Raw genomic sequence first — 72,089 nt, forward strand, 5'->3', positions numbered from 1 at the left:
TAGCTGAAAAATGACGTTAGCGTATGGTAATTAATCACCCCTAGCTGATTTACAAAACCTAGTACAATTTTGAAACTTATGTCCCTATACTCATCAACGTACGGTAATTAGCTGCCCCTAACTGTTTTACAAAATCTTGGAACATTTTACATATAACATTTTATTCCACACTTGTTTGAGTATACAATAAATCATATCGTTTTCAATTCGAGAAATACAGTTTAATACAAATACAGGTACAGTCATCTCATTACTACCATTTTATACAACATATGATTTTCCAACCGAAATAGAGATAATACCCGAAACCCCAAATTTTCCTAAAAACTGTAACCCGAAAATCCCGCATTTTCACCCAATAGATTTTCTCAAATAAGTAACCAAAACATACATACAATCGTAAACTACATGTTTACCGATTCCAATTTAAAAAATAACTGATATAAATAGAATCCCTTTACCTTTTCTTGAATACCAAAATATGAACTCTACGGCTCCAAAACTACGAACCAAGTTCCCAAAACCTAAACATCCAAGAACTATACTTCACTATAATTACTACTACATATATACCAAAATGAAAATGAAATCGGACCCTTACCTCGATTTTGGGTCAAAACCCGAAAATCCTCGAAACGAATTTCTGATCCTCTATAAATGTAAAGCTTCTCCTCCTGATCCACATGGTAATGTCGGATCGTTGATTTTGGCAACTGATGGCCTAAAATCATAGAGAGAGAGAGAGAGAGAGAGAGAGAGAGAGAGAGAGAGAGAGAGAGAGAAATAGGTTTTGAATTTTCTTCTTCATTAAACAAAAAAATATCCTATTTATAGACCCTTGACGCGATCCAATTCATCGAAAAGACGGCGCCTTCATCGACGAATCATCCACACATTTCGACGACGAATCGGCTGCTTCGGCGACGAACCCTATTCCAATATTTTACAACACGTTTGGTATCTCTTCGTCGATGAGACTCTGAATTTTGACGACGAAGAGATACCAAACGTGTTGTAAAATATTGGAATATGATTCATTGCCGAAGGAGCCGATTTGTCGCCAAAATGTGTAGATGATTCGTCGATGTAGGCGCTGTCTTTTTGATGAATTGGACTGGGTCAAGGCGCGTTTGGTATCTCTTCGTCAACGAGACTCTGAATTTCGGCGACGAAGAGTATGAGGGCCTTCACCGATGAGGACAATGGCTTCATTGACGAAGCCTACAAAATTTACCTTTTTACCCTTTTGTTATTTATTCAATCCATATATCTCGGGTTAGGTTCTTACAGGGGGTGAATTGGATTTAAAAATTTTCTTTTAATTTCTTTTAATTTATTTTAAGACTTCTTAACCTCTTTTACTTCTTTAAATGAATTCTTGACTTCTTGTTGATTTATTCAATACACAACAAAAACTTAAACCTTGATACAATTCACAAACACACAATTATTTAATCAATTAATTATCCAATCAACCACAATATCCAAACCAAAGATATAAGATTCAACTTTTTATTTGTTTGCAGCCCTGTAAATATATGTAAGTTTGATTCAAGACCTGTAGAGAATGAAATTTATTTTTTCAATGCTAACCACAACTCAAGTTCCCAACAATTCAGAATTTAAATAAACTCTTAGTTAATTTATCTTTGGGTGCTAACCAATCAAAGTACTCCCTTTGAGGTTTCCACAAAGTATTGATCAACTAATGTACTCCCTTTCGATTTCTGCAATCCCAAATCAAAATTAAACTTTAAGTTTACTTAATTTCCAAATTTACGTAGTTTATATGATTAAGAGAGTAAAGGGAAAGAGAGTGACACCGAGATTTTTACGAGGTTCAGCTTATCCCTAGCCTACATCCTCACCTTTGGCAAACCACCAAAGGATTCCACTAAATCAGTTCCTTTCCGGGTGGAACAACATCGTTACACACTTCTTCAGTAGGCTAGAGCCCGCCTCTCCAAGTGATACCCCTCACTCGGTCACTCCTTCAATTAGGCTAAAGTGTACCTCTCCAAACGATATCCTCTCATTCGGTCCAACGATTCAAGCACCTAAACCGTCAATAAATTTACAAGACAAGATTCAAAAGAAGGTGTACAAGAGATGCTCTCAAAAGAGCTGATTAGTACAAATTCAATCTATATACTTCAAAGTAATTCAAATATGAAAATCAAATTGAAGCTCCAAGAGTATATCACCAAATGGTTCTTTCAATGGATGAAAGATTTAGAACTTAATGCACAATTTCAGTGATGAAAGACAACAGTACTTCAGTAGGATTCGTGCACAAGATGAGAGTGAGAGAGCCTTTGAGAGTTTGAGAACAATCGAGAGAGTATGAGAGCTGTAATTGAGTCTTGGTATATAAATTCATTGGTCTTGAGGGTATTTATAGATTTAGAAAAGATTCTAACTTGATCCCCAAGTTTACTTGGAATAGTGTCCAAGTTTTGAACAGGTTTGGGCCCCATGCAATCTATTTTTAAAAAATATGTTCATTATAAAATTTAAAATCTGTCGTGCTATAGTAGCCTGAGAGCTTTTAGTTATGTGCCTGTCAATAAATTACACAGTTAATTTTCATAGGCAGTAGGGTGGCAGTCGCCTGTTACCTTGTGGTCAGGCGCTTGTCATTGAAATTCTCTGTTTTAAAAAAATAGTTAGTAGGGTGACAGTAGCCTAATGAAACCTAGACATGCTTCTTTGTTTGCACCATCAGGCGCTTGTCAAGGTCTAGACAGTAGCCTGACAACCTTTTGATTGTGTATTTTAAAAACCATTAAAGTGTCAGCCTACTGAAAATATTCAGTTAGGCTCCTATCAGGTAAAAAATCTGGTTTTTAAAATATTTTTGTGTTCACTTAGTTTGCTTCTCAATTCTTGGAATATCAATTTGTTCTCTTTGAAAAACATGTTCCAAGTTTTAAAATTAAGGTCTCTAAGTTTGTTTATGCCTAGTGTGTGATGACCCAAAAATATATATATGATTAAAGCACAATAATAATAAAATAATAAAAATGGTCATTAAGTTAATATCAATACAGAAGTGTTTTTTTGTAAGATCCTTGATTCCATGTTTGATAGCTAAGAAAGACCTTGTCTAAGCGAGTGCTCAGAGACCATTGCGGCTCAGTCGCTCCGTTGAGGTCGGCCTGGTCAAAATGAAATTTCATAGGATAAACAAGATAGACACTGTTTGTACCCGTAAATAAGTATATATACATAAAATGGTGTTTTGACAGACATAATTTGTAAAAATACATAATAAGATGACAATAATATAGGTATCATATGTGGGGCCCACAAGACTATGTGGAGTCCACATGAGTCCCGGAGCCACAAGACACTGTTTATATACGTAAATAAGTACATAAAATAATGTTTTGACTGATATAATTTGTAGAAATATATGATAAAATAATAATAATATAGGTATCCTATACGGGGCCCACAAGACTGTGTGGGTCCCACATGAGTCCCGAAGCCGTATGGAGGTTTACACGAGTCTCAAAGTTATGTAGGATGCATAAAATCGTATAAGAATTATTCGAGTTACGTAGGATTCATTTGGGTCTCGAAGTTGTGTGGGGCCCACAAGACCATGTGGGCCCCACATGAGTTTTCAAAATTTAAATTTAATTCTTGTTAAAAAATAAATAATAAAATAAATAAATACTAAAAATAGTTTAAAAATAAAAACAATGATAATAATAATGATAATAATGATTAAGAAAAATAATAAAATAACAAAATAATTAATTAACTAATTGACTAATTAATTAGGTAAGTGATTAATTAAAAATTTATTTAATGGGAATGGTGGCAAGCACTCCCACATGGCCTCCATCCCCATCCCATACTCAACCCATACCTTGCCCATCCTTTAATTTTTAAAAACTTATAATTTCGCCCATCTCCCCACACTTTTATAAATTTTATTTCTTCCCCAAAATTTTTCTATAAATAGGGAGCTCTCAATCTTCATTTTTCACAACAATTTTCCAAGGAAGAGAAGGATTAGTGAGTGAAAGAATTTGTGGTGGAGAGAAAATTTTGAGTAAGTTCTCAATCACCTACTTTTTTCGATCTCATTTCTTAGAGATAGTTACAGTGTTCGTAAGGAAGAAGGTAAGTAAATTTTGATTATGTTAGTTTTTTTTTTTTTATTTTAAATTATACCCGAGTTTATTTTATAAGTAAATTTCAATTATGTTAATTAGTTCCACAAAATTTCCATGAGTTTATTTTTACGCGTATTTAATTATACCAGTTCTATCTTTAATATACTTGCATCTATTTTTGGGGTTAAGAAATGTTCTAATCTCCTTGGGTAAATTTTTAAAATTTTTTTCTATTTAAAAATAAAATTATATATATTTTTAACACAAAAATTGTGTGGTATGAGTTTATTTCTACGTTACATTTTTTTTTATGAAAATATGAGTAAAGATGAGATTTTCACGATATTATTTTAAATTGCATAAATTATAATAAGATGATTTTTAAAACTCATTATGGCAACGAAAGTTCAAAGTTACAGATGTTCGGTACCGCAGTTTAAAGTTTATACGGATCAGAGTGCACCCACACTGTTTACAGAGTGGTTATTTATGTTAGTGGATTTCTCCTGAGTGCACACCTGGTTCCGGATCAGGACTTAATGAGGAAAATTTCACTTAAAGTTTACGTACGTTGATTTAGTTTGGTCGGCCAGCCAGCTAAGTCTAGTCTTCGGACTGCACAACCCAGTCATGGGGGTAAACATGACTTACGGCAAACAGGCCTAAGGGTGGTTTTTATAATATATGTTTATACATATTTAATTACGTGTACAAAGTTACTGATGATTTGAAGGAAAAATGTAAGTTTACGTGAAAAGGATCATTTTGGTGTTTAAATGACGATCTAAGGAAAACGTATAAGGAAAAGTATATGTATGTTTATCATTAAATGGTTATATAGTTTTAAAATTAAAAGTTTAATTTAACAGTTATAGTATATAATTATAAAATTTTACTGTTGTAATTGATGACAAAAGTTTTATGCAAAAATTTTTAAATTTATATTTATTCTAAAAGCAGTCTTGAAGTTATAGTATTAAATATTATTTTACGAAATTCTTTAAAAGCTCATTTTGGCCACACACTAATAATAATCTTATTTACTTACTGAGCGTCGTCTCACCCCAATCATATTTTATTTCAGATAACTCTGAAGGACATATCAGAAATCAGGTTTAACAAGCAAGCGGGTGGTGATTAGAAAAATAAAGATTGATTAGAAATATTAGTATGATTTCAGATATTTATGGTTGTGTAATTTTTCTTCTTTCGAAATAAATGATTGTAATATAGATAATTAGCGCTCTGGTGTAATAATAATTGAGTTTATTTTGCTTCCGCTGTAAATTAGTAGTATCCCAGGCCCCTCAGGGTTGGGGTGTTACATAGTGAGCTTCAAAATGAAATTTCATACTTTGAATATACTTGATGTAGTGATCCCAAATAAATAAATAAAATAAAAATATAATTAAATTAAATTAAATTAAATAATGAACTAAATTGAATACTTAATTAAATAATAATAATCATTATTAGAAGTAAAGGATCCTAAAGCTTCCTAGCTTTAGGATCAATTCAATTACAAAGAGAGAAAGGCCGCCCCTCCCCCTCCTTTGAATTCTTCAGCACGCCTCCATCTCCGTCTCTCTCTCTCTCTTTCTCTCTCTCTCTCTCTCTCCAAATAAATAAATAAATAAAATAAAATAAAATAATTAACTAAATTGAATACTTAATTAAATAATAATAATCATTATTAGAAGTAAAGGATCCTAAAGCTTCCTAGCTTTAGGATCAATTCAATTATAGAGAGAGAAAGGTCGCCCCTCCCCCTCCCTTGAATTCTTCAGCACACCTCCATCTCCGTCTCTCTCTCTCTCTCTCTCTCGACGGATATTCGACTGATCGGGTGTCGTTGGATTCCTAGCTCCGCCACCGACATTTCTACTGGAGCGGATTTGTCGTGGGAGCAGCTTAAGATTCCTGGGGTAAGACAATTTTTTCCTAATTTCCCAATTTCTATTTAAATATGCCGTTAAATCGACGATTGGGCACCACCGTGTGGTCCTAGTTGCGATTTTCGTCATTTTGGTGTGAGTAAATTTTCAATTGGGGTTTTCTAGGCCCCACTCCAAAGCGAGAGTGAGATTTGAGAAATTAGGTAAATTGAGTATATTTGTGGGTATAACTATTTATTTGGAAATTATGGTCCTAGGAAATATTTAAATAGTATTTTATTTATAGTTAATTTAATGGAACTAGATTTTTTGAACCAGGGTCCAAGTGAGCGCTGCGGGCATCTGTGTGGGATTCCTGTTGGTGTAGCTCAAGAATTCAGGTAAGGAGAAAATTATGTATTAAATAAGATTTTATGAAATTAAAGGTAATAAATTATGTTATATTATATGTATGTTTTGGTGTGAATTATAGAATGCCAACCATGTAAAATTATGTTTTCTAAGCCTAGGATTGTTTATGTAGTTATGTATATGTGAAAGTAAACGGATGAAAGTGAAAAGTGATTTTTGAGGAATTATATAAGAAATGAAATGTATTTTCAGTATATAAATGTTAAATATGGGTTGACCTATTTTATAGGAATATGTATGAATTTTACTGTTAAATTGTGTGGCATGAGATTTTATGCAAATATATGTTAAATGTATGAGATGCAGGCTAAATAAGTAAAGTATTGAGAATAAAATATGGTATAGACTATGTTGCTTGTGTATGCTAAATGCAGCCATGTAAATAGAAGACAACTGAAAAACAACCATGTTAGTAGATCTAGCACATTTCTATGTAGACTAACTGATGACACCTAAAAGAAAATGTAGACTAACTTATGATGGCTAAAGACCAGCTGTAGTACGAAGGAAATGAAATGAAAATGTTATGCAACGACAATGAAATGACAATGGAATGAAATGACAAATGTGAATGATGAAATTTTGAAGATTACGTAAAGTGAAATACAATGAAATGTTAAGCTATGAACATGAACAGATGTGAATGATTGGATAATGGCAGAAAGAATAATGTATTATGTTATTAGAGGTATTTATGTATGTAGAACATGTTATGATTGGGTGGGGCGTACTCTTTGCCTAAGGGCTTACCGAGTAAGGAGAGTGCGCTAGTAACTTTAGATGTGGCAATAGTTGCATAACATACTAGAGTAGAGGGAACCTACTTGTATGGGGGGGTAGATTTCCCTATCCTTAGGGCCTTTGCCAGTAAGCTATTGTTGAACGGTGTGAGTATGAGATTAATTTAACACTCGATGGCTTATTGAGTAAGGTGAGTGACCTGGTATGCTTCAGTTGTGATCTTTGGGTTGCCTAAGTATCAGAGCAGAGGGGTGCTACTTGTATAGGTGGGTAATCACTCCTATCATTGGATAATCTCGTGGGTTAAACCTTTGCATGTGATTGGTAGGTTCAAAGAATGATTTCAGTATTAAGTTAATGATTTGCAAATGTTATTAAAATGATATTTATTTACCTCATGTTAGCCACACGCTGTTTTAATATGTATATTTCTTCCCTTACTGAGATGTGTCTCACCCGAATATGAAATTATCCTTTTCAGGATTTCCTCAAGATCGAGCTTAGAGAGCTCGAGGTTTTATAACATTTTTGAGAAATAGAAAGAGAAAATGGTATATTTTTATGTTAATTTTGAGATGTATATTTTATGTTTTATGTTTTATGTATTGAAGTCTTTAGATAGATGAATAGTTGTGAATACTGTTATTTATGGATTATTGTAACAACCCGAAAAATACTGATATTTAAATATTAAAAAGAGAGGAAAATGGAAACAGAAATGGAAGGAGGCAGCAGGCTTCGTTGACGAACGCTTTGCGTTCGTTGATGACATTGCATTTTGGATGGAATAACTCGAAAGTATTACACAAGGCCTCGTCGACGAACACAGGGAGTTTGTCGACGAGCGCATAAGAGGACCTTGTCGACGAAGCTACGCCTCATCGACGAGAAAATACCAAGTGGGGTTTTTGGGATAGTTTGAAATTCGTTGACGAGGGAGGAAGTTCGTCGATGAAATTATTGAAGGACGCGTCGACGAGGTGACGTGTCTCGTCGACGAATCCAACCCTATAAATAGCTGAAACCCAGATTTTTATGAAATTTCAGTGTAGGAAATCCCCTTCTCTCTCTCTCTCTCTCTCTCTCTCTCTCTCTCTCTCTCTCTACGTCCCTCCCTCTTTCTCTTTTCGATTCCGGGCCTGTTTCTCACCGGATCGAAGATCTGAGGCTACCATGACACTCTTGGCGAAGTTCTCTGCAAGTCTGCCGGAGCTGATCGTTGGAAAAGTTGGTTTGGATTTCGTCTCAATCTCAGGGTAAGACATTTTATTTAGTATTTGTCTTTTCCTCAATTATAAGAAACAAAATATATGAAGAAATACTGATGTTTTGTTCTAGGGGATGTGGTTTTCAGGATGTTGAGTGGAGAGCCCTACGGGTATCGGGCTAGAGTACAGTAGGGGCTTTTCAGAGTTAAGGTAAGGGAAATATGCTATACTAGGAGATTTATTTATGTTATTAGAAATTATATATATATATATATATATATATACTAGGAGATTTATTTATGTTATTAGAAATTATATATATATATATATATATATATATATATATATACTAGGAGATTTATTTATGTTATTAGAAATTATATATATATATATATATGCATGTATACCAGATATTATATAGAATGTGAATTTTCAAAGTATGTGTGGCCTGAGTACATGATGTTGATATGAAGTTTTATGTAGGTTTTCAGTATTTCAAGTTATACAGCTATAGATGGAAATTGCAGATTTTATATAGACAGAATTTGTATACATATACAGTGTATTTCAGATGATTTCATAGACAGGTATATATATATATATATATATATATATATATATATATATATATATATCAGTATACATATATTTATTCAAAATAGTATATTCAATGTATATAGAAAGTTACGTTTTCCTAAATGCCATAATACTTAGATTATACAGAAAGGAAGTAAAGACAAATTATATAGAAAGAAAGTACATATAAATTACACAGTTGTAGCATCAAGATGCTACAGATATTACAGTATTTACAGTACAAAAATATAGTGTTATGGTTATTTCGGAAATATAATGAAAACAGTAAAAAGAGTATAGTATGTATATATATATAGTATCAGATCCTTATGGAAAGATTATAGACAGATACAGTACAGATAAAGAATACAGAGCATGGTACCGTTGCTAGATATAGATAGAGTGCAACCACATATCTCAGATAGTGTGTGGGTACCATTAGCCGTGCTCGGAGAGTATGCTGTCCCCAGTTCGCTGGGTTGAGGGGGTCGGTTTGATGAGGTAGCAGCCAGTCCCGCGCCTAGGAGAGTATGCAGTTTGGCTGGGCTGAGGTAGTGTAGAGTATAGTGACTTACCTAAAGAGCCGACCAGGTTAACACTGGAGACAGAGAGATGTATTATGTAACTATGGTTGAAAATACTGAATTCTGATATTGTATATACATGTATATGTGGTTATGTGATTTATGTTTTTCCACTGCATAGGGATGCCCATTACATGCAGGTATTGGAGTAATTTATTATTATAAAAAACTAAAATGGTGAAAATTTTGAGGATGTTACAATTATGTTTTGGAGACATGTATATATGTGAGTACATATGGTGAATAGTTGATTTGGAATATGGATAGGAATAGTAAATTGTGGTATTATATAAGCGGAGATTATATTTATGTTTTCCACTATGTACATGATATTAGTATGTGGATTATCAGGTAAATGAATGAATTAGTAGCACTGTGGGCCTACGTAGAGGGTTGGGGCGTTACACTTGAAGTACTTACAATACATGACCTTCATTTCTTGAACCCCTTGAAATCTTGAAATTACTACTTTGAGTTCTTTTTGTTTCCGAATTTCAAATCTTTATTACTTTAAGGTCTCTTTGGTTCAGGGCTTCATTGATTCTTGAACTTTCAATGTTGAACACTTGAATTTTATATGAGCTTTCAAAAGATGTTCCTTGATCGTATGAAGTATGCAAGGCTTCAATATCTATTTTTCTTGAAATATCACAACTTTGAAGAATATTAGATAACCTTACTTTGTTATCATCAAAATTAAGAGTCGTAAGTCGTGTTTATGCCAACACTATCTATAGACCCCTTGACCTTGTCAAATTTTTCGATGAAACAGTGCCTTCATTGATGAACCACATAAGGTTTTTCATCGAAGAATGAAGAGCTTCATCGATGAACTCTAAACTTGATATTTTTCAAACGTTCTGGACCTCTTCGTCAATAAGACTTTGAATTTCAGCGACGAAGCATTGAAGGGCCTTCATTGATGAGAACATTGGCTTCGTCGATAGAGCCTGCTATTCCATTTAGAAATTTTCCTTCTTTATTTAATTTTCGGGTTTGGGTCTCTACATCGTATGCTCGACTTGGACACCTGAGTTCTAAAATCCACTAAGTTTTCTAAATTTGTTTGTATTATAACTTTGTTTCTAAGTAGGCAAAAAGCTCTCAAGGATGAGTTTTTGGGCACCGTAGCTCTAGCACGTTGACCTAAATGTCACAGATGTTTTGGGATTAACCCCACTCAGTTTGGACCTCGTATGCCCGAATTGGACACCTGAGTGCTTAAAATGAACTAAGTTTAGTAAGTTTGTCTTATAAGCGCATAATTTTCAATCAGGGAGGAATTTTTGAGCACCGTCAGCTCCGACATGTTGAGCTCAATGTCATGGACATATCGGGATTGACCCTACTCGGTTTGGACCTCGTATACCCGAATTGGACACTTGAGTGCTAAAATCTACCAATTTTGCTAAGTTTGTTTATATTCTTACTTTGCTTCGAAGTGCGCAAAAAGCTATCAGGGAGGATTTTTTTGGCACCATCAACTCCGACACATCCAACTCAATGTGACGGAATTTTTGAGATTGATATCACTCAGTTTGGACCTCATATGTCTAAATTGGACACATGAGTGCTTAAAATGAATCAAGTTTACTAAGTTTGCCTCTAAGCACATAATTTTCAATTGGGGAGGAATTTTTGGGCACCGTCAGCTCTAGCATGTCAAGCTCAATGTTACGGACGTGTTGGGATTGACCCAACTCAATTTGGACCTTGTATCCCCAACTTGGATACGTGAGTGCTAAAATCCACTAAGTTTGCTAAGTTTGTTTGTATTCTTACTTTACTTCTAAGTGTGCAAAAAGCTCCTGGGGAGGAGTTTTTGGGCACTGCCAGCTTCAACATATCCAGCTCAATGTGACGGACTTGTCGTGACTAATCCCACTCAGTTTGGATCTCGTATGCTCAAATTGGACACCTAAGTACTTAAAATGAACTAAGTTTACTAAGTTCGCCTCTAAATGCATAATTTTCAATCAGGTAGGAATTTTTGGACATTGTCAGCTCCAACACATCAAGCTCAATGTCATGTATGTGTCAAGACTAACTATACTCGATTTAGACCTCGTATGACCAACTTGGACACCTGAGTGCTAAAATCCACTAAGTTTGTATTTGTATTCTTACTCTGCTTCTAATGCGCAAAAAAAGTTCCTCAAGACAAGTTTTTGGGCATCGTCAGCTTTGGCACATCGAGCTCAATGTAATGGACATTTCGGGACTGACTCCACATAGTTTGGACCTCGTATGCCTGAGTTGTAGACCTAAGTGCTTAAAATGAACTAAGTTTACTAAGTTCACTAAGTTCGCTTATAAGTGCATAATTTTCAATCGAGGAGAAATTTTTGGGCTCCATCAGCTCCGGCACGTCAAATTTAATGTCATAGACGTGTTGGGATTGACCTCACTTGGTTTAGACCTTGTATGCCCGACTTGGACACCTAAGTGCTAAGATCCACTAAGTTTGCTAAGTTTGTTTGTATTCTTACTTTACTTCTAAGTGCGCAAAAAACTCGAACTTTTTGGTTATTATAGCTGTTTTTGAGTCTTAAAGAAGCCATGTAAACCTTGACATCACATTTTATTTTTTCATAGAACTATAGTTTGATATAGATTGTTTGTGGGATGCATAAACACATTACATTATTTAATGTTGATTATATGAAGATCTTGTGTACTAATAAAATTCATTAATTACTGGTTGGATTATTGTGAACTGTTTGTGTAAACTCTCATGTTTCAAATATATCTCTATGGAAAATATCCTATTTATAGGAGAAATGCTACCAAAATTTCTCAAAATTGATAAAATTTAGCAATTTAAAATAGTATCATTTTTTTAAAACTTTGTCTGAATGTTTGTTTATTTTTCTATCAAATCATTGATACTTATAGTACATATATGGTCAAAAATTGCATACTAATTTTTTTTTATAATTCTTAATTTGTAGGATTTGCGGCTGTCCATCATCAACACTATCCCATGCACTATAGAAGGATGCAACTTTTGATTTTTTTTGTATTTTTGTATTTTTTGTTATCTGAACATATGGGATTTATGTATAAAACATTTAGAATTTGTATAATGTATTTGTATTTTATTTTGAATTAGATTTTTTTATAATTTATGAATTTTTTAATAATTAGGGTTTAATGTTATCTATGTAAAAATGTGATTACAGATTTTCACAGGAATTAATGATTTAAAAAATATTAATTTTTAATTAATTAGTGACGGTTTCTACAGATATTAGTGAATGATCAAAACCATCACTAATACTATACTATTAGTAACGAATATTAATCCTTCACTAAAGGCCAAGTATTAGTGACGGTTTTGATCCTTCACTAAAGCCAACTATTAGTTACGAATTATGATCCTTCACTAAAGGCCAACTATTAGTGATAGTTTTGATCATTCGCTATTACTACACTATTAGTGACGAATTATAATCCTTCACTAAAGGCTAAATAAGTATTACTGATGGTTTTGATCCTTCACTAATACTCCACTATTTGTGACGAATTTAAAACCGTCACTAATATTACACTATTAGTGACAAATGATGATCCTTCACTAAAGGCTACTAAGTATTAGTGACGGTTTTGATCCTTCACTAATACTACACAATTAGTGACGGTTTTAAAATTCATCACTAATACCCAACTATTAATGACGGTTTGGATCCTTCTCTAATACTACACTATTGGTGACAGTTTTAAAAATTCGTCACTAATACCCTACTATTAGTGACGAATTTGTGCCGAGCCTTTATAAAATTTATAGTGACAGTATTGGGGTTTTAGTGACAGTTTCAAAATTCGTTACTAATAATTAGTAGTAAAGGCGGATATAGCAACTAATTTAAAATCATCACTAATACTTATAAATTCGTCATTAATAATTAGTAGTAAAGGCCAATATAGTAACTAATTTAAAACCGTCACTAATACTTATAAATTCGTCACTAATACTATTAGTGATGAATTTATAAGTATTAGTGACGGTTTTGATTTTTGACTAATAACCTTATATTTTGTAGTGCTCCCAGCGAGGAGTTTTCGAGCACCCTCAACTCTGGCATGTCCAGCTCAATGTGACGAACTTGTAAGAACTAATCCCATTCTTTTTGGACCTCGTATGCCCGAATTGGATAGGTGAGTGCTTAAAATGAATTAAGTTTAGTAAGTTCGCCTATAAGCGCATAATTTTAAATTGGGGAGGAATTTTTAGGCAACGTAAGCTCTGACACATCAAGCTCAATGTCACGAATGTGTCGGGACTGACCCCACTCATTTTAGACCTCGTATGCTTGACTTGGACACCTGAGTGCTAAAATCCACTAAGTTTGCTAAGTTTGTTTGTATCCTTACTTTGCTTCTAAGTGCACAAAAAGCTCCCGAGAGAAGTTTTTGGGCACCATCAGCTCCGGCACACCCAACTCAATGTGATGGACTTGTCAGGACTGATCCCACTCAGTTTGGACTTTGTATGCCCAAATTGGACACATGAGTGTTTAAAATGAACTAAGTTTATTAAGATCGTCTCTAAGCGCATAATTTTCAATCGGGGAGGAATATTTGGGCACCTTTAGCTCTTGCACATCAAGCTTAATGTCACAGACGTGTTAGTACTGACCCCACTCGATTTATACCTCGTATGTCCGAATTGAATACTTGAGTGCTAAAATCCACTAAGTTTGTTAAGTTTTTTTATATCTTGTTTTGCTTCTAAGTGCGCAAAAAGCTCGTGGGGAGGGTTCTTGGTGAGCCTTGCTGAAAGACTCTTGATAAGAAAAAGGGATTTGTTCTTGTGGTGTAAAGGTTTCTCCGCCTATGAAGGAGTTGTGTTAGTGGATTGTGGAAACCTCAGGTGTGACTCAAGGCGTGGGCGTAGGCAAGGGGCTGAACCACGTTAACATTGGTGTTGAGTGTTTCTTCCCTTCACTTTAATTTATATCTTGTGCATGATTTATATTCTTTATATCGTGATATAATTATTTGTATCTTGCAAAGATTTTATATTTTGTAGAGAGAAGCGAAAATACACAATAAAGTCTATTCACCCCCCTTTAGACTCGACTTTAGGGCCAACACAACAAATTATGTAACCAAAAAGTAATTCATAAGAGGAGCAACACAAACTATTAAATCCCTCACATATAACATGAAGTTCATTATTAGTTATTACATGGGCTATATATAACAAGCATGTCCTTTATTTTACAAAGCATTTTATTACAACAAAATTGCTAACTTTATTTCTTAAAATCAAATATGTAAATATTTACTCAAGCTTTGACTGGGATAGCCCAAAGAGGTTCGGCTCTCTTCACAAAGATGAAATCATTCTTTTCATTCATGTTCATGTCTTTTGGTTTCATACCTCCATCGAGCTTCCAATCAAAGTGAATAAAAGTAGCCAAGATGGTATGCATCATTCGATGAGCCAATGATAATCCAGGACAAATCCTCCTTCCGGCACCGAAAGGTAGAAACTCGAAATCCCGTCCTTTAAAATCAATCTTACTTTCCAAGAATCTTTCAGGATAGAATGAATTTGGGTTGGACCATGAGTTGGGATCTCGACTAATTGCCCACACATTAACTAGTATTTGAGCATTCTTGGGGACTTTGAAGCCACATATTTCTACGTCACGCATAGCTTTACGAGGAACTAAAAGGGGGCCTGGAGGATGCAGTCGCAAGGTTTCTTTCACCATTGCTTGTAGGTAAGGGAGCTTCGAAATGTCTGATTCTTGAATTTGTCCATCTTCATCAAGGGTTTCTTGGAGCTCAATTCGGGCTTTCGCCAACTTTTTAGGATTGTGAAGTAATTCTGCCATCGCCCACTCCAACATACTCGCAGTTGTGTCAATCCCACCCACAAATATGTCCTGGAAAAAAAAAGAAAAGAAAATGAAATGGTACATGAACAAAATTATTTCCCCTTAATTACATAATGACCATTTATAAATAGTCAGAAAGTTATGATTTATAGAACATTATTATTATTATTATTTGGGAATTCCAGTCACTATCACGTCACTTTGGACACTAGATGTGACACTAAATTCGTGAGGGTGAAAATCGTCCGTCCATTGATGAAACTCTAGTAATTTATCGGAGTAAACTCTTAAAGAGAAATCAAACTCTTGAAATTGGTCATCAAAGTGACAATTCCCCTTAGCATGACCATTATTATAAGCCATTTTGGTGTAGGGTTCTCACTTACCAGAAACAAATGTTTCAAATCATTGAGACTAAGCTGATAGTCCTTCCCCAAACTGGGATTGAGAAGTGCATCCAACACATCATTATTCCTCAAAGACGAACTAGCTGCCTGTGATCTTTCATTAATAAATTTTTCAAAGTACCCCATGAGCTTTTCACAAAGCAGTGTCATCCGCTTCCGCCCACCGTTGGGATCTATCCACTGGAGGGCCGGAAAAAGGTCCGCCATATTAGGCCTTGCGCCTTCATCCATCACCCCAAGGACAAGTCTCTCAAACTCCTGCGATTCCTTCGAACAGTAACCCGCCAAATCCACCGAGAACATAGTGATCGATATCATATTCAGCAGCGTCGTGAACACTGCTCCGCCGACATCCACGGCACCGCCACTCCGGCTCCTCTGGCGCAAGTGCTCGCGCAGTTGCTGCACCTTCTGCAGGCGGAGGTGCTGGCTGGCGTTGAGGCGGTGGGTCACGAACATTTGCACCATCAAGATCTTGCGGAGGTTGCGCCAGTTGGCGGACGCCGGCGACCATATGACGGAGGCCTTGTGGTGGTCGAGCGCTTTGATGACGTGGCGGGTCGCCCGGTCGGCAAAGACGGCGTCGTGTTTGCTCAAAACCTCTTTGGCGGCGTCTGCGGTGGAGAAGACCACGGTGGTGACGGTTCCGAGCTTGAGAGACATGACGGGGCCATATGTTTTGGCGAAAGCGGACAGTGTTTGGTAGGGGGACCCGCCGCGGAGTTGGACGAGGTTTCCTAGGACGGGGAGACGGGGCGGGCCGGGAGGCAGCGGGGCCGCCGGTGAGTTCCGGCGGGATAGGACGGCAGAATTGAGGGCACGAATGAGTATCCAAACTGTGGAAAATGCAATGACTAGTATGAGATAATCCATAATATCAAACGGTGAGCACTGTGATTTAAAATTACAGATCGATTTTGCGTGTTATGCAGTGTATACCTTCGGCTCTCAATTTATGCTCACCCAAATATTTCAGTTTCCATTTGTTGTAAATGGGTTGGTAGTTCGCACGACGTCCCTTCATATACACATAGACGTGGAGGGAGGTTCTCAGGATAATTTCTGGTCGAATACTAGATTAAAAAGAAAAAAAAAAATTAGGAGTTCAAAGATGTCTGGTGCACAATGGTGTTTCTCTCTTCAAGATAGAAATAATTAATAATAAAAATCATGGACAATGAGTTTACACTGTTCCCACAGGTAAACAGCCCCCCTCTCTCACCACCACAACCACCGCCACCACCATAATTTACAGAGCACCAACAATTCAAAGAGTCGAAAAGTAGGTGTAATTGGGAAGGCAAACATTTGTTTGTTGTTTTTTAAATATTTTTAATTATATTAAAAAATATTTTTATTTTAATAATATTTTATTTAGAGAACAAATATAGTGAAAAGTTCCTTCTTATTTTTCTTCTTTGCCCATTTTAAAAATAAAATTCTTAATTTAAAAAGAACACTAGAATTCGTTTGGATCAAAATTTTGTTTGGGAGTAGGAAAAAAGAAAAGAAAAAAAAGAATCATTTCTACTGTATTTTCTTACACAATTAAACATAGTTTTGCTCTAACTTAAAGAGTAAAAAAATAAAAAATAAAAATGTTAAGGGTACATTTAACTGCAAAAAATAAATTATGTTTTTTCAAAAAAAATTGAAAAGTAAGCTTATTTTTCATTTTTATAGCATTTGTATGAAATAAAGGAACAATAATAAGTTTTGATACTATTTGCTCAAGGGAATAATTTCTTTTTATATTTTAAAATTTCTAAATAATTATAAAAACACTACCTTCCTTTCTAATTTTACTTTGGGCACAAGAACATGAAATTCGGACCTTAAACTTTGATTATTGTGGATTATGTATTGAGTTTCTTTCGAATTTATACAAATCTAAATTCAAATCTCAAAACCTATGATCCTAACTTTGATTATTGTGAATTATGTATTGAGTTTCTTTTGAATTCATACAAATTTAAATTCAAATCTCAAAACCTACGATCCTAAATATTACCTTGTATAATTTTCGGAAAAATTAGGAAATAAAATTATCTTTTTTGTAATTATTTTAAAATTTAGAGATAAAAATAAAAAAAAAATATTTTTCATATTTAAATAAACTCTTTATTTTTTACCTTTTTAATGTAAGTCTTGAAAAACTAAAAAATAAGTTTTATTCCTAAAGTGTTCATAAAATCAATTTTTTATTCCTTAGTCTATTTTGTCTCTTTTCTTGATAACCAAACATTAAAAAATAAATTCTTTCATACCCACTTTTTTTTCTTTAATATTTTCTTAATTTTCAAGCAAATCTTAACCCTTTATTTAAGAGAGACTTTAAATTTTAATATATGGAAGTGAATGAAGTGTAATGGCGTTGAATTTTATTTAAATTTAAACAAATCTAAGTCCTTATCCTAAAAAAATTATGCTCTTAAACATAGCATAAGTTTGGAATTGTTCTGTTAAAAAGTAGAAACTCACATTTGCAACTTGCAGTTGGTATATTAAGTTTGGGACAAACCAAGCCAATGAAGTTCAACATGTTTAGATTTCAAATTCAAAAATACCCCATATTTATTAATATGCATTGTCAAGAGCACACTATTGAGAAATCCTTATAATCATAAAACCCACAAACCACTAAATTATAAGAAAGAAAATTTCCTACCCATCAAAATAAAAAATTAACAGCAATATATTTAAATCAATATAATTTTTAAAGCAATCCCACAAGTACAAATTATCTCCATATTAAGATAAAAATATATGATACTTTTTGAATCGATAATGAACAAATTTTCTATAGTTGCCATGGTCGTTTGTTTAACTAAGTCTAGGTGGAAGAGATATAGTGAAATTTTCATTTATCAAACTTAGTTAAGATTAATTCAACTATTAAATAGTTGTCATTTTTTTGTAAATAACATGTCCAAGTTGTATATTATTGTTAATTAACATTTCGTTATATTATTTAATATGTATTTTAAAAAGAAAAATGCTAATGTATATAATTTTCTATTATAAAGCTCCACATTGCAACTATTTTAAGAAAAATGAGATATTTAAACAACATAGATCCATTTTAAAAATGTAAGAAAATTTATGTTTGCAGTATATAGCAACCTTAGGAATAGGAAAATATATTTTTTTTTAGACAAAGAAAGCACATTTTCGTATATAGACTAAAAACATGAGTGTCTCCCCATGGGCATGGAGCGATGAAAAGACATCAGCACATAAGGAGTATCGGCCTATCGGGGGTTCAATTTCAGGTAAATATACTCACGGAGCCAGCGATACCTGTGAATGGTGAGAATTTACTCTGTGAGCCAGCGGGAACCGTGGATGGTGAGAGTTCGCTCTGTGAGCCAGCGGAAACCGTGGATAATGAGAGTTCTCTGTAAGTCAGCGGGGACTGTGGATGGTAATGAAGATGTGTCCCGAGAGTCGAGTTGGCCGAATATCCAACTGACGAAATGATCTTGCATTGTCGTCCCATCTAAGCAAAGGAAAGTGATTGTACTATGTGATCAAGATCAAGGTTCTTGATCAGCATAGGGAGGAAGGAGTTGCTGGGCTTGTCTAGGGCCTCTTGAGCAATAACAAGTGGGGTTTGTGAAATAAAAGGGCATTGTGTAAGTGAAATTCTACTTTGAAAAGGGGCTTCCCATATGCTTGGAACTACTTTAATAAGGAATTGCTGTGAGTGAAGCAAAAGGCAAGCTCTTTAACAAATAATTTAACATAGTTGGCAAAACAGTGCAAGTAGTTTCAAAGCATGACAATGCATATAGAGAAACGTTAGGGGTAAAGAGAGGGCTAAGATTAATGAATGAATCGAGATTGAGGGAAACTAATAGACAAAAGAGATTAATAAAGGACTACAAATATATAAAAACTTAAAAGTGTGTCAAAATTATCTATACCGCTCAAAGATTAATAGTTGATGATGCTTCAACTTCCAATATAAATGTGAAAAAGATGAATGCACACTTCCCAATATAACTGAAGATAGAGCTTAAGGGTTACATCATATATAATTAGAAAATGTTGGGATGCTATGAAATAATAACTCTTAACCCAAGATATTTTCGTAGAAAAATGTTATTCTATTTTGGGAAACGTGAAATTTTGATTTTTATTACTTAAAGGATTACCTCTCCTTTAATCTTTAGGAGTAGTTTAATTGTCTATTGATTTGTTACGTATTTTATTTTTAAAAATATATATATATTTTCATAATCAAACATAAAAATTTTAAATTTTAAATATGGAAAAAATCAAGGAAAGAGAAGACCAACATGGGTGTTAAGTGCAACCGGTTAATTCAGTCGGCCCATTACACGGAGCCTCCCTTGGAGCTTCCGACAACCAATCTTTACGGCCCATAATTTTCAGCACGAGATAATGGGCCTTGATCTCCCCCGCCCACCTTATTCTTAATAAAATAACTTGGAACTCATGCTACCATTAGCAGCACAGATTTTAACTATCCAATTTGTATTCTACGAATTTAAATAAAATATAATATAAAATTTAAAAACTTTTTTAAAAATTTAAAATTATTTTATCTAAAATTTTTGAAAAATATATTAAAGAAAGAAGAAGTGGTTATGAAGGGATTTTTTTTTTTATTTTTTATGTTTGATTATTAAGGAAAGTAACAATATAAATCACAGTAATAAATAAAACTTATATTTTACAAACCCATAATTTTTTATTTTTCTTAATTTTCAATCATATTAGAATATTTTTTTTTAATTTTTAATAGCATTTGGTATGGAGGAAAATACAATGAATAATAAATTTTCTTATATTGTGTTTGGAAGCATGAATTTCAGACCTTAAAATTTGATTTGGGTGGATTTAGAGAGATATTAATATAATTTTATATTACATTTTATTCAAATCCAACACAATTTCTAAATCCAAATTATATTAAAATGAAATATAATTTAAATTTTAAAAATATAAATAACAAATTTATAAATATAAATTATGAAAAAATTTATAATCACACACACAAAAAGACTAATGTGATACTTGTCAGAATTGTTGTGAAGTTTTAAATATTATTTATATTTAATACGTATAAAATATGTCAAATTTTATTAATAAAAAAAATATTTCATTTATTAAATTAAAATTATTTATTTGATTATTTTTTTAGATAGTACAATGTTAATCATTAGATAAATATTATATGAATAAGCAAAAATTATAATATGCATGGAGTATATGCTACTTTATTAATTTATATTATACAACCGATGTAATGCCGATATAGTGTATTTTTATTTTTTTATATTTTTAATATGTTATTTATTTTGATCTTTTATCATCCACAACTCAAAATAATTTCTTGTCTTGTTTTCCCTTATGAGCATTTTCACCATGCTCATTTTGTAAAATTTATCAGTAATTATATTCCTTATGCTTATATGGATTAACCATTCATATGTTATATGCATTACAATATCCGTTGGGTTTATCTCTTTTTTTGTTCATGGAAGAAACTTTTTACAATCGTGAAGATAGTTTCCTCTTTTGTAATTTTCTTTCGTCCAGGAGGATTGAAACTTCTTGCTTGTCACTCCTTTAATAAATTTACCTTTTTAAAAAAAAAAAATCATGAAAATAGTTTAGGAGGAGGTGTAAGTGTCAATTTATAAGTTCGATCAAGAGGAAACTAAGTGTACTTTCCTCAATAGAAAACTAATAAGATACTCGAACACATTTTGATGATAAGTTTCTTCACTATATAACAAAAAAGGAAATACATACAAAAATCATTGCTTATTTATTTATTCTTATTTATTTTTAACCAAATAAAATTGATCGAAAAAAGTGTGTTCTTAACTTAAAAATAAAATGAGTACATTTCACTAAATTGATATTGACAACTATATGTACTTTATTAAAAAAATAACAATGAAAATAATGTAAAGCCTTCAACACTATGCAAAGAAAAAAAATGAAAGAACAGAGGATTTGTTTTGAAAAAAAAATAATATTTCTTATTTCAATGGATGACAACATGAACACTAAGCGATACAAGGATAGATTTTAAAAGGAGTTACATAACACAGTTGTTAATCAAAGAGATATTATGAATCACATAAAATTAGCTAAGTTAGCATATACTTCACAAATTTTGCGATTGACATTGGATCTTTAATAAATATTCAAATAAGAGGATCCTTAGCTAATTCAGCAACAATCAAAACCGTCATCAGTTTGATGAAACCATCGACAGCTTCCTTCAAAATCTTCAATGATTTGATGAAACTCTCGACGGTGTGTTTCTGAATTACATTATGTTTGAAACCATTGCGATAACTGTCGACGGATCAGTCGACAATTTACTTCTGAATTTCATTCTTCCTGAAATCGTTGATGTAACTGTCGACGGCTTCAGTCGAAGCTGATGAATCTTCGTGTTGATTTGAATATCCATTCTTTGCTTTGATTTTATTGCCATTAGAATAATCTTCATACTGATTTGAACTTCCTTTCTCAGGTTTGAATTTAAATGTATTGCCAAATTGACTTGAAGTTTTCTTATTTGTAGGATTGGTTGGATCATCACTCTGGTTTGAATTTATTGTCATTAGAGCTCCTGTATTCCTCAACATCTCTCTACTGATTTTGGCTAGATTATGATCTCCGCTTATTTTTGCTTTGATTTGCTCACGTGTGATCTCAAGGGTGTTGAGAGTGTTGAGCTGTGAGGTGTTGCTAATACTATGCAATTGATTATTAAGTAAAATAGGGTTGAACTTTTTGTCTCTTATAATATGCATTTTAGGGTTAGATTATTTTTATTCTTAATTTTGTGAAATTTAGAAATAAAAAATGAAATAACATTAAATATTATCACTTAATTGCAAGTATGTGAAAAAATATAGAACTGCATATTTTGCATGTTTCGATCAAATGTTTCTTATAGCATAATTACTCTAAATTTGTATAATCAATGATCTCGATTATAGTTTCCTGCTCTAAGAATGACTTCTAATTCAAATAAAAAAAGATATATAATATCAAAGCAAGGATTATTAAAAGGAGTAATCAAGTGCAATTGAGCCATGCCCTTTACCACCCTTTTGAACTTCTGGATAAAATTTAGTTGAAATTTTTGGGGACTATGGTACTTATTCATACATTCAACACCCTTTCATGCCCATCTTTTCCTTAATAAAAGGATTTTCGATTTATCTCAAAGAAAAATAGTGATCCATTACCCAAAAAAAAAGTTAAAAAAGGAATAATTAAATAGATTTATGTATTTAAACAATTAACTTAAATATTGTTATTACTTGGGCTATAACAAGTATGCCCTTACTTTATTTCACAAACACTTTTTTTTACAAAAATTGTTAATATAATTATTCACAAACAAATAAATAAATAACTTCTAATGTATATTCAAGCCTTGATTAGAATAGCTTAGAAAGGTTCTGACACTTTTCATTAATGTATTTCTGTGCTTTTTATTTATATTTATGTCTTCTAGTTTAATATCCTCATTAGACTCTCCAATCAAAGAAAAGAAAAATAATCAAAATCATGCGCATCGTATAAAAAATGCAGGAGACTTTCATTGATGTAGAGATGTCCTATATATAGGACTTGTACAAGGTATAGTTTGTTACAAATTCAAATACAAATTCAAAAATATTTCAATACTAAATTAAAGAGATTTTAGACTATCAAATACAAACATATATTCAAGTAATACAATATAAGAATACCCAGATCATGGCTTACAATTGGATATTTGCAAATCTTTAACTGTTAGGATTCTTGGTAGTTCAACAATAGGTGAAACCGTTGACGGTTTAATGACAATAACCATTATGTTTTAATTCTTTGAAGCAACCATCGAATGGTTTATTGAAACCGTCGACGGTTTGCTGGAAAATTAAGTAATGTCCTTAATATGCCCCTGCAAGATAGGCGTGCCATCAGTTAAGCCAATTGTGGAGTACAGAGAGTGAAATTTGTGATGGAGTAGAGCCTTAGTTAAAAGGTCGGCAAGTTGATTGTGGATGCTAACATGAGAGACTTGTAGCAAACCTTGTATCAATATCATGAACAAAATGAAGATCAATAGCGATATGCTTCATTCGTGAATGCATAATAGGGTTAAGACTCAACTGGAAAGCACCAATGTCGCGACGTCCCGAGAGCACGTGTGCCCCGGGCGGCGAAATTAAAATCAATTTTAATTTTCAGGGAAAAATATTGGAATGTCGGAGTCGCCACTAACCTTTAGTGTGGTTAGAACACGTGATGACTACCCCGTTAGGGGTAAAATAGGTCTACATTACCAGAGTTAGGCTCGGGAGTTCGGTTACGCGAGGGGAAAGTACAAGCACCCCCTATGCGCCCGTTCTTACGAATGGTACCTAATTAATTTGAAATTATCCCTAAGTAAATCTAATAAGTCTTTAAATTACTCCTTTTTATGAATTTATAAATACATATGGAAAATAAATAAATGAATAAATAAATACAGAATCTACATATATATTCCCTCAGAGCTTAGGGTACGTGATGCCCGAAGGCTCATACCCCCGCAATAAAATCATAGGGATTAAAAATCAATAAAATATCTAAGAAAATACGCTCCCAAATTTTGAAATTGTATATAAAATTTTTATAGGAAAATACTAGTATGGGAGGTTTTACTATATATTAATAAGATAATAAGTTAAAATATTAAATTATCACAATGCATATAAAAATAGTAATGATAATAAGCATATCTATTAAAATATTACAACTTTCAAAACAGGCAATAAAATACCATATGTATATATATATATATATATATATATATATATATATATATATATATATTAAAACACTCAAGATACTATACAAGGTAATACCATCTATAAAAAAAAATACCTTAATAAGTGAAGTTAAATAATAATTATACCATAATATTATATACAATATCATACTAAGCAAAATATATACCAAAACACTAAACTTACCATAATGATTGATACCTTTATATGTAAACATGATAAAATATTAGAATACGAATACTAAATATCAGAAAATATTAATATGAGTATAGATAACACATAAAGAAAACCTTAAGTAATTAAAATTGAACATACATCAACAATGAAAACCCTAAATAGCCCTAAACCTATGGATTAAGTAAATAATTACAATAACTATTCTAACTACGTATTAAACATGCAACAATAATATTAACAATCCAACGAATAAAATGAAATTAAACTTTAAATATCTAGACAAGTTCCAACTATAAAAATTCCGCACTCAAAAAAATTAACTTATATGAATAATACAATCAAAACTTACCCTGCGTATCAAAAATTAAAATGACTATAAAAATTATAAAAACCTATGTACCTGCATACGCAAAGAAAAAAAAACAAAAATCAAGACATTAGATATTAGGACAAACCAAAACTAGCAAAAATAATAATAATAATAATAATAATATTAACTAAATACTACAACAAATATTATATCAACATACACACATACATAGCCTAGATATAAACATTAACTAAATATTACAGCAAATAATGTATTAATATACATATATACACATAGCCTATATGCAAATATTTAACTAAAAGCTACAACAAGTATTATATTAATATACACACACTAAATACCACAATAGATATTATTTTAATGCATACCCACATGCAAATAAGAGAAAAGAGAAAAAAAATAAAAATAAAAACTTAAGCTTTAAGATTTAAAATAAAACCAATATACGTATATATAGAAACCCAATTCAAAAAAAATTAAACTTTACATGTACATGTATATATATATAGACATATATATGTGCCTGCAAAAGTAAGCAACAATGTTAGTGTCTCAAATATTCCAAAACAAATAAAGATGTAAAATAAATAAATAAACAAGTAAATAAAAATAAAACAAAATTCATGTGTGTGACAGTGTGTGTGCTCTGTCCGTGTACAATGTGTGTGTGTGTGTGTGTGTGTGTGTGTGTGTGTGTGTGTGTGAATGAGTGTGCGCAGATATAGGAGAGGGAAGCAGGGGACTCACCGTGGAGGTAGGATGGAGGGCTGGCCATGAGGTGCTGATGTTACCGGAGCTGGGTGGTGTGAAAGACGGGTGACCGAAGCAGTGGTGGAGTGGATGCGGGAGAGTGTTCGACAGAGGGAATCTGCTACGAAGGGAAAACCGAATCTGTGGAAGCTGCTGCTGGTGGTTGGCCGTGAATGGTGTTCGCGGTTGTGGCTAGGTTATCGGAGTTGATGACGATGACGGTGACGGTGGCGTCCGAAGTTGTTTGCAGCTATGCGTGGAGATGGCTGCTGTCTGTCGGGTGTCCTGCGTCTGAGCTTGGAGGATGGTGGTGGTCGTGGAGCTCGTGGCCGAGGATGATGGACCTGGTGGTCTGGATATTCCCTTGGACGGAGGGCGAAGATGGTCTGGCTCGGTTGTGTTGCAGGAGGCGTGGTGCCTGTGGGGAAACGCGGTGGTGCGTGCAGACAATAGTGATGATCGTGGGATGCTCGGCTGCTTGCAGGGATTTTGGAGGGAGTGAGAGTCGTGAGGAAGGATGGGGAGAGTGGAGAATGGAGAAGATGAAGGTGACGGTGGAGAGTCGCTGGAACAGGGGAGAGGAAGGTGTGAAGAAGGGGTTAGGGTCGTGAGGGCTGGAGAGAATTAGAGAGTTAGAGACATGAGAGGCTAGGGCAATTTTTTTATTCTTCGGTCCCCGCTTACCGTGCTGCGCTGCCCCCCCCCCCTTTTTAAAAGAAAAACTTTGAGAACCCTAATAAAAACTTCCTTTTGTGATTTTTATTTTTATTTTTTATTTTTTATGCTTTTATTCTTATGGTAATAATGAAAAAGGAAATAATATTAATAATAATAATCATAATAATATAAATATCAATAAGGTAATAATAATAATAATACTACTAACTAGTAAATAGTAATAAATAATTATAGTAAAAATAAAAATAATAAAGATAAAATAATAATAATAATGATAATAATAAATAAATAATAGTGATAATAATAAATTACTTATAATAATATAGGAAAATAATAATAATAATAATAATAATAATAAGAATAATAATAATAATAATAATAATAATAATAATAATATATCACAAACAATAAAATAAATGAAAAATAAAAATAATTATAGTAAAGTAAAAAGAAAATAAAGATAGTAAAAGTACTAGTAAAATAATAGTAAAGTACTAATAAAATAGGAAAATAATAAAAATATAATAATAATAATAATAATAATAATAATAATAATAATAATAATAATAATAAGAAAATAAGAGGAGACCCCTTATTCTATTTGGTTAGGGCAAAAATAGGGTGCTTACAACCAATATTATCACAAAATATATGTGGGGGCTTAGGAATCAGAATACAAAGTTCTTGAAACAACGAGCGAATCCAAACAAGCTCGAAGGTGGTTGAAGCAAGAGCCCGATATTCTGCCTTAGTGGAGGAATGAACCACAACACGCTACTTGCATGTGTTCCATAAAATGGGACAATCACCCAGAAAAATTAGATTGGCACAGGTTGAGCATCTGGTATCCGTATCAACGACCCAATCAACATCCAAAAATCTTTGAAGAGTGAGATTCTTAGTGCACTTGAGGAGAATGCCATGATGAAGAGTACCTTTCAAGTACCATAGAATACACTTGACAACAGTCCAATGGAGTTAAGATGGTTTATGCATAAGCTAGCTTATCGACCGGGAAGGCAATGTCGGGCCGAGTTAATTAGAGAGAGATATTGAAAAGCTCCTATAACTTGGAAAAATTCACTCAGATCAGCAAGAGAATAGCCATCGTGGAGCTGAAGAAGATCTTTTGTGGCAAGTGAAATCATCACTGCCTTAGCACCATTCATCATAGTACGAGAAAGGAGATCCTGAATATACTTTTGTTGGGAAAGGAACAATCCATGGGGAACTGGAATCACCTGAACACCTAGAAAGTAATGCAAAGGAGCAAGATTCTTCTGAGAAAAATGATGATCGAGCTGTTGAACAACCTTAGAAATAGTAGCAGAGTTACTTCTAGTGATTAAGAGATCATCTACATATACGAAAAAATAATGAGTAACATCAGCACTCGTGTAGATGAACAGAGAAGAATTGGATTTATACTGCTGAAAACCAAGTTGAAGAAGACATGCAAGAGCTCAATTCTTGATACCAAGCATGAGGTGCTTGTTTCAAGCCATATAAAAACCGCTTTAACCTGCAAACATGAGAAGGCAAATTAGGATCAACAAAATATGGAGGTTGAACCATGAATACATCCTCTAGAAGGCAGCCATGGAGAAACACACTACTAACATCTAGCTGGCGAAGCGGCCAATTTTTCAGAACAACAATGAAAAGGACATCCTGAATAGTTATTGGCTTCACAACATGGTTGAACGTCTCACTATAGTCAAAGCCAAGCCGTTGATGAAATATTTTGGCCACTAACCGAGCTTTATAACAAGAAATAAGGCCATTAGGATTCCGTTTGATATGGAAGACCCATTTGTAGCTAACGAGTTTGATTTTAGAGCCTAGTGGAACCAGCTCCCATATACCATGTTTAACGAACGCAGTAAACTCTTCGAACATAGCATGCTGCCATTTGGGATCTTTTAAGGCTTGAGACACACTAGTAGGCTCAACAGATTGAGGAAGAGGGTGTTGAGTGGCAAGGTAAAGTTGTTTGGGTCTATGAATATTATTCATAGACTGGGTAGTCATACCATTAGTACGGGTGGTTCGACCAAAGATGCAGGTATAGCGGATGAAGGGATTACCTCTGGAGAAGGTGTAAGGGAGAGTGATGAAGGCAAAGCTGCAGAAGTGCTCTGTCATAGTCGTAGGAGAGGAGGGTATTCGTCCAATGGAAGGCATTGGTGGAATGTCAAGGTCCCTTGTCATAACACCTGAAACTGACAGAGAATGCATAACAACTTGAGCAGAGGAAGGAAAGGGAAAAACACATTCATCAAAAATCACATGCCTAGACATATAAATGCGAGAGGTAACAAGGTCATACACCTATAGGCACTCTGAGAACTCGAGTAACCGAGAAAGAGACAAGGCGTAGATTTTGGTTGAAGTTTACTGGTGACATAAGGTTTGAGTCATGGGTAACACTAACAACAAAAAATACGCAACTTTTTGTAATCGGGGCGATGACCAAACAAACATTTGAAAGGTCTTCTATTTTTCAAAATAGGAGTGGGCATATGATTTATTAAATAAACCACCGCTTGAAATGCATAGGACCAATAAGAAAGAGGGAGACTCGCTTGAATCAACAGGGTGAGACCAATTTCGACAATGTGCTAATGTCGGCGTTCACTTGTTCCATTTTGCTCAGGTATGTGAGGAGCAGTGGTAAGCTAGCTAATGGAATTGGAGGAGAGAAAATGACCAAGAGCTTGAAATTCGCCTCCATTATCGGAGTATAAGTGTTTGATGTGAAAACCAAAGTGTTTTTCAAGTAGCCTTTTCAATTGATAATAAATGTTGGAAACATAACTTTTTCGTCAAATGGGAAACAACCAATAATATTTAGTGAAGTGATCAACAAATAAGATATCAAAAAGAAACCCATCAAGCGAAGTGAAATTTGTAGGCCCCCAAAACATCAGTATAAATGTATTCAAGTGGATGAGTGCTAATAAGAGAAGTAGGAAAAAAAAAAAGGCAACTTTTAACTTTTATTGCATAGACAAGCATTACAAACAGAAGATGAAGAGACACTAGACACCACAACTAGTAGAGAAAAGGTACAAATAACAAAATTAACTACTTTATTTGACAAATTCCCAAGTCGTCTACACTAGGAGTCGGTTGTTGTTCGTTCACCAACAAGTGCTAAAATAGAAGATGCTTTAGTGGAAAACGCCATTGGCATTGGATAGACACCATCCTAACATTTATCACGAAGTAGAGTCGCCCCCGTGCTTCGATCCTTCACAAGAAAATAAAATGGGTGAAACTTAAGATAAACATCATTGCTGCAAGTGAAATTATGAATGAAGATTAGGTTTTTGTGAATATTTGGAACACAAAGAGTATCAGTCAATTTAAAAGGCTTCGAGGAAGAAGGATAACACATAGAGCCAACATGTGTGACTTGCAAACCTGAGCCATTGCCAATGACGACCTCATCCTTGCTATTATACTCTGAATGAAAAAAGAGATTGGCAAGATCTGAGATGATGTTGTGAGAAGCAATGGAATCCACGAGCCGCTTTTTGTCGGTGGATGCATTTGTAGGGGCACAATTAATAGACTTCACTCCTAAAACCAAGTAACAAGTCTTGACCAAGTGGCTGACTTTGTCACATAACTTGTAACGCCCCAACTTGGGTCTACCAAGGAGCACTACGTCTCTCCTCCTCCGCTTGGACCAGACAACAGGGGGCGAACCTTATCAGACTAATCACTAGCCCCATAGACCAACACTTGTACTTTTCAGTGTGTTTTATCCTCACTTAGACACTTCTTGAGAAAATTTCCCAAAAGGTCACCCATCCCAAGATTTCTCCAAGCCAAGCACGCTTAATCGTGGAGTTCTTATGGGAAGACTTTCGAAAATAAAGGCGTACCTTGTTGATATGGGTAGTAACATCTAATCCTTTTAAGCCTTTCTTCCACGGGATATCACATTCTCCCCCACTTACAAAACACAACATCCTCATTGCAAACCCACATTTCCAAACCCAAGTGATGTGAATCTCATCACACTTCCAACTAGGTAATTGCTCTGATACCATTTTTTAACGCCCCGACCTGGGTCTGCTAGGGAGCATTGCGTCTCTCCTCCTCAACCTAGACCAGACAACAAAGGGGCAGGCCTTATCGGACTAATGACTGGCCCCACAAATCAACACATGTCTTTTTCAGTGTATTTTGTCCTCACTTGTACACTTCCTGAGAAAACTTCCTAAAAGGTCACCCATCGCGAGATTACTCCAAGTCAAGCACGCTTAACCATGGAGTTCTTATAGGAAGGCTCCCGAAAAGAAATGTGCATCTTGTTAATATAGGTAGTAACATCTAATATTTTTAAGCCCTTCTTTCGCGGGGTATCACACGGCTGAAAAAAAATCTGGGGCTTACCAGACCACTCCTTGCGATTATTGCAACTAGAGTTGGACCGATGCTGACCAGAGAAGCCAAGGCTGGAACTTTGGTTGCGGTTGAAAGTAGAAGTGGAAGTGCGGCATTGAGTGGAGTTCGCAGTGGCAACCTTGACAACATTGAACGCATCAACTTGTCATAAGTAACTTTCATGGCCAACCAAGGTGCTCAAGGTCAAGACCGTTGATAACATACAAAGTAATGTCATCCATTGAGATAGGAGAGTCAATCACCGTAAGTTCATCAACTAATACCTTGATGGTATGGAGATACTCCAAGACCGAGCGAGACTCGCGTTGAATGAGTGTAAACTCATCCTGAAGTTTCATAACACTAGTGTGTGAACAATTAGCGTACAATCGTTGCAACTTGGCCCAAGCATCATGAACAGTGGTGGAAGCAGCAATGAGCAGCATGATTGGATTGGAGACAAATGCATGGATGGTGTGGAGGATCAACTTATCTTGGTGAAGCCAATGCGAGAAAACCAAATTGGAGACACTTGCTGAAGATGAACTGGTAGAGAGGCGCTAGGAGAAACGGTACGTGACAGTCAAACTGTTGTACCGTCAAGATAGCCCCGAAGGTTATAGCCAATGAGTAATGACGTTAGTTGGGGGCGCCAAGAAGGGAAGTTGGAAGGGGTACATAAACTTCAAGGGAAGCTAGGTGCCGACATTGATGGCAATAAGAGAAGAGTTGCTACTGCCGAGAGTGTTGAGGGTGGTGACAACAACGAATTCAGAAGAAACAACCATTAGGAAAAAGAAGGAAAAAAAAAAAAAGCTCGTTAAAGAAAGAGCTCTGATACAATATAAAAAATGCAGCTGGACACTTTTGTTGATGTAGAGATGCCCTATATATATATATATATATATAGGACTTGTACAAGGAATAGTTTGTTACAAATTCAAAAATATTTGAATACTAAATCAAAGAGATTTTAGACTATCAAATACATACAGATATTCAAGTAATACAATCTGAAGAATCCCAGATCACCACATATAATCAGATATTTGCAAATCTTCAACTCTTAGGATTCTCGGTAATTCAGTAACAGGTGAATCCGTCAACAGTTTCACTAAATTGTCGACAGTTTAATCACAGTAACCATTCTATTTTAATCTGTCGAAGCAAACGTCGAATGGTTTGTTGAAATCATCGATGGTTTGTTGGAAAACTGAGTAATTTCCTTAACACATAATTTGAGCATGGTAAGCATAGCAAGTAGAAACCTTCTTGTGGGACAGGGGCGAATCGAGAGGGATTCAATGCGTAGCAAAAATACAACCACAACCTCTAGGGGGTGGTATTAAGTTGGGGGGGGGGGGTGCAAGTTGAGATGGGTAATTGAAATTATAGAGGCAGAAGTTTGTGAGGGTGCATGAGATGCGAATGAGTTGGCTAATTTTCGATCTCTTAACTTAGAGCAGTTCTATTTGAACAAATTAAGCAACTAAAAAGTAATTAATAAGAGGAGCAACACAAACTGCTATATGTCTCACATATGACATAAAGTTTTTTTTTTTTTTATAACCTGGGGACTCTAACCACCATTGCGCGACTTTGAACACTATAGTGCGACACCAAACCCGGAGGGGAGGAAGGGAAGGTGAAAGTCGCCGGCCCATTGACGCACCCCCTATAATTCACTAAGATAAACTCTCAAGAAGAAATCGAACCCGTGACCTTGGGGTCAACAAAATCACAAGTCACCCTTATCACTTGAGCCAACCCAACTAGGGTGACATGAAGTTCATTATTAGTTGTTACGTGGGCTGTATATAACACACATGCCCTTTATTTTAAAGCATTTTGTTACAATAAAATTGCTGACTTTATTTCTTAAAATCAAATATGTAAATATTTAATCGATCTTTGACTGGAATAACCCAGGGAGGTTCAACTCTCTTCACCAAGGTAACACCACTCTTTTCATTCATGTTCATGTCTTTTGGTTTCATACGTCCATCGAGCTTCCAATCAAAGTGAAGAAAAGTAGCCAAGATGGTATGCATCATCCGATGAGCCAATGGTAATCGAGGACAAATCCTCCTTCCCACATCGAAAGGTAGAAACTCGAAATCCTGTCCTTTAAAATCAATCTTACTTTCCAAGAATCTTTCCCGATATGATGAATTTGGATTGGACCATGAGTTGGGACATCGACTAATTGCCCACACATTAACTAGCATTTGAGCATTCTTGGGAACTTTGAAACCATATATTTCTACATCACACATAGCTTTATGAGGAAGTAAAAGGGGGCCTAGAGGATGCAGTCGCAAGGTTTCTTCCACCACCGCTTGTAAGTAAGGGAGAGCTTAGAAATGTCCGATTCTTGAATTTGTCCATCCTGGTCTAGGGTTTCTTGGAGCTCAATTCGGGCTTTTTGCTAATTTTTTAGGATTGTGAAGTAATTCTGCCACCGCCCATTCCAACATACTCGCACTGTGTCAATTCCTGCCGCAAATATGTCCTGGAAAAAAAAAATGGTACATGAACAAAATTACTTCCACTTTATTACACAATGACCATTTATAAATAATAAGAAAGTTATGGTTTATAGAAAATTATAATAAATTTTGGTGGAGATGGAGGGGTTCTTAATTACCAGAAACAAATGTTTCAAATCATTGACAGTAAGCTGATAGACCTTCTCCAAACTGAGATTGAGAAGTGCATGCAACACATATTATTCCTCAAAGACGAACTTGCTGCCTGTGATCTTTCTTTAATAATTTTTTCAAAGTACCCCATGAGCTTTTCACAAAGCAATATCATCCGCTTCCGCCCACCGTTGGGATGCATCCATTGGAGGGCCGGGAAAAGGTCCGCCATATTAGGCCTTGCGCTTTCCTCCATCACCCCAAACACAAGTCTCTCAAGCTCCTGCGATTCCTCCGAACAGTAACCCGCCAATTCCACCGAGAACATAGTGATCGATTTCATATTCAGCAGCTTCGTAAACACTGCTCCGCCGACATCCACAGCGCCGCCGCTCAAGCTCCTGTCACGCAAGTGCTCGCGCAGTTGCTGCACCTTTAGCAGGCGGAGGTGCTGGCTGGCGTTAGGCGGTGGGCCACGACCCACGAACATTTGCCCCGTTAAGACCTTGCGGAGGTTGCGCCAGTTGTCGGAAAAATTAAATTAAAAAAATTAGCAATGCAACACTTGCGTGCATATATGTCTCGAGAGCTTTTAAGCCCGTAACATTTACACTACCCGCCACACCCTGCTCTCCCTCCCCACCCATGTACCATGTTTCAAATTCTCAATTTTATTATGCCAAGTAGAATTTTGGTCCAAAGCATGAATAATTTTTTAAGTCTTTTGTGCAATTAGGATGGCGGCTAGTCTTGGACCGGGAGCCTAGACTTGGATGATTGAATTGATTGTCTTTTTTTTTTTTTTTTTTGGGTCAAAATTAAGGGATTTTACAACGAAATCACCACTAATCCATTATTTATAAAATCTGATTAAATCATGTAATTACTATAGATTTCTTGATTTCTAAGCTAGATCTAGATGAAGAAAACCTTTAGTACAGTCCTTGTACACTCATTCTAACTAATCAAGACTCATAACGATTTCATGTTTGTAATTTGCGCAATCCTTTAAATATTGAATAAGTCTCCACTATTGCAGAGGTCATCCTCACCTCTAGAATCTTGAAAAGACGCCATCACCCCACTTTGAAGCTATGTTATGGAATTATTTAATTATTATACAAACAAGAATTAATGTAGCGTGTAAAAAATGCTAAGACAACCTCTCCTTAGGTATGTAGGAGAGATAGCATTTCCTCATCTCCCGTCGATGTTTTCCAATCACCAGGTATTACACGTACAAACACATGTGCATGTAAGAAAATTAATTCATGCAAAGCATGCACGAGCTTCTAAAAAACTCTTTTCTAGATTTTTTTTTCCAAAAATTTTAACAAAAATAACATCAATTACAAATACATATTTTGTGGATTTTTAAAATTTAACATAAAGATAACTAACAAAAAAGTACTATATTTTATTAAACAACGATAATATGTAATATGATAACAACAATAGTAATACTATTACACATGCACAAATAAACACTTAGTAACACATATTTATTAATACATTCTAATATTGCACTTGCATACACAAGGCCACATAATAATAATAATAATAATAATAATAATAATAATAATAATAATAATAATAATAATAATAATTCAAACAATGTACACTTTAGTACTAACACACTAATATCATCACATGCTAGAATAATCTTAAATATGTAAATACTTTACCACCCACAATTTGCATATATATTAGAAAAAATGCATTCATGGTTTTACAAGCTAAGGACGTAATATATTCACATGCATGCATTTACTTGGCTTTGCTCATATTTCCCCAATATTATATTCAAAACACAGAACTCATTACACTGGCACGAAATCAATTCACGCATGCAAATCTCTTTATCACTTATTGCCACCTCACATGCCATATGTCCACCAATTAATGCACTCACCCATGCAATTCATCAGATTCACTCATACCAAATTCATTTTGATCATATTTGAGAGGATGCAACAAATATGTATATGAATTTCCACGCGACTATGCATTACCATGCCTTCCCACACTTGTTTTCCATGTGACCTTTCTCATTTGCATTATTATCACTGCACCTTGCATCCACCCATATCACATGTCACATGTGATCCAACTTGCACTCACTCTTCGCCAGCACATGCACTCACTACACTAGTTGCATGGCCTTCTTTCAATCAATCAATCAAGAGAGAGAGAGAGAGAGAGAGAGAGAGAGAGAGAGAGAGAGAGAGAGAGAGAGAAGGCATTACATGCATGCATTATATGATGTTGAATTGTAAAGTCATTTCTAGCATTCAAAGTCCAACATAGGGGTTGTACTATTCATTTGGTGGTTGCACAAGTCTACAAAGTTGGCTGCACTATTCATTTGGTGGTTGCACTATTCATTTAGTGGCTGCACTATTCATATGGTGGTTGTACTATTCATATGGTAGCTACACTATTCATTTGAAAGCTTTGAAAAGGAGGCTTAAAAATCCCTATAAATAGGGACGTGGTGGTGAAGGAATAAATCATCCCAAGCTTCTCCAACTCCAGCTTAAAAAAGAGAGAAATCAAGTACTCTCCTAAAAAAGCGTCCTTATTGTAATAACTCCAAAAAGGGACATAGAAGATTAATGGAGTGATTTCAAAAAAAAAAAAATAATAATAATAATAATAATATTAATTAATTAATTAATTAATCGGATTTAAAAAAAAGAAAAAAAATTAAAACTTATTTTTATTTTTATTAATAAAATAATATTATTACTAATAATAATAATAATAATAATAATAATAATATTATTATTATTATTATTGTTATTATTACATCAACAATCCTCCTGAACCTTCAAGAGGATTTCAAACTGAAAAAAAAAAAAAAAAATAGAGAGACATGCGCCCCTTTTTCTTCCTCTTCTTTTCTTCTTCTTTTTCCTGCAACGCAAGTTCTCTCTCTCTCTCTCTCTCATTCCTCGATTTCGTGATGTATTTTCGCCCGATCGAAAATCTGAAGCTACTGCTGGACTCCATTCTCCGCTGCCGTCATTTCTACCGGAGCGAATCGGTGGTAGGAGCGGCGTAGGCGTATCCTTTTGGGTAAGCCAATTTCCCTTTTTTCTTTAATTTCTTGCAAAATATAAGCCCAATCGACGAACGGACAGTACCATAAGAATTTAGGGATGATTCTCTACAAGTCTAGTAGGACGAAATTCTCGTAAGGGTGTAGGGCCAAAACCCCAAATTTAAGGTACGAGGTTATTAAGGGGCTTATTTTTAATTAATTAGCATTAATTTAAAAATGCTAAAATATTGAGCATCTGGGGCTGAAGTAAGATTTTTGAAATTTAGGGCCCGGGTGAGCGCCGTGGGTGTAATTTTGGGACCCACAGGTAAAATTCAAAAAATTAAGTGGGGGTGTTAAATAATAGTTTAAATAATAATTTGAGGTAAATAGAGCCTAGGGAAGGCTAGCTAGATGAGTATTATTTTAGAGAAATAGATTAATTAACTTGGGGAAAATGCAAATTGCAGGAGTTGAATTTCAGGCGCCAAGGGCGTAGGATTTGAGATTCTAGCGAGACTCTCTGTAAGTCAGGTAATGGGAATAAATTATAACAATCTTTTTATGAAAATTATGGGTTGAGAAATATGTGAAAATGACATATGTTATTTTACCTGAAATTTATTATGATATAAATATCAGATGAAATTTGTGTGGCATGTGATTTATATTGAGAAATGTTTAAACTGAGTTAGATGAATTACCCTGTGAAATATGTAATACTGAAATATGTGTTAATATGAGAATTGAAATGTGAGAAAATGATGAAAGTGAAATGTGCAAGAAATGTATTCTCTGAGAAAATGAAGAAAGGTGAAATATGGAAATGTGTTTTGAGAAATATTGAGTAATTGTGAAATAAGATATTTATATGATAGTTTGAGATGAGATGAATTATGAACTAAGAAAATATCATTTAAATGATGAAATGTGTTAAGAATACTGATATTGAAATGTGAATATGTGAAATGAAAATATAAAAATGTTAATTCTGCAATATGAAAATGAGAAATGTTGAAATATGTGAAATATGAATGATAAAATGCTAATACAGCATAATGATTGCGAGTATGTTGTGGGAAACCTTGTTGGATGGTTATGATATTGAGCACGGTACCATTGCTAGTGGTGTTAGTGCAACCACATGGACTCTTGGAGCGTATGGCGTGATAGTCGACTATGCCATTGTGTAGGGTTGTTGGGCCCTCTGAATCCGAATCAGGGTTAATGGCTGGCCAGTCATACTACAGACGCAATATGTGATATGATATTTGATCTAACCAGGTTGGCCAACTGCAGTTAGATCCAGCCTTCGAGCCGCACAACCTTGACCATGGGAGGAAGCATGGCGTGGATAGAAAGATCCTCAGGGTGGCCATGAGTTACAGACGTGATGTTGGTATTTGATACCGAGGATACTCATGAGCTGGAAAGTAAAATGGAAACCAAAAGTAAAAGAATGATAACATTGGATAAAATGATAAATGAAAGAAAGAATGGAAATTGAGAAATAAAGAATGATAAAATTGAGAAATGGAACCGTGTGAGTTGATAATATACATATTTGAGTCGAAGTGAAACTCTCCGCTTGAGGGCTCGCTGAGTAAGGTGAGTGCCCTGATAGGTATTAGATGTGGCCATATGTGGTTGCATAACGTGTTAGGGTAGAGGGAAGCTACCTGTATGGGCGGGTAATCTTCCTTATTCTCAAGAACTTCGCGGTAAATATGTGTTGGAAATTATTGAATTTGAGAAATGATTTTAAAGCTTATAAAAGCTTGTGTTGTATATCTATATGATTATGAGCATGTGTATATTAGTGTATTTTCTTAGATGAAACGATGATTTGAAAAGTAAAGTATATTATAATTGAACTCATATGACCACACACTATAAATAATTTATTCCTTCTTACTGAGATGTGTCTCACCCAAATTATCTAAATTTTTCAGAGAATAGGGATAGACCAGGTGATAGAGTTCCGTGATAGTAGGGAGTTGGAACCCTGATATACAGGGTGAGGTTGGACTAGGGTTGTATTGTTTTTGGGTATGAGATAGTATTGTGTATATGTGTATATTGATACTCTGGGTATTGTATTATGACTGATATGTATATACTGTCTTTCGCTGTTAGGTTGTATAATAAAATATATATTTTTTTACCCGGTACCCAATGCGGGTCGGGTCATATGAATGATAATAGGATTATTGACGTGGCCGATTTGTGGGTGTTATGGATAACGTGTGATTATTTATTTATTATTGAGAAAAAAAATTGTACGAAAATCGGGGCGTCACAGTTATTGTAGCCGGTTGTTTCTAGTGAGATTTGTGTACTCCTAATTCAAAAGAGAGGTATCGTTGTTCTCTTCTTGTAATTAGAGAGAAGTTGTATCATTATTTTTCATAGTAGATTCCTTCTACTCTTACTCGTGATTTTTCCCTCGATTTGTTTGGGGGATTTCCAAGTAAATCTTGGTGTCAATTTCTATTTTCTCATTTCTTAATTTAGCTATGTGATACTGTTCCTACTCATTCAATTTCCTAACAGTAGTAGCAGAGCCTTGGGTTATGGGGTTACTAATCACACATCTCACTGGATACTTTTACAGTATTGTGAACGTATACGAGATTTGTTTAAGTATACAGTTCCATTCATTTACGATATTGTTTATGCATACGATATTAATCACGGTGAAAAAGTGGGAGCCAATTTAGTGGAGGAGCAGATCTTATCTACTACAATGGTAGCAAAGTACGAAATTGAGAAGTTCAATAAGGGTAATTTCTCCCTTTGGAAATTGAAGATGAAGGCGGTCCTGAGAAAATAAAATTGCTTAGCGGCAATTGGAGACAGACCAACAGGGATAACTAACGAAAAATGGAATAAGATGGATGACAATACCAGAGTATAGGAGTGGATTTTGAGGAAAATAGGTGATGGGTAAATTGGAATGGGGGTTAGTGATTGTTGGAGGATGAGGTGAGAATTTAGGATTCTATCTTGCGGCCTAGAGGCAGGAGTACTAGGGTTGTTCCTGTGCTTTTCCTAGGGTGATGATTTCAGGAAAATCATGGATGCTACCGCTGGGTCTTGTTTTTGAGTGGTAGGACCGAGTCTTAAATGGGGATTAAAGTGTGGATAGAAGGTAATTTATAAGTTATTGTAGTGTATGGGTTGCATGATCTGAGATTAGTTGTTTCCTTTGTAGGATGGATTCGGGAAACAGTAACACGAATGCGGGAGGTGATGGAGCAGGACCTTCCAGTATGGGTGGTGTAGACTCTAATGCGATATTGCGTAGCGTCACTCAGCAGATGATGGCTGAGATGGCGAGGAGCTCGGGGGAGCGGAGCTGCATGATCAAGCAGTTCACGCGTATGCGACCCCTATCTTTTACTAGAGGAGTAGACCCACTGGTAGTAGAAAACTGGGTTCAGGACATAGATGACATACTGGCAGTCCTCTCATGCACATACGAGCATAAGGTATTATTTTTTACCTTTAAATTGACTAGGGAGGCAAAGTGCTGGTGGAGGTTAGTAAGAGTACTAGAGGAGCAGAGGTTAGATCCTATAGCAATGACATGGAGTCGCTTTAGGGAGATTTTCTTCGAGCGGTAGTTTCCCACTACGGTCAGGAGCGCAAAGGCATCAGAGTTTCTGTATCCGACATAGGGGTCTATGACGGTGTAGCGGTATGCAGCGAGGTTTGTTGAGCTGTGTCAGTTCGCCTCGTATATGGTGCCAGGTGAGGAGAGGAAGGCGAGGAAGTTTGAAGAGGGCCTGAGGCATAATTTGTATAAGCAAGTTGTAGGCTTCCGAGCTCAGACCTTCTCGAAAATAGTGGACAGAGCTGCGGTGATTGAGAGCAGCATACAAAGAAGCTTAGCAGCTTAGAGCCAGAGGAAGAGGCCCATTCCTTCTGATTTTTAGTTAGGGCCCAGTCAAGGGTCATGGAGGAGATAGGGTACCAGGGGGGGACGACGACATAAAGGAGGAGAGCGAGTAGTACAGGGCAAACTGATGCTCCCTCCTTGTCCTAGATGTTTGAGGAGGCACGCAGGAGAATGTCGAGCGAGAGAGGTTGTCTGTTATCAGTGCCATCGGCCTAGGCATATTGGGCGGAACTACCAAGCACCGCTAGCGGTAGCGGCTGCTCCTTGACCATACAGATGAGGCTATCAGGCACCTTGAGGTGGACAACAGAGGAATACTACACCGGTGCAAGTTTATGCACTGACGCCAGGAGATACTGAGGTGGCGGGAGATGTGGTATCATTTAAAGCTACTGTTTTGTTTGATTCTGGGGCGACGCATTTGTTTATCGCCCGTGATTATGTTAAATTGTGTGAGTTTGAGCCTCAATCGTTAGAAATTAGTTTGTATGTTGCTCTAGTGGAGTCACAATCATGGTAAATGGTACAATTGTGGCAAAAGGAGACACATCTCGAAGGATTGTTGGTATAATAAGTAAAATGCAGGGAAAGCTTATGAGGAGAACACTTCTCAAGGATGCGTAGAGAGTACCTCTACTGATGGCAAAGTTCTATACAGCGAAGCAGAAACTATCTCTAAAGGTGGTAAGAAACTCACTGACATATGGATCATGGATTTAGGAGCAACCTAGCACATGACCTCTCGTCGAGATTGGTTCCACTCTTATGAACATGTTTTATGTGGATCTGTATTCATGGGTAATAATCATGCCTTAGAGATCGTTGGTGTTGGTAATATTAAACTGAAGATGTACGACGATACGACTCACACTATTCAAGGGGTACAACATGTAAAGGGCTTGAAGAAAAATTTACTATCTCTTGGATAGTTAAATGACCTCAGTTGTAAGACCTTTATTGAAAATGGGATCTTGAAGGTTGTCAAAGGCGCTCTTGTACTGATGAAGGCAGAAAAGATCGTGGCAAATATATACACACTGCTGGGAAATACTATACAACAGGGAGATGCATCAGTTGCATCAACTTAGGAAGAATCAATGATGCACGGGTAATAGGGACGCCTGCCAATCACAACGGAAACCTAAGCAACCGCAAGCATAAAATCTAAAGCATCCATCCATAAGGCATAATACCAGAGTTTACTACAACATCATAAAACTGTATTTATATACATCCTCATAAACATCAAAATAACTCTAAGATCAAACACAAAATAATTTGGACCCTAGTACAAAATCTTACCCTCATAACGGGGTAATATCACTAACTCAACGGCGGCAACGACCCACCGGTCACTCAGGGTCTCCTGAAAAATTAATTAATATTGGGGGTAAGACACATCTCAGTAAGGGAAAATAAACTAAATAGAGCTGAGTGATAACATGAATATTTAGTGTAATTATACATATACAATACATTTCATATTTTCTTAAGCATTCATCATATCATACTGAATAATCACATGCTTTCATATTTTCTAATAAGTCATATCATACATAAAACATCTGTTATAACTGATAATACTAAAAACATACCCAGGATGAATAGTTAACTAATGTCATGTATTACCCCCCATGATGGGTTATGTGGCCCGAAGGCGGGACCCAATAATGGCTGGCCGACCACTGCCCAGTCAAAAATAAGTTTGTAAGTATGATGGGCCCGCCACACCCTGGTTTGGACTGGCAGGTAGACGTCTACAACTCTACACTGAAAGTCACATCGACTATCCATCTCCCACCCCTTTGTGGGGTGGTTAGCACTAATTTGAACATAGATATCTTATCTGTATAGCTACGGTATCGAGCTCCTAAAACTGAACTAAACTAACATCCAAGTTCTGATAACATATAATACGTGATATTATAGCATCTTTCATAATTACGACCTTGTGCCGAACATTTCATAATTATGACCTTGCGCCGAACATTTCATAATTACGGCCTTGCGCCGAACATATCATATATACGACCTTGCGCCAAAATCATACATCAATACGTCATTCTAAAAATAATCATTTAATCATGTATTTGTCAGAAATAAAATGTACTGTATACTTCCATAACTTCTCAAATCATATTGCATTCATATCATTATCATATCATAATATTTCTCCACGTAAAATAATATTCATGCCACACATTTGTTGAATAAAACCATACACTGCATTTTAAAATCATACTTTATGGCATCTCATACATATATATAAATACTACTGATATGTTGAAATGTGTATATATATATACACATTTCAACATATCAGTAGTATTTTTCTCAAACGTACATTTCCTTCGTAATTTATAGCTATAATACATGTTTTTCAGAAAATAATTTTTCTCATAAATATAATAATTTATATGAAAATGACTGCTTTAGTTTATTCCCTTACCTGACTACTGAGAAAGCCCCTAAAATATCTTAGCTTGACACCTGTAGGATTTCCTGATCAAGATCCTAAAAATGAAAACTCACAGTACTAAACTTTAGTATTTTTACGTGTACATCATTTCCTATAACTACCATAAGGTCAAATTTGGCTTAAAAAGCCTTACCTCAACTCAGGGATGATTTTCAACTTGCTTTCACCAACGATCCACTTCAGAAAATTTGGAGAGAACTTCCTTAGGAGCATCGTGGTGACTTCGGATTGTTGAACCAGTGTAATCCAGCCCAAAATTGATAAGACAAAGAAAGAGAAAATCAAAAGGAAGAGAGAGAGAATGAGTTTGCTTAGTTATGAAGTAACAAAAATCCGGGTTTTTTTATATTTATAGAATTGGATTTGTCGACGGGCCACGTCATTCATCGACGAATCCTTTAATATTTTTGTCGATGAAATTCAGTTCTTGTCGACGAAATTCAGTCGATTCAAAACCTCTCTCAGTATTTCTTATTCGACGAGATTCAGTCTTCATCAACAAATTCCTTTATACCCTCGTCGACAAATCCCTTGTGTTCGTCGACGAGTCCTCTGGTAATTTCCTTTCCTCTTTATTATTTTAAATACCATTTTATTCGAGTTGTCACATTCTCCCCTCCTTATAAAATTTCGTCCTCGAAATTTACTATTCATATAATTCATCATCCCTTATTACGCAAAATGGTCTACTTATTTTATTACTTACCCTCATTTATGGCGGAGGAATACCGTAGTTACATCTCAAGTTCTGGGAGAGTACATATATTAAAAGAAAGTCCTCCAAAACTAAATAACTCATACTACCTATAACATTACATGTACCTGTACAAGAAACATTACATCTTTACTCACATTTCAAATTACATTTAAACTTCTAGGAATAATTGCGGATAATTATGCCTGATCTGCTCCTCGAGTTCCCAAGAAACCTCTTCTATCGCATGATTCCTCCATAAAAATTTTACTAGAGAAATTTTCTTATTACGTAGTTCCTGTTCTCTCCTGTCCAGAATCTGCACGGATACCTCCTCATAGACTAGCGAGTCACTAACCTCTAACTCACCATAACTGATAATATGAGAAAGATTTGGTACGTATTTCCTCAACATAGATACGTGGAATACTTCATATATTCTAGATAGTGTAGGTGGTAAAGCTAGCTTGTAAGCCACCAGCCCCACTTTTTCTAAAATCTCAAATGGACCGATAAACTTAGGGCTAAGTTTACCTTTTCTACCCAACCGCATAACTCCTTTTAACGGAGCTATATTCAAAAATACGTAACCACCCATATCAAACTCCAAATTCCTGCGACGATGGTCAGCGTAACTCTTTTGTCGGCTCTGAGCTGCACTGATTCTTTCCCTGATAAACCGATCCTCATCGTACGCCTGCTGTACCAGCTCTAGTCCCACAACTCGCCGCTCACTCGTCTCATCCCAAACAAAGGAGATTGATATCTCATACCGTACAGTGCCTCAAACGGTGCCATGCCAATATTGGGTTGGTAACTTTTATGATATGCGAACTCTACTAGTAGCATGAACTTAGTCCAGCTACCCTTAAAATCTACTACACATGCACAGAGCATATCCTAGAGTATCTGTATCATCTTCTCAATCTGTCCGTCTGACTGAGGATGGAATCACGTACTAAACAATAACTGAGACCCCAGAGCCTCCTACAAGCTCCTCCAAAATCATGACGTGAATCACGGGTCTTGATTTAACACAATAGATACAGGCACTCCATGAGGACGAACTATCTCCTGAATGTAAATCTCTGCCAATGGAATAAGGGAATAGCTAATCTCGATAGGGAGAAAATGGGCAGACTTAGTTAATTGATCTACTATCACCCAAATCACATTCTGACCATGCGATGTCAACGGCAACCTTGAAACAAAGTCCATGGATATATGATCCCACTTCTACTATGGAAAAAATAGCGGCTGCAACTGACCCACTGATCTCTGGTGCTCAGCTTTTACCTGCTGGAACATCAAGCACTGAGGTACGTACTCGGCAATCTCTCTCTTCATACCACTCCACCAATAAAACTCTCGCAGATCCCTGTACATTTTCGTACTTCCGGGATGAACTGTATACAATGATCTGTGAGCCTCATCTAAAATAGTCCTCCTAATGTTAGCATTAGTAGGAACACACAGTCTGGAACGGAACCGCAAAGCTCCATCATATGAAATAATGAATTCCTCTCCCTAACCACTCTGCACTATGTCCATTACCTCTACCAATTCTGGATCTCCTTTCTGGGCAGCTTTAATTCTTTCCTGCAGAGTAGGCTGTACCACTAGGCTGGCTATACATATTTGGGTATTACTCTCTATCAATTCAATGCTGAGTCTCTCTAGATCCATTATGATCATATGCTGGATCTTCATAGCTGCCAACACTGATACTCGAATCTTCCTGCTCAGTGCATTAACTACCACGTTTGCTTTCCCTGGGTGGTAATTGATAGTACAGTCAAAACCCTTAATCAACTCTAACGACCTTCTCTATCTCATATTCAATTCATTCTAAGTGAAGAAATATTTTAAATTCTTGTTGTCGCGCCGTCCCGGGAGCGTGTGTGCCCCGGGCGGCGAAATAAAAATCAATTTTAATTTTCAAGGAAAAACATGGAATGTTGGAGTCGTCACTAACCTTTAATGCGGTTAGAACACATGATTACTACCCCGTTAGGGGTAGAATGGGTCTATGTTACCAGAATTAGGCTCGAGAGTTCGGTTACGCGAGGGGAAGGTACAAGCACCCCCTACGCGCCCGTTCTTATGAACGGTACCTAATTAATTTAGAATTATTCCTAAGTTAATTTAAAAAATCTTTAAATTACTCCTTTTATGAATTTATAAATACACATGAAAAATAAATAAATAAATATAATAAATATAATATATACATATATATTCCCTTAGAATTTAAGGTACGTGAAGCCCGAAGGCTCATACCCCCGCATTAAAATCATAGGGACAAAAATCAAAAATATTTAATAAAATACACTCCCATATTTTGAAAATCGTATAGAATTTTTTAGTAGGAAAGTACTAGTATGGGAGGTTTTAATATATAATCATAGGATAATAAGCAACTACTAAAATATTCCAAATGTTAAAATAGGTAATAAAATACCATATATATTAAGATGCTACAAAAAGTAATACCCTATATATTAAAACACGCAAAATATCCCAATAAGTTACATATATGCTAATACTAAAAATACTATAATAAATAGTCCCCATATATTAAAATACTAAGAGTTACCGCCAATCAATTATTCATGCTAATATACAAAAGTTACCATAATAAGTAGTCCTCTATATATATTAAAATGCTAAGAATATCAATAATAATAATAAAATACTCTAATACCATATATACTATGAAAAAAATACTATAATAAAAAATACCATATTAACTTACCAAATATAATGTAATTAAAATTCTAATATATTAAATACACGATATTATCAAAAATACTAAGATACTAAACATATAATAAAGTTAAAATTCTAGAATACTAAATACAATTATAATTCTAAAATGCTATATATAATACGACTAAAATACTAACCTACTAAAGTCCTAACATGCTATACATTGTGATTAAAATTCTAAAATACTAGTGATATGATATAACTATGATTAAACATGAACATTAGATGCTAACATAAATATGATTACCTACATTAGGAATATTAACAAACAAATACGACAAAACCTAAACAGGGGAAGTTAAAATAAATCAACAATATACTCCTTTCAACGATAATAGTTAATCTATACAAAAAATATAATAACCATTGTAGACACCCCATTTTTACCCAGCCCAAATATGATTATTATTATTATTATTATTATTGTTAATATTATTATTTTGCTATTATTATTATTATCATTTTTATTACTATTATTATTGTTATTATTATTATTTTATTATTATTATTATTAGTATTTTTTATCTTTATTTTATTGATTTCTATGATTATTATTATTATTATTATTATTAGTAGTTTTATTATCTTTATTATTATTATTATTATTTATTATTATTATTATTATTATTTTATTATTATTAGTATTTTTATTTTCTTTATTATTATTATTATTATTATTTTGCTATTATTATTATTATTATTATTGTTATTACCATTATTATTATTATTATTATTGTCATTAATATTTATTTTTGTTATTATTATTATTATTATTTTGTTATCATTATTATTATTATTATTATTATTATTATTATTATTTTCATTATTATTACTTTATTACTATTTTTATTAATTTTCTATTATTATAAATTATTTTCATATATTATTATTATTATTATTATTATTATGGTTATTTTCATATATTATTATTATTACTTTTATTATTATTATTAGTGGGCTTAGGGTTTTGGGGAGCCTATTTATAGGCTTTCTCACAGCACAGCAGTGGGGGGGGGGGGGGGGGGTGGGTGGGGTGGGAGCCGCTGCGCAAAGCACAGCAGGAGAAGCCAAAAAGAAAAAAAGGGCGGGGGGGGGGTGGGGGAGCCGCTGCGCAAAGCACAGCAGGAGAAGCCAAAAAGAAAAAAACAAAAAATCCAGCCGCTGCTCTTTTCCTTCATCCTCACCATACCAGACCACCTTCTACACACAGCCGGGGTGCAGCAAGAGGGGTGTCTTCTTCTTCTCTCTTTCTCACACACCGCACCACACCTGCTTGAGAAGCCCACAGCCCCTGCAGCCATCTTCACGGCCACCTGCAAACACCGATTGCCACACCCATCTCCGACGAACCTGCAATCAAAACCACCTACTCCCGGCGCACAGTCACGCCATCTCCTCCTACAACTCCAGCGACTAGCCGAGGAGGCCAGCTACCATTCCGCCACCAACAACGAACCCGCGGGCCATCACTCTCCACTATCCTCGGCCCTCACAGCAAGCAATCAGCCGGGAAATTTCCGACCAGCCATAGCAGAGCAGCAACGCCCGAGAACCACTGCACCAGCTTCCAGCTTCCGGCCACACGGTGACTGAATCTTCTTAGGCCAGACCCCCCTCTCCCCTGTTCCAGCCGTAGCAGCAAACACAGATCCAGCCTTAGCCGCCTCGCGGCTATCCTCTGACCCTCTGTAAGTCCCCCTGCAGGCAGAACACAAACACACCTGCACTTCATCACCTGCAGCACACACTCACACACGCACCGTGCACACACAGTCAAAAACACACACACAGAGCCTGTCATCACATACATGCATGTTCACCATGTGTATTTTTTCTTCCACTGTGTGCTATTAAACAGCTATTGTTATTATTGTGGAGTCTTGTTTATTTTTTTTTTATGGTTTGTTTTAATATCTAATTTTTGTTGTATTTGTGCATTTATTTAAATAGTTGAAAAAAAAAAAGATCTTTTGATGTTGTATATTTAAATATTCATGTTTAGGGTTTTTGTTATTATATTCACGTTGTGGGTTTTTATTATTGTTATGACAATCTTAAGCGTTTGATTTTCATATTTAGGATTATTTTTTGTCATTATTGTATGTTTAATGTTTGTGTAATTAGGATAGTTTTTTTATTGTTGTACTTATTTATTTAACATCGATATTTAATAATTGATATTCATATTTGTATCTTTTGTAGTATTTATGATTATATTTGTAGAATTTTCTTGTTAAACTCTTACTGTTATAGGATTTTTGTTAAGTTGATATCCATGTTTGTATTTTGGATATATGTATTATTTAATAATCATTGTTGTCATTGCAAAATTGTTATGGTTAAAATATGTCTTAATATTTAATTTTAAACTTTTGTTGTATCCATTGTAAATGTTAAATGATGTATTATCAAGGTAGGGTTTTTACATGTTTAGTAGTAAGGTAATATTACATATTTAGTAAATTAGGATCTTAAGCTTGGTGTTTTATTGATATTATATGTAAATTAATAATTTTAGTTATATGTATATCACATATTAGCATATTGGTAAATATTACATATTTAGCATTTTTGTATTTTTTTTAATATTACATATTTAGTGATTTAGGGTTTAATGGATATTATATGTTTAGTAAATTAGCATTTTAATCACATGTTTAGCATTAATTATTTTTAGTATATTAATATAGTTAGTATTAATTATTAGTATCCTAGTATTTTTAGTATTAACTATTTTTAGTATATTAATATGTTTAGTATTAATCATTCTTAGAATCTTACTATATTTAGTATTAAGTATCCTTCGTATATTAATATATATAGTATTTAGTTACTTATTTTGACATTCATAATATGTTAGTAGGTATGTGAGGCTTATTACTCTATTACCATATGTTAAAAACCTCCCATGTTAGTATTTTCCTATAAAAAATTCAATACAATTTCAAAATTGGGGGTGTATTTTCTTAATTATTATCCCTATGATTTTAATGCGGGGGTATGAGCATTCGGGCTTCACATACCTTAAGCTCTAAGGGAATATATATGTATATATTATATTTATTTATTTTTCATATGTATTTATAAATTCATAAAAAGGAGTAATTTAAAAACGTATTAGATTAAGTTAGGGATAATTTCAAATTAATTAAGTACCGTTCGTAAGAACGGGCGCGTAGGGGGTGCTTGTATCTTTCCCTCGCGTAATCGAACTCCTGACTCTAATTCTGGTAACATAAACTCATTCTACTCCTAACGGGATAGTAATCACGTGTTCTAACCACACTAAAAGGTTAGTGGTGACTCCGACATTCCATATTTTTCTTGAAAATTAAAATTGATTTTTATTTCGCAGCCCGGGGCACACGCGCTCTCGGGACGTCGCGACAACCATCCTACATGTGAATCCTAAACTCTAATATTGGATGTAACCCTATTGTGAACATTATGTATAACATACCTAGACATATAAATATCAAACAATAACGCCCTTAAGTAAATAAGTACTATAATAACAATCATTCTGAATAAATATTAAATATGCAATAATAACAAAAACGACCCTAAATATGGCAATTGAACATTAAAATAGTTGTAACAATAATAAAACTCGCAACATGAATATTAGACATATACCACATATTATAACATTAAGGATGCTACAATAATAATATTAATAATTCAATGAATACAAATGGTTAAATTATAAATATCAAAATAAATTCCAACTATAAAAATTTCACAACAATGATAATAAAACAATGAACCTATATAACAAATACAATAAAAAACTTACCATGAATATTGAATAATAAATATAAAGAAAAACCTATAAGAGGAATGGTAATCATTTAATGTATACACACACACACACACAAATATATATATATATATATATATAATATAAATACAACCTAAGCATGCTACCTTGGGGGTTGCCGGGACCTGAGGGGCTGCAAGGGCTGCCGGAGCGGAGGGTGGTTGTTTCTGGGATGGTGCTCAGCTGCTGGTAAAGATGGAGCTGGAGAGAGAAACAGGTAGCAGCAGTTGCTTGCTGTGGAGGCAGAGGGCTGTGCTGCCCGAACTGGTTTGCAACGGCGACGAAGAGGTGGGGAGGGGCGACGAAGCTGCTGGTTTGCTGGAGTGCCGCTGCAGGATTCGTCGGAGATGGGGCTGCTGGAGATGGAGATGGAGGTTGGAGATGGAGACTGGGAAGATGATGGGCAAGCCGTGAGCTTGATGGCGATTTTCCGGAGAGAGCGTGGAGCGTTGTCGTGAGCTTTCGGCAAGGCCGTTACGATGGGTTGTCAGCTGGTGTTTCAGCTCGGCTGAGTGGTGGCTGGTGGTGACGGCGAGCGACGGAGATGACTGGATGGGCGGCTAGAGCAGAGGAACAGAGGCCGTGAGGTGCCTGTTGTGGTTGCGGGTAAAGAAGCAGAGGAGAGAATTGAGAGATGAGGGTGTGGGAATGGATGCTGGTGTGTGGCCTCTGCGAGAAAGAGAGGTGGAGATAGGAGAAAGTGATGAGGGAGGTCCGGTGGCTGTCCCTGCGTGAGAAGAATGAAGAATCGCAAAAAGATGATTTTTTTTTTTTTTTGGTATTTTTGGCTCTTCGGCTGTGCTGTGCGCAGCGCCCCGCATTTTGGCTGGGAGAAAGAGCCTATAAATAGGCTATCCCCAAACCCTAATCCTATATTAAACAATAATAATAATAATAATAATAAAGATAAAAATACTAATAATAATAATAATAAATAAATAATATTAATGATAATAAAAATAATAAATAATAATAATAATCAAGAAAAATAAGCAAAATAATAGTAAAGTAATAATAATAAAAATAATACCATAATAATAAAAGAATATCTAAAATAATGATAATGATCATAATAAAAATAATAATGTAAATAATAATAAAAAATACTAAAAATAATAATGATAACAAATAATAATAATAATAATAATAATAATAATAATAATAAAATAATAGTAATAATAATAAATTACTTATATCAATATATGAAAATAATTAATAATGATTATAATAGTGAAAATAATAATAATAATAATAATAATAATAATAATAGTGAAAATAATAGTAATGATAATAGATAATAACAAAACAAAAAAAAAATCATAATAATGATAATAATAGTAAAGTATTAACACTAATGATATATACGATAGTAATAGTAATAAAAATAAAAATAATATATTGGGCCCTAGGCAAAAATAGGGTGTCTACACTTGTGGTCGGAGAAAATCTCGCACTGCTCACCGTACAAGTAATGCTTCCAAATTTTTAATGCGTGTACCATTGCAGCCAACTCAAAATCATGGGTAGGGTAGTTCTTTTCGTATTCTTTCAACTGTCCAGATGTATACGCCACTACCCTGCCATGCTACATCAACAAACAACCAAGTCCCTTCAAAGATGCATCACTGTAGATAGTATAACCCTGACCCCAGACGGGATGATCAATATCGGCGTTGTGACTAACCTCTACTTCAGCTCTTGAAAAATCTTCTCACAATTGTCATCCCATTCAAAACTAGTATTCTTCTTTGTCAGTTGGGTCAAAGGTCCTGACAAAACTGAGAACCCCTTAACAAAATGATGATAATAATCGGCTAACCCCAAGAAACTCCTAATCTCCTAGACGTTTCTCGGTCTAGCCCAATTCACTACCGCCCCAATCTTGCTGGGATCTATAGAAATTCCACCTCCTGAGATAACATGCCCCAAAAACACAACTTTATTGAGCCAGAAGTCACATTTACTGAACTTGGCATATAACTTCTTCTCCCTGAGCATCTGCAAAACCTATCTCAAATGTATCTCGTGCTCCTCATAGCTCCTCGAATAAACCAGTACGTCATCAATAAAGACAACCACAAACTGATCTAAATATGGGTGGAAGATCCGATTCATTAAGTCCATAAATATCGTAGAAGCATTCGTCAGACCAAATTGCATAACAAGAAACTCATAATGCCCATACCTGGTCCTAAAAGTCATCTTCGATACATCTTCTGCTCTCACCTTTACCTGATGGTAGCTTGACTTGAGATCGATCTTGGAATACACCTGTGTACCTTGGAGCTGGTCAAACAAATCATCGATACGGGATAGAGAATACTTGTTCTTGATGGTCACCTTATTAATTTCTCTATTGTCTATGCACATCCTCATAGACCCGTCCTTCTTCCTCACAATGAGTAATGGAGCTCCCCATGACAATACACTAGGTCGTATGAAACCTTTATCAAAAAAATCCTGTAACTGGTCTTTCAATTCTACCAACTCTGTTGGCCCCATTTGGTACGGTGCTTTAGAGATCGGCATTGTATCTGGAAGTAGATTAATAGGAAAATCTACTTCACGATCAGGTGGTAAACCAGGTAATTCATCTGCGAACACATCTGTAAATTCTTTTACTACAGGCGTATTGATAAGTTTCAATTCATTTTCTGACATTTCCTTTACAAAAGCCACGAATCTTAGACAGCCATTCTTGAGCAGTCTCCTTGCCTGAATAGCTGAGACCACCTGAGGTAAAGATTGCACTCGTGACCTTGTAAATCTAATTTCTGGTTTCCCTGGAGGTCAGAAAATCACTTCTCTTGCACGACAGTCTATAATAGTAGAATTAGCTGCTGGCCAATCCATACCAAAGATGATATCAAACCCATGCACATCTAGCACCACCAAATCAACAGATAAAATTCTTCCTTGAATATCTACTGGACAACCATGAAGCATCCTACTACATCTCACCACTAACCTGATCGGTGTTGCCACTAATAGTTCAACATTTAATGATTGCGTTTTCGTCCCACATAATTTAACACACCCCAAGGACATAAACGAATGTGTGGCACCAAAATCAAAAAGTGCAATAATTTTAAACGAAAACATATTAACAGTACTTGTCACCATGTCGCCGGCCGCCCAGCATCACCTGGCGTCAAAGAACAAACCCTAGCTAGGGCCATATTCCTCTGCTGGCTTCCTCATGGCGCCTGGTAACCTCCTCGTGCAGGTCTAGGAGCAGGAGCAGCACCAATCTGCGTCAGACACTCCCTTATCATATGTCTTGGCTCCCCACATCGATAGCAAACACCTTGCCTGACACGACACTCTCCTGGGTGCCTCTTCTCATAAGTCGGGCAAACTAGAGGTGGCTGCACACCCTGAAAATCGCGATTCTTGGTCTCTTGTCTCCGGTCTCTATAGTAGCCACCTCTCTTCCATGAACCACGTTCAACCCCCTACTGGTAACCAAAAGGTATGGATCTCTTCTTCTGTCTCTGCTCCTCAGCCTCCAACCGCTCACCAATCTCTGCTATAGTGGCTCGGTCAACCAGCTTGGCGAAGGCCTGCAACTTCAATATCGATACCTACTTATAAATATCTATTCTCAAACCTCTCTCAAACTGTCATACCTTTTTTGCTTCATCTAGTATAATGTACGGGACAAAGGGAGATAGCTCGATGAACCTCGCTGCATATTGCTGTACTGACAGCTGTCCTTGCTTCAGATTTAGGAACTCCTCAATCTTAGCCTCCCTGGACGAGGCTAGAAAATACCTGTCGAAGAATATTTCTTCAAATAGTTCACACGTCATCTCCACAGGTATAGTCATTTGTTGCTTTAAAAGTCTCACTGCTGACCACCATCTCTCGGTCTCTCCAATCAGTCTATAGGTGGCAAATAGCACCTTTTGCTCATTTGAACACTGCAGTACTGCAAATATTTTTTCTATCTCCTGCACCCAGTTTTCAGCAACTGTAGGATCTGTCCCACTTAAGAAAGCCGGAGAACTCATCTTAATAAACTTCTCAATCGAACTACCATGGCCTGCCGTTGGACCACCCTGTTCCTTCGAACTCCTGAAAATTTCTGCCATAACCTGCTATGCCACACTGTTTAAGATGGCATCTGAATCACTACCTGCAGTGCCTGAGGGTCCAGCACCCTCACTCCCACTAGCGTGGGCACTATTGCCACCAAGGTCCATCCTGAAAAACAAGTAACTTAACTCAAAACCCCCTTCTCCATACATATCACTCAACTTATATAATATATTCTCCTAATTAATTCAACTCTCCTAATCTCAATTCAAGGTTCAATCTTGCAACCTACATACCCAACCCGACGATAGTTTACAATGACTTTCCTGAAATCATCACCCCAGGAAAATCACACAAACCACCACGGAAGTCCTGCATCTAGCCTACAAAACCAAACCTCAAATCTCCTCATCCTATACTCTAGTATTACTACTGCTGCACTCTATAGTCTACAGAACCTAGAATCCTAGGCACTGATACCAAATGTAACGACTTAAAATTTCTTAACATAAAATGTAACATATTAAATGGAAAAGTCGACCCGAACCCGTGGGTAACAGGGACACCTGCCAATCATAGCGGAAACCTACGCAGCAGCAAGCATAAAATCTAAATCATCCATCCATAAGGCATAATACCAGAGTTTACTACAATATCATAAAACTTTAATTATATACATCCTCATAAACATCAAAATACCTCTAGGATCAAACACAAAATAATTCCGATCCTAGTACAAAATCTTACCCTCCTAACGGGGTAATATCACTAACTTAACGGCGGCAACAACCTGCCGGTCACTCAGGGTCTCCTGAAAAATTAATTAATGTTGGGGGTAAGACACATCTCAGTAAAGGAAAATAAACTAAATACAGCTGTGTGACAACATGAATATTTAGTGTAATTATACATATACAATACATTTCATATTTTCGTAAACATTCATCATATCATACTGAATAATCACATGCTTTCATATATTATAATAAGTCATATCAGAGATAAAACATCTGTTATAACTGATAATACTGAAAACATACCCAAGATGAATAGCTAGCTAATGTCATCTATTACCTCCCATGACGGGTTGTGTGGCTCGAAGGCGAGACCCGATAATGGCTGGCTAACCACTGCCGAGTCAAAAATATGTCTGTAAGCACGATGGACCTATCACACCCTTGTTCGGACTGCCAGGTGGACGTCTACAACTCTACACTGAAAGCCACATTGACTATCCATCTCCCAACCCCTTGTGGGGTGGTTAGCACTAATTTGAATATAGATATCTGATATATATAGCTATGGTACTGAGCTCCTAAAAATGAACTAAACTAACATCCGAGTTCTGATAACATATAATACGTGATATTATGGCATCTTTCATAATTACGACCTTGTACCGAACATTTCATAATTACGGCCTTGCACCGAACATTTAATTACGGCCTTACGCCAAACATTTCATAATTACAGCCTTGCGCCGAACATTTTATAATTACGACCTTGCACTGAACATATCATATATATGGCCTTGCGCCGAAATCATACATTAATAAGTCATTCTAAAAATAATCATTTAATTATGTATTTGTCCGAATCATAATGTACTGTATACTTCCATAACTTCTCAAATCATACTACATTCATATCATTATCATATCATAATATTTCTCCACATAAAATAATATTCATGCCACACATTTGCTGTATAAAACCATACATTGCATTTTAAAATCATACTTTCTGGCATCTCATATATATATATATATACATTTCAACATATCAGCAGTATTTTTTCTCAAACATACATTTCCTTTGTAATTTATAGCTATAATACATGCTTTTCAGAAAATAACTTTTCTCATAAATATAATAATTTACATAAAAATGACTGCTTTAGTTTATTCCCTTACCTGACTACTGAAAAAGCCCCTAAAATATCCTAGCCTGACACCCGTAGGATTTCCTGATCAAGACCCTAAAAATGAAAACTCACAGTACTAAACTTCAGTATTTCTACGTGTACATCATTTCCTATAACTACCGTAAGATCAAATTTGGCTTAAAAAGTCTTACCTCAACTCAGGGAAAAAATGTCCAACTTGCTTTCACCAACGATCCGCTCTGGAAGATTTGAAGAGAACTTCCCTAGGAGCGTCGTGATGACTTCGGATTGTTGAACCTGTGTAAATTAGGCCCAAAATCGACGAGAGAGAGAGAGAGAGAATCGAAAGGAAGAGAAAGAGAGAGAATGAGTTTGCTTAGTTGTGAAGTAACAAAAATTCAGATTTTTTATATTTATAGAACTAGATTTGTTGATGAGCCATATCATTTGTCGACGAATCCTTTAATATTTTTGTCGACGAAATTCAGTCGGTTCAAAACCTCTTTCGGTATTTCTTCGTCGACGAAATTCAGTTTTCATTGACGAATTCCCTTATACCCTCATCGACGAATCCCCTGTGTTCGTCGATGAGTCCTCTGGTAATTTCCTTTCCTCTTTATTATTTCAAATACCATTTTATTCGAGTTGTCACAAGTTGTATCATTATTTTTCATTGTGGATTTCTTCTACTCTTGCCTGTGGTTTTTCCTTCGATTTGTTTTGGGGGTTTCCACGTAAATCTTGGTGTCAATTCTTATTTTTTTATTTCTTAATTTAGATGTGTGATATTGTTCCTACCCATTCAATTTCCTAACATTTAATATACGGGCTTATACGCCGAGCTATTAAAAAAAAAAAAGGACAGAGAGATTCATGGATGCATACCCAGCTATGAGAGAGAGAGAGAGAGAGAGAACGACATCTCCTACCGTAGAGTGCCTCAAACGACGTCATGCCAATGCTGGCCTAATAACTGTTATTGTATGCAAACCCCACCAGTGGAAAAAACTGGGTCCAATTGTAACAACCCGAAAAATAATAGTATTTAAATAATAAACAAAGAGGGAAATGGAATCAGTGACAGAAGGAGGTAGCCGACTTCATCGACGAACGTGACATTGCATTTTGGATGGAATAATCTAAAAGATTTTCCACAGGGCCTCGTCGACAAACACAAGGAAGTCATCGACGAGTGCATAAGGGGACCTTAACGACGAAGCTACGCCTCATCGACGATGTGATGCGGCTCATCGATGAATCTCGTAGTATAAATAGTGCTTAAACTCAATTTTACGCTGAATTTCAGCGCCGCTCTCTTCTCTCTCTCTCTCTCTCTCTCTCTCTCCCTCTCCCTCTCCTCCCTCTCTCTCTCTCTCTCTCTCTCTCTCTCTCTTTGAAGGCCTCTCCCTCTTCTCTCTTCGATTTTGGCCCCGTCAGTCGCTGGATCGACGATATGAGGCCACCACGATGCTCCTGGCAGAGTTTTCTTCAAGTCTACCAGAGCGGATCATTGGTGGAACGAAGTTGGGATTCATCCCAAATCCAGGGTAAGGTCTTTTATTCGGAATTTAAGTTTCCAGCAGTTGTAAGAAATGTAATAGACGTAGAAATAGTAATGTTTTGTTTTAGGATTTATGATTTTCAAGGTATTGAGTGGAGAACCCTGCGGGTGTTGGACCCGTTATAGTAGGGGATTTTAACAGGAAACAGGTAAGGGAAATATGTTATGCTAGGTTATTTGAATATTTTTTTAGTATAAAATTATAAATGTTCCACCAGAGTATTGTTTACAGTAGAGATTTATATAGTTTATCAAATATGATTAATATGTTCTAAAATTATTGTAGCTTGAGAATATAAATATAGTACAGAAACATGTTTTACAGTATTTTTCATATATGTGTTTTACAGAATATACAGACAGTAAATATATTTTACAGCAATTATAGAAATACCATGATTATACAATTTTATAGTACAATGACATACAGATTTATAGTTAATTACAAAAACACAGCTGATATAGATATAGTTTGCTACAGTGTCATGGTTTATACAGTTATTACAGAATCATGGTAAAACAGATAGTTGTATATAGATATGTATTATATAGTATTAGACCCTGTTGGACCATACAATTTACAAAGCACAGTACCGTAACTACATACAGTAGATAGAGTGCAATCACCTATTCAAATAATACGTGGTATAAAGGTTGATCGCATAGAGCCCACGAGTGGAAAAACTCCCCATCAGACATGGGTTAAGGAGGGCTGATCAAATTATGGAGTATAGTGATTTAATTCCTGGTTGGCCAACCAGGGTAAATCCTGCCTACGGGCCACACAACCCTGTCTTGAGGGGTTAAATTATGACACACAGTAATCCACAGGGAAGTTTACAGTTATTACTATGTTTGCACAGGTTTACAGAAACAATATATATATATTAGCAGTATTTTGAGTAGAAACCTAAAGTATAGAAATGTTAAGTAACAGGTAAAAGAGGAAGATTTATATTACTGGTATTGTACTTTACAGTTTTAGTGATACATGACTATATACTAATAGATTTTCACGATATTGTAACTCATTTGTCACACACTGGTAATAGCATTTTTCGTCTTACTAAGTGTTAGCTCATCCCAATTACTTTAACATTTTTCAGGTGTTCCAAGTAGGCGAGCAAATCAAGCTCGTAGATAGAGGGGTCTCAGTATTGCCCTGACAGCAGTGTGAGTATTTTTGGGAGTATTTTTGTATAGCCTTAGCCAGTTGAGGGTATTATGAAAAACAGACATATGTGTATATTTTGGGAAACACTTTAGCACTCCGGTATTGTATATAACTATGTATGGTTATGTTTATTTGATTTCTACTTTTTGCTGCTTAGGTTGATGATTAGGTTTAATCTAGTATGGTATCAGAGCATTTTAAATGTTATAGTATAAAAAATAAAAAATAAAACCCAAGTTAAATAGCAGGTCATTGCACCAACTACCCCCAAAGTCTAGCACGCATGCTCGAAGCATATCTTCTAATATCTGAATTGTCCTCTCAGTCCGCCCGTCTGATTGAGGATAGAATGTCGTGCTAAAAGATAATTGAGACCCTAAAGCTCCCTGCAAGCTTTTCCAAAATCGTGACGTGAAACGCGGGTCCTGATCTGACACTACAGACACAGGCACACCGTGAGAACAAACTATCTCCTGAATATAAATCTTTGCAAGTATGCTAATGAAGTACCTAATCTTGATGGGAATAAAATGGGCGGTCTTAGTCAAACGACCTACAATCACCCAGATTGCATTCTGGCCATGCAATGCCGACGGCAACCCTGAAACAAAATCCATAAATATGTGATCCCATTTCCACTTTGGGATAAAAAGTGGCTACAACTGGTCTGCTGGCCTTTAGTACTCAACTTTTACCTGCTGGCACGTCAAACACTGTGCTACATATTCAGTAATTTCTTTCTTCATACCACTCCATCAATAAGACTCTCGCAGATCCTTATACGTTTTCGTGCTGCCGGGATGAACTATGTATAAATATCTGTGAGCCTCTTCTAAGATGGTCTTTCTGATATCATTATCAGTAGGAACACATAATCTAGAACGGAACCGAAAAGCCCTATCATCCGAAATACAAAATTCCTCTCCTTGACCATTCCGTACTCTGACCATTACCTCTGCTAACTTTGGATCCTCTTTCTAAGCAGCTTTAATCCTTTCCTATAGAGTAGGCAACACCACTAAATTGGAAATACATGCCCGAGGATCACTCTTAACCAACTTTATACCAAGTCACTCTAGATCCATCATGGTCGGATACTGAATCTTTATAGCTTTCAACATTGGTCTCACAGACTTCCTGCTCAGCGCATCAGCTACCACGTTTGTTTTTCCTGAGTGGTAACTGATAATACAATCAAAATCTTTAATAAGCTCCAATAACCTTCTCTGCCTCATGTTCAGTTCCTTCTGAGTGAAAAAGTACTTTAAACTCTTATGGTCGGAGAAGATTTTGCATCGTTCGCCACACAGGTAATGCCTCCGAATCTTCAATGCATGTACTACTGTAGCTAATTCAAGATCTTGGATAGGGTAGTTCTTTTCATATTCTTTCAACTTTCGAGAGGCATACGCCACCACCCTACCATGCTATATCAATACACAACCAAGTCCCTTTAAGGACGCATCACTATAGATAACATAACCCCCACCCCCTGACGGGATGATCAACACTAGGGCCGTGACAAGCCTTTGCTTCAATTCATGGAAACTCTGCTCATAGCTGTGACAACCTGAATAATAATGGGATTTAAATAATAAAGAGGAAGGGAAATGGAGATGGTAACAGAAGGAGGAAGTCGATGACATTGCACTTTGGAAGGAATACTTGAGGGAAATCATCAGAGCTTCGTCAACGAATACAGGGGATTCGTCGACGAAGGTATAAGAGAATACGTCGACGAACACAAGATTCATCAACGAGAAAATACCGAGAGAGATTTTGAGCCAAATGAATTTTGTCAACGAGGACTAAATTTCATTGACGAAAATATTAAAGGATTCGTCGACGAATGACGTGGCTCGTCAACAAATCCAGTTCTATAAATATAAAAATCTAGATTTTTGTTACTTCATAACTAAGCAAACTCATTTTCTCTCTCTTCCCTTCGGTTCTCTCTCTCTCTCTCTCTCATCAATTTTGGGCTAGATTTACGCTGGTTCAACAATATGAAGTCACCACGATGCTCTTGGGGAAGTTCTCTCCAAATCTGCCGGAGTGAAGCGCTGGTGAAAGCAAGTTGGAAATCATCCCTAAGTTGAGGTAAGGATTTTTAAACCAAATTTGACCTTACGGTAGTTATAGGAAATGATGTACACGTAGAAATACTGAAGTTTAGTACTGTGAGTTTTCATTTTCAGGGTCTTAATTAGGAAATCCTACGGGTTTCAGGCTAGGATATTTTAGGGGTTTTCTCAGTAGTCAAGTAAGGGAATAAACTAAAGCAGTCATTTTCATGCGAATTATTATTATTTATGAGAAAAGTTATTTTCTGAAAAGCATGTATTATATCTATAGATTACTAGGGAAATGTACGTTTGAGAAAAATACTGCTAATATGCTAAAATGTATAAATATGTATGAGATGTTGGAAAGTATGATTTTAAAATGCAATGTATACTTTTACACAGCAAATGTGTGGCATGAATATTATTTTACGTGAGAAAATATTATGATATGATGATGATATGAATGCAGTATGATTTGAGAAGTTATGAAAGTATAAAGTACATTATGATTCTGACAAATATATTATTAAATGATTATTTTCAAAATGACGTATGTATGTATGATTTCGGCGTAAGGTCGTATTTATGAATTGTTAGGTGCAAGACCATATTTATGAAATGTCCGGCACAAGGTCGTATTTATGAAGGCCGTAATTATGAAATGTTCGGCACAAGGCCGTAATTATGAAAAATGCTATAATATCACGTACTATATGTTATAAGAACCCAGATGTTAGTTTAGTTCAGTTTCAGGAGCTCGGTACCGTAACTATATAGATTAGATATCTATGTTCAGACTTGTGCTAACTACCCCACAAGGGGGTGGGGGATGGATAGTCAATGTGACTTTCAGTGTAGAGTTGTAGACGTCCACCTGACAGTCCAAACTAGGGTGTGGCAGGCCCATCGTACTTACAGACATATTTTTGACTCGATAGTGGTCGGCCAGCCATTGTCGGGTCCCGCCTTTGGGCCGTACAACCCGTCATGGGGGGTCATACATGACATTAGCTAACTATTCATCTTGGGTATATTTTCAGTATTATCAGTTATAACAGATGTTTTACGTACGATATGATTTATTAGCAAGTATGGAATTATATGATTATTCAGTATGATATGATGAACGTTTATGAGAATATGAGATGTATTGTATAGGTATAATTGTATTAAATGTTCATGTTGCCACACAACTGTATTTAATTTATTTTCCTTTACTGAGATGTGTTTCACCCCCAACATTAATTAATTTTTTTTTAGGAAACCTTGAGTGACCGGCGGGTCGTGGCCGCTGTTGAGTTAGTGATATTACCTCGTTAGAGGGTAAGATTTTGTACTAGGGTCAGAATTATTTTTTGTTTGATCCTAGAGTTATTTTGATGTTTATGAGGATATGTATAAATATAGTTTTATAATGTTGTAGTAAACTCTAGTATTATGTTTTATGGTTGGATGATTGAGATTTTATACTTACTACTACTTAGGTTTTCGCTGTGATTGACAGGCATCCTCGTTACCCACTGGTTTGGATCGACTTTTCCATTTAATATATTACATTTTATGTTAAGGAATTTGAGGTCGTTACATTGCTATCGCCTCATTCAAACCTAGTATTATTCCTAGTCAATCATGTCATAGGCCCCGATAACGCTGAGAAACCCTCAATAAATTACGGTAATACCCTGCTAACCCCAAGAAACTCCTGATCTTCTAGATGTTGCTCGGTCTAACCCAATTCACTACCGCATCAATTTTCTAGGATCCATATAAATTCCCTCCCCTAAGATGACATGCCCCAAAAACACAACCTTCTCGAGCTAGAATTCATATTTGCTGAACTTGCTGTATAACTTCTTTTCCCTGAGCTTCGGTAAAACCTGTCCCAAATACGTCTCATTCTCCTCATAACTTCTCGAATAGACTAGTACATCATCAATAAAAATAACAATAAACTGGTCTAAATATTGGTGAAAGACTCTATTCATCAAGTCCATAAATATAGCAGGAGCATTCATCAGACCAAATGGCATAATGAGGAATTCATAATGCCCATATATGGTCTTGAAAGCTGTCTTCGAGACGTCTTCTGCATTCACTTTCACCTGATGATAGCCTGATCTGAGGTCAATCTTGGAATACACCTGTGTACCCTGGAGCTGGTCAAATAAATTATCTATATGGGGTAGAGGATACTTGTTCTTAATTGTCACTTTATTAATTTTCTTATAATCTATACACATCCTCATGGACCCGTCTTTCTTCTTCACAAGTAACATTGGAGCTCCCCATGGAGATATACTGCACCGGATAAAACCCTTATCAAGCAAATCTTGCAACGAATTCTTTAATTCTACCAATTCTGCTGGCGCCATTTGGTAAGGTGCTTTAGAGATCGGTGTTGTACCTGGGAGCAGATCAATAGGAAAATCTACCTCCTGATCAGGTGGTAAGTCCGGTAACTCATCTGAAAAAACATCTGTAAAATCCTTTAGTACTGACGTACTAGTGAGCTTCAATTAATTTCCTATCATTTCCTTCACAAAGGCCATGAATCCTTGACAACCACTCGGGAGCAGTCTCCTCGCCTGAATAGTTGAAACTAACTGAGGCGGGGATTGTACTCGCAACCTTATAAACATGAATTCTGGTCTTTCCAGAGGTATGAATATTAGTTATTTCAAACGACAGTCTATGCTAGCGTAATTAATAGCTAACCAATCCAGACCAAAAATTACATTGAACCCGTGCATATCTAATACTATCAAACCAACTGATAAAATTTTCCTTTGAATATCAACTGGATAGCCTCGGAGCACTCTGCTACACCTTACTATAGATGTTGTCAGTGTAGTGACTAACATTTCGGTGTCTAACAACTGTGTTTCTAGCCCATATAATCTAATACACTCCATAAAAACAAACGAATGTGTGGCTCCTAAATCAAACAATACAATAACTTTAAATGAAAACATATGAATCATACCTGTCACCATAACGTCGGCTATCTCAGCATCCCCAGGCATCAAAGCATAGACCCTCGCTCGAGCTACCTTCCTCTCCTGGCCACCACGGGGCGCTTGATAGCCTCCCCGGTACGGTCTGGGAGCAGGAGCAATATCTAGTGGTGTTGGATAGGCTCCCCATCAGATATGGGTTGAGGGAGCCGATTTGACTATCGGAGTTCAGTTGACTTACCCTAGTCGGTCAGCCAGGTTAGGTCCCACTTTCAGGTTGCACAACCCTATCATGAGGGGTTAATTCATGACTTCAGTTATCCATCCAAAGAATTTTCACAGTTATTATTTATATATATTATGATCAGATTTACAAACGACAGTTATAAGTATTATCAGTATTATGAATAGAACATTTTGAATAATCAGTTTATGTTAAGCTACGTAAGCATGTTTTATATTATAACAGATATACAAGTTTTCTCAGTTTTGTTATACATGGTATTATTTTTTTTAGATCATATTTTCCAAGTATATGACTCACTTTCTACACCCTAGTAATAGGATGTTTCTTCTTACTGAGCGCTGCCTCATCCTATTTAATTGATATTTTTTAGGTGATCCAGTCAGGTGAGCAGATCAAGCTTGCAGGTAGAGGGGCTACTGTGCTACCCTGCCAGGAGGGTGAGCGTTTTTGGGAAAGAGGGTATTTTTTTGTAGCCCGAGTTCAGTTATGTTTGTATATTTTGGGAATATTTAGCACTCTAGTATTGTTTTGTATATGTATATGGTTGGGGATACTCGACCTCAGCTTCCCGCTGCTTAGGGTGATGATTTTTATTAATTAGAAAATAACGAAGAAGTGGAATTTCATAGTATTTATTAGTTCAAAAAATAAAATTATTTAGCAGATCATTACAGAGATATCTCTATAAACCGCGCTGCATACTGTTGGACCGACTGCTATTTCTGCTTTAGATTCAGGAACTCTAGCATTCCTAACAGTGGCTAGAAAATATCTGTAAAAAAAAAATTCTTTAAATCGGTCTCATGTCATAACTATCAGCGTCGTCCTCTGCTGCTCCAGAAGTCTCACAGTAGTCCACCACCTCTCAGCCTCCCCTGTCAGTTTATAGGGGGCGAAGAGGACCCTCTGTTCCTTTCGTACACTATAATACGACCAAGACTTTCTTGATCTCTTGCATCCAATTCTTGGCGGCTGCAGGATCAACTCCTCCTGAAAATGTCGGAGGATTCATCTTGGTAAACTTCTCTTTCATGCACCCATGACCTATAGACGGGCCTCCCTGCTCTCTGGAGCTCCTAGCGATCTCAACCATAACCTACCGAGCCACACTGCATAGTACCGCATCAGAATCAGTCTCGCCTGCACTCGAGGGCCCTACACCATCACTTCCGCTCGCATGGGCACTACCTTCTCTAGGATCCATCCTGAAAAATAATAAACGTGATTTAGAGACCCTATCCTTATAGTTTACTCGCCTAACATAGTTCCCTATCATAACATCATCTTATTTTTAGATCGTGTCCTACATTTTAGAAACACAATCTGACAATAGTTTACTATGGTTTTTCCTAAAATCGTCACCCTAGGAAAAACACAGAAACCACCACAGAAGTCCTATCTCTAAACTATAGAACAAAATCTTAAATTGTTTTTCTATACTCAGGTATTGTTTCCGTTACACTCTAAAGTTTACAGAATCTAACAACTTAGGTTCTGATACCAAACTGTAACGACCTGTATATTTTACCAAAATTTTTTTTTCCATAATAATAGTATCCATATAATAGTCCTGACAAATCATAATCACGCTCATACCTAGTTGCTTGGTCGTTCAAGCTACTTCTTTTTAATTTTTTTACTCTTTACTTTTCAAAGTAATTTTTTATATTTTTGTAGAAGGTCAAAAATTTCATTCAATGAAGACATATAATTAGACCATATCAAGTACAAGTATAGTGTGCTGCAACAACCAAATGTTAGGTGAAGAATTCTGCACACCTCCTCTCCTTAATCTTTCATATTTTTGTTAATAAATTCATTTGCCCTGTTCAATAAAAAAATTTTTAAAAAAAAGACTAGGTCGAGCAGAGGTCAGACTAGGTTAAAATTCCTTGAATTTGCTTGCAAACCTAGAATCCTTTAATATTATAGTTGCCCGGCTACGATTGAGATCAGAAAAATAAAAAATGACAGTTCAATCCCCTCACCCTTCTCTGACCAGCGAGTGGCCAACGCGTGCAAACCCCGTTACTCCTTCAACCCCTCCACAGGCGCACATGCAGCCGCCTTACGCATTTGCCCTACATGGGCTTGGACTCCTTTTATCTTTTCTTTGAGGTTTTTGTTTTGAATATCAGTTTTCCGCCTTTGTGGAATCGATGGTTTGAATGTTTCAGCGTTGGAGTCAATCTGCGTGGGAACCTACCCACCCATTTACTTAGAATAGAAACTCAAACATTTGGGTATAAATTGAGAGCCAAAGCTACACCAAATCCATTACTACATACTCAAACCATATATACATTTGAACCACAGTAGTTTCCAAAGCGTCACATAATGGATTATCTCATACTAGTCATTGCATTTTCCATAGTCTGGACATTCATTCGTTCCCTCAATTCCGCCGTCCTAGCCCGGCGGAAATCACCGGCCGCTCCGCCGCCGCCCGGCCCACCCCGTCTCCCCGTCCTGGGAAACCTCCCCCAACTCCGCGGCGGATCGCCCTACCAAATACTCTCCACTCTCGCCAAAACATATGGCCCCGTTATGTCTCTCAAGCTCGGAACCGTCACCACCGTGGTCTTCTCCACCGCAGACGCCGCCAAAGAGGCTTTGAGTAAACACGACGCCGTCTTGGCCGACCGAGCGGTCCGCCACGTTGCCAAGGCCCTAGACCACCACAAGGCCTCCGTCATATGGTCGCCCGTGTCGGACAACTGGCGCAACCTGCGCAAGATCTTGACGGTGCAAATGTTCGTGACCCACCGCCTCAACGCCAGCCAACACCTCCGCTTGAAAAAGGTGCAGCAACTGCGCGAGCACTTGAGCGAGAAGTGCCACGACGGCGCCGCCGTGGACGTGGGCGGAGCAGTGTTCACGACGCTGCTGAATATGATATCGAACACTCTGTTCTCGGTGGATTTGGCGGGTTACTGTTCGGAGGAATCACACGAGTTTGAGAGCATGGTGTTTGGGGTGATGGAGGAAAGCGCAAAGCCTAATCTGGCGGACCTTTTTCCTGCTCTCCGGTGGATGGATCCGAAGGGTGGGCAGAAGCGGGTGACGATGATTTGTGACAAGTTCATGGGATTGTTTGAAAAAATTATTAAAGAAAGATCGCAGGCCACAAGCAGTTCGTCCTTGAGGAATAATAATGATGTGTTGGAAGCGCTCCTCAATCTCAACTTGGAGAACGACTACCAGCTTACTCTCAATGATTTGAAACATTTGTTTCTGGTAAGAATTGATCAACCCTCTCTACCAAAACTTACAGATTCTATAAACAATTTATGATGATTAGTAAATTAAGTTGTTTTTCTTTTCATTAATTATTAGTAAAATAGAAAGGAAATTAATTATTTTATGTACCTTTTTTTTTTTTTTTTTTCCAGGATATATTTGTTGCTGGAATTGATACAAGTGCGAGCATGTTGGAATGGGCAATGGCAGAATTACTTCACAATCCTGAAAAGTTGGCAAAAGCCCGAACTGAGCTCCAACAAGTTCTTAGCGAGGACGGACAAATCCAAGAATCAGACATTTCAAACCTCCCTTACTTGCAAGCAGCGGTAAAAGAAACATTGCGATTACATCCTCCAGGCCCCCTTTTACTTCCTCATAAAGCTATGTGTGACGTAGAAATATACGGTTTCAAAGTTCCCAAGAATGCTCAAATACTAGTTAATGTGTGGGCAATTAGCCGAGATCCGAGCTCGTGGTGCAACCCAAATTCATATTATCCTGAAAGATTCTTGGAGAGCAAGATTGATTTTAAAGGACGTGATTTCGAGTTTCTACCTTTTGGCGCTGGAAGAAGGATTTGTCCTGGACTGCCATTGGCTCATCGAATGATGCATGTGATCTTAGCTACTTTTCTTCACTTTGATTGGAAGCTTGATGGTGGTATGAAACCAGAAGACATGGACATGAATGAAAAGAGCGGTGTTACCTTGGTGAAGAGAGCCAAACCTCTTTGGGCTATTCCAATCAAAGCTTAGACTCCGTACATACATTATCTTTTATTTAATTTTTTATTTTAATTTTATTAATTAAGTTTGCATTTTATTTTAATAAAATGGTTTGTAAAATAAAGGGCATGCTTGTTATAGCACAAGTAATAACTTATAACTGTGCATCATCTATGAGGTATATAATAGTTAACGTCGTTGTTCTTCCATCACTTTTAAATTACAATTTTAAGAATATACAGTAATGTTCGAGAAAATTATCCAATTCATTGGCATCTTGTGCACTTCCATGAACTCGTGCCTCTATTCTTTCGGCTACTTAAATAATGTGTAGCTTGCTAACAATTTGCATAGTCAATTGGCATTTGACTACAAAACAATACCCCTCCACCATGGTGGCACGTATTTCCCCTTTATTTTGGGAAGCCCGTCCTCTCCCCCTACCCACCATGAGGGTTTCTCACTATGCTTATCATGCATACTCAGCAAATGCTACACATATGCTTTTGGTTGCTTTTTTTTAAAATGAAGAAAGACTTTCTCCTCTATTCAATATTCAATGTAACAAGTTGTATATAATACATAAAAAATGGAACAAGATCCCAAATTACTTCAAAATATTTGCTCTATAATAACTGTACAATAATTGAAAGAGGGAAGGTAATTCCTAAATATCTTCTCTATGATAACTGCACAATAATTTATACATGGAATGTGTAGATATTTCTCTAATACTCCCCCTTAAGTTGGAGCATGGAGATTCGTAATACCCAACTTGCGTGATAAGTTTTGGAAAGGTTCATGACCCAAAGCTTTGGTGAAGATATCGGCAAGTTGACTATGGGTAGGAATGTGCTTAGTGAAGAGGAGGTCAGCCTATAACTTTTCACGAACAACATGACAATCAATTTATATATGTTTTGTACATTCGTGGAAAATAGGGTTTTGGGCAATGTAAAGAGCGACTTGGTTGTCACAATATATAAGCATAGATTGGGAATGCGGTACAACAAGATCATGTAAAAGAGTTTTAAGCCATGTAATTCACAGGTAGTGGAAGCAAGTGTCTGATACTCAACTTCGACGGAGGAGAGAAAAACTTTAGTTTGTTTCTTAGTGTGCCGGGAAATGAGGCTAGTGCCCAGCTGAATGAAAAAACCGGTGGTGGAGCGGCAAGTGAGTAGACAACTAACCTAGTCCGAATCAGAATAGGATGATACTTGAAGAGTGTTGGCAATAGAAAAAAATAAGTCTTGGCCTGGAGATGCCTTAATGTATCAAAGAACACGTACAGCAGTATCATAATGTGGTTGTCTAGGCTGGTGCATAAATTGGCTTAGAATGTTGACTAGAAATACAATGTCGGGACCGGTGATGGTGAAATATATCGAATGTCCAACGAGTCGTCGAAACGAGCTTAGATCGAAGAAAAGATCACCATCAGTATTATTGAGCTTGAGATTTTGTTCCATGGGAAAGTTGGCAGGAGGAGCACCAAGATGACTGCTATCAGTGAGCATGTCAAGAGCATATTTTTGTTGATCACTACAAAAAATAAGGTTATTAGTGATGGTTTAAACCATCACTAATATTCACAAAACCGTCACTACTAGTTTTAGTGACGGTTTTGTGAGTATTGGTGACGATTTTCAATTTGTCGCTATACCTACCGTTACTAATACTTATTAGTGACCAAAATTTCAAATCGTCACTAATAATCAAGTATTAGTGAAGGATTACAACTGTCACTAATAATAGCATACTAGTGACGGTTTTAATTCGTCACTAAAGAACGAATCCCGTCACTATAGATTCTATACCAGATCGATCAAAAATCGTCACAAATGCTCTACTATTAGTGACAGTTTTAAATTCCTCACTAATTCTCTATTATTAGTGACGGTTTAAATTCGTCACTATTGCTTATTATTAGTGACAGTTTTATATTTGTCACTATTTCTACATTATTAGTGATGATTATAAAATCGTCACCATTACTCATCAGTAGTGATGGTTTAAGAAACGTCACTATTCGTACTCTATTAGTGACGGTTTTAAAATCGTCACTATTTGTCTTTTGTTAGTGACGGTTTCAGGGCCATCACTATTGCTTCGCATAACCGTTATTTATTGATTTGGTGACGATTTTAAATCGTCACTAAAGACATAGTATTAGTGACGATTTCAAAAATTTTAAACCGTCACTAAAGACATAGTATTAGTGACGATTTTGAAATCGTCACTAATACCTAAATTGCACAATTAATAGTGAAATGAATTTTTTTCCAATTATATTATCCTATAAAATTTGATTCAAATTAACTCCTGTAAAAACCATAATTGCAATTCAAATTTCAAGTACAAATATATTATACAACTTCAAATTCAAATATAAATACAAAATATTAAACAAATTCAAATTTAAATACACAACATTATAAAAATTCAAATTTGAATACATTCAATTTTTTCTGATAAAAAAAAAAAAGAGGAAGTCGACGACGTTGCACTTTGGAAAGAATACTTGAGGGAAATCGTCAGAGCTTCGTCGACAAATACAAGGGATTCGTCGACGAAGGTATAAGAGGATTCGCCGACGAAGACAAGATTCATCGACGAGGAAATACCGAGAGAGATTTTGAACCGACTGAATTTCGTCGACGAGGACTAAATTTCGTTGACGAAAATATTAAAGGATTCGTCGACGAATGACGTGACCCGTCGACAAATCCAGTTCTATAAATATAAAAATCCAGATTTTTGTTACTTCATAACTAAGCAAACTCATTTTCTCTCTCTTCCCTTCAGTTCTCTCTCTCTCTCTCTCATCAATTTTGGGCTAGATTTACGCCAGTTCAACAATATGAAGTCACCATGACGCTCCTGGGGAAGTTCTCTCCAAATCTGCCGGAGCGGAGCGCTGGTGAAAGCAAGTTGGAAATCATCCCTAAGTTGAGGTAAGGATTTTTAAACCAAATTTGACCTTACGGTAGTTATAGGAAATGATGTACACATAGAAATACTAAAGTTTAGTACTGTGAGTTTTCATTTTCAGGGTCTTAATTAGGAAATCCTACGGGTGTCAGGTTAGGATATTTTATGGGCTTTCTTAGTAGTCAAGTAAGAGAATAAACTAAAGCAGTCATTTTCATGCGAATTATTATTATTTATGAGAAAAGTTATTTTCTGAAAAGCATGTATTATATCGATAGATTACTAAGCAAATGTACATTTGAGAAAAATATTGCAAATATGTTAAAATGTATAAATATGTATGAGATGTTGGAAAGTATGATTTTAAAATGCAATGTATAGTTTTACACAGCAAATGTGTGGCATGAATATTATTTTACGTGGGAAAATATTATCATATGATGATGATATGAATGTAGTATGATTTGAGAAGTTATGAAAGTATAAAGTACATTATGATTCTGACAAATATGTGATTAAATGATTATTTTTAGAATGACGTATGTATGTATGATTTCGACGCAAGGCCGTATTTATGAATTGTTAGGCGCAAGGCCATATTTATGAAATGTCCGGCGCAAGGTCGTATTTATGAAGGCTGTAATTATGAAATGTTCGACACAAGGCCGTAATTATGAAAAATGCTATAATATCACGTACTATATGTTATAAGAACCCGGATGTTAGTTTAGTTCAGTTTCAGGAGCTCGGTACCGTAAGTATATAGATTAGATATTTATGTTCAGACTTGTGCTAACTACCCCACTAGGGGGTGGGGGATGGATAGTCGATGTGACTTTCAGTGTAGAGTTGTAGACGTCCACCTGACAGTCCAGACCAAGTGGTGGCGGGCCCATCGTACTTACAAACATATTTTTGACTCGACAGTGGTTGGCCAACATTGTCGGGTCCCACCTTTGGGCC

The 72,089-nt window shown here is 35.9% G+C and overlaps 3 protein-coding genes across 3 annotated transcripts; 1 reads left to right on the forward strand and 2 right to left on the reverse strand.

Annotated features, from left to right (window-relative positions):
• Positions 1–14,833: 14,833 nt before the first annotated feature.
• LOC131166583 (cytochrome P450 76T24-like) lies at positions 14,834–15,433 on the reverse strand. Its single transcript, XM_058125172.1, has one exon. The coding sequence runs from the start codon at positions 15,401–15,403 to the stop codon at positions 14,834–14,836; it is 570 nt and encodes a 189-aa protein (XP_057981155.1). The 5' UTR covers positions 15,404–15,433.
• Positions 15,434–15,678: 245 nt separating this feature from the next.
• On the reverse strand, positions 15,679–16,671 carry LOC131166584 (cytochrome P450 76T24-like). The gene has a single exon (XM_058125173.1). The coding sequence runs from the start codon at positions 16,669–16,671 to the stop codon at positions 15,679–15,681; it is 993 nt and encodes a 330-aa protein (XP_057981156.1).
• A 49,828-nt stretch (positions 16,672–66,499) lies between these two features.
• On the forward strand, positions 66,500–68,316 carry LOC131165951 (cytochrome P450 76T24-like). The gene is made up of 2 exons (XM_058124133.1): positions 66,500–67,461; positions 67,617–68,316. The coding sequence occupies exons 1-2, from the start codon at positions 66,562–66,564 to the stop codon at positions 68,220–68,222; spliced, it is 1,506 nt and encodes a 501-aa protein (XP_057980116.1). The 5' UTR covers positions 66,500–66,561; the 3' UTR covers positions 68,223–68,316.
• Positions 68,317–72,089: the final 3,773 nt, after the last annotated feature.

The sequence above is a fragment of the Malania oleifera genome, chromosome 10 (assembly GCF_029873635.1).
Source record: "Malania oleifera isolate guangnan ecotype guangnan chromosome 10, ASM2987363v1, whole genome shotgun sequence".
NCBI lineage: Eukaryota > Viridiplantae > Streptophyta > Magnoliopsida > Santalales > Ximeniaceae > Malania > Malania oleifera.

What these genes read in the sequence shown, in the direction of transcription:
- LOC131166583 (XM_058125172.1), bottom strand. Translation starts at nt 15,403, where the DNA reads ATGTTGGAGTGGGCGATGGCAGAATTACTTCACAATCCTAAAAAGTTG.
- LOC131165951 (XM_058124133.1), top strand. Translation starts at nt 66,562, where the DNA reads ATGGATTATCTCATACTAGTCATTGCATTTTCCATAGTCTGGACATTC. An exon ending in ATTTGAAACATTTGTTTCTG is followed by an intron (nt 67,462 to 67,616) that starts GTAAGAATTGAT and finishes TTTTTTTTCCAG; the next exon opens with GATATATTTGTTGCTGGAAT.
- LOC131166584 (XM_058125173.1), bottom strand. Translation starts at nt 16,671, where the DNA reads ATGGATTATCTCATACTAGTCATTGCATTTTCCACAGTTTGGATACTC.